This window comes from Cherax quadricarinatus, unplaced genomic scaffold (assembly GCF_038502225.1).
Source record: "Cherax quadricarinatus isolate ZL_2023a unplaced genomic scaffold, ASM3850222v1 Contig1485, whole genome shotgun sequence".
Classification (NCBI taxonomy): domain Eukaryota; kingdom Metazoa; phylum Arthropoda; class Malacostraca; order Decapoda; family Parastacidae; genus Cherax; species Cherax quadricarinatus.
The window spans coordinates 11,435-83,523 of NW_027196511.1; the positions used below are offsets into that span (position 1 = coordinate 11,435).

The 72,089-nt window shown below is 45.1% G+C and overlaps 1 protein-coding gene across 1 annotated transcript; it reads right to left on the minus strand.

The window, feature by feature from the left end:
* Nucleotides 1-37,926: 37,926 nt before the first annotated feature.
* On the minus strand, nucleotides 37,927-51,778 carry LOC128693641 (techylectin-5A-like). Its single transcript, XM_053783418.2, has 2 exons — nucleotides 51,157-51,778; nucleotides 37,927-43,821 (listed from the first exon to the last, which is right to left on the minus strand). The coding sequence occupies exons 1-2, from the start codon at nucleotides 51,534-51,536 to the stop codon at nucleotides 43,656-43,658; spliced, it is 546 nt and encodes a 181-aa protein (XP_053639393.2). The 5' UTR covers nucleotides 51,537-51,778; the 3' UTR covers nucleotides 37,927-43,655.
* Between the last annotated feature and the right edge of the window lie 20,311 nt (nucleotides 51,779-72,089).

Here is a 72,089-nt window from a genome sequence, read left to right on the forward strand (position 1 = left end):
TACTCCCGACCATCATTAGGGAGACGTATGGTATCCAGGACGATGAGGTGTATGGTGCTGCCCTCAATGGGGCATACAGAATCTTAGTCAAACTGAATTCCACGTCCGTGTACGAGTCTTTGGTGACGAGATTCCAAGACGTGAGTCTTGACGCAACTCCAGCTGTGAAGGTGCGTTTGATCGACGTATCTCGCCACTTTACGTGGGTTAAGATTCGTAATGTCCCATTTGAGGCAGATGAGGCTGACATCAGGTGTGTTTTCGAGGCATATGAGACTGTACATCTAGCTCAACAGGGCAAGTGGACGGCTGGTGCTTACATGGGCCGTCTGGAGGGAACCTTTTCCATGAAGATGACTCTGAGACATCCCATACCGTCTTACGTCGTGTTGGAGGACTTCAGGATGCAAGTTATGGTATCGTACGTCTGACAGAGACTTACGTGCTGGTTATGTGGGGTGTGCGACCATTTGGCGGCAGCGTGTGTGAAGCTGAGGAGGGCGCCTGCACAAACTAGTGCAGCACCAGTTACCAGTGTGGTAGCTGTTGTTGAGAGCCCCGCACGAAAGCAAGGGCTTGGGCGCTTGTGGAGTCAAGTGGTAGAGGATCCCATAGAGGAGACTGGTGTGTGTGAGGCAAGCTGTGGCATAACAGGAACTGTTACTAGGCAGGAGAAAAGTGCAGAAGTGCAAGTGCAGGAGGAGGTACAGGCTCTCGAGGAAGAGCTTCAGGAAGTGTTGAGGACATTGACGCCGCCTGCTGAGGATATTGTTCCTGAGCTGGTGAGAGGCACGGCATTGCCTGTGGAGGAATGTGTTGATAAAAACCATGGCAGGGATGACGGGCCAAGCAGTAAGCGTGCGATGTCGCCATGTGCTGTGGAACGGGGCGTGGTGGAGGTTGAGGTTCATCGTGAGGGAACCTCAGAAGACAACATGGAAGTGGAGGGTATCACGAGGAAGAGAGCGGCGGCGTCAGACTCAGATGATGTTCTGACAGTGGGGCAGAGGTCTGGGAGGAAGGAAGAGTACTGTCGAGGTAGTCAGGATAAGAGGCATCGCAAGAAAGGAGGGGGGGTTGATGGTGTGAAACCCTGTGCTGGCTCTGGGGCAAGAGGCCCTGGGATGAATGAAGAGAGGAGGAAGGGTTGGAAACTATAAAGAGGCCTTAGGTGTATGACTGTGAACGTAAATGGACTGTGTATCAGTGTGAAGAGGGAATGGTTTCGAATGTTTCAGTGTAAATATAGAGTGGATGTAGGGTTCCTGCAAGAACAATTTCAAGGAGGGGAGAGAGCTGGAGGTGGCGGGGTTTCAGGTCATGACTGCCATCTGCACGTCTGAAAGATGGTGTGGGTATATTGATCAGGGAGGCGAGCCCGTTTGTGTTGATAAAAGTGAGGGGGGAGGGGGGAGGGTGTTGTGTGTGGATGGGTGTTGGATGGGCAGAGGGTAACTTTTACATGTGTGTATGCACCAGCTGAGAACGTTGTGAAAGTAAAGCAGGAATTTGTATGTGATGACCTAGTTTTCTTCTTACGTGGTTTACCTGCGGTGGCCATCGTTGGTGAGGACTAGAACTGTGTTATCAGGAGGGCTGATGTGGAACTAAAAGGGGCGGGGCACATGTCGGCAGCCTTACGAGACCTCTTGAGGGATATTCAGTTGAGGGATGCAGTTGGAGGGAGAGTGTGGGAGGTTGAGCACACTTTCGTGCGGAGGGGTTATGCGGCTAGGTTAGATAGGTTGTACATTTCTCAAGGGGTCTTGGTAAAGTTTTTCCGCACAATAAAGGTAGCTTATTCGGCTCATAGGGCGGTCGTGGCAGAGGTGGGATGGAAGTCACTGGCGGGTATCTCTAGAGGTTATTGGAAGTTAAATACGAGTGTGTTAGGAAATGAGGAGGGGTTGGAGGGATTTCCAACACTGTGGGAGGAGTTAAGTGCAGAGGTACATGGGGTAGAGGATGTGGTAACATGGTGGGATGGTGTGGCTAAAGAACGAATTAGGCAATATTACGTGAGAGAAGGGAAACGAATTAATTCTTTAAAATATGGGCTGGCCAACTATTTGGAGGACATGTTAAGGGGTTGTTATGTGAGAGGGGCGGAGGCGGGTATTTATCCTATGGATGACATACTGGCACTTAAGGGGAGGCTGCAAGAGCTACAAGATGAGAGGTTCCATGTGGTGAGGGTAATGGCAGGCATGGGAGAGGTGTTATGGGGCGATAGGCCTTCGTGTGTATTGCGTAGACAAAAGCAACGGCAGCAGGCAACAGCTATTCCATGGTTGGAGGTTCATGAGTCGGTAGGTGGGTCAGGTTATACACTCCTCAGATGGGATGGGAGTGTTTGCAGACGAGTGGTATGGAAAGTATTGGCAAAGGGATGGGGTAGGAGCTGGGGTTTTAAAACAGGCGCGTGAGAATGTGATATGTCTGTTGGAAAAAAGTGACAGGGATGCGTTGGGAGGGGAAATAACTGAGGGAGAAACATGGAAGGCTTTAAGTTAGGTTAGGTTAGGTATGGTTCGTCAGGAAACAGGACAAATGTTTCCTGACGCGGGTCTTAGTCAGATGATGACCCGCCTAGGCTTTAAGTGAAATGCATAAGGGTAAAGCTCTGGGAATCAATGGACTCCCAGCAGAGTTTTATCTACAGCACTGGGAGGTAATGAGGGATTTTTTGGTTAGGTTATTAAATTTAGTGAAGGAGAGAGGAGAGTTGGGAGAGAAGCAGGCAACAGCTGTCGTAGTATTGGTACCGAAGGGTAAGGGGCAACATACACTTAGGGACTACCGGGCAATATCGTTGTTATGCACAGATTATAAGCTGTTTGCCAAAATTTTGGGGAATCGGTTTAAATGCGTAGTGGATAGAGTAGTATCGAGAACTCAGTTTGGGTTGCCAGGGAGGTCTATGGTGGAGGGACATGGGTTCCTAAGGAATTTTGTGGAAGCAAAAGGGAGGGAGGGGGGGTTTGGTGGCTTGAGACAGGTAGGCTCCATATGACAGTGGAACGAGAAGCATTGAGAGCCATCCTCAGGGGATAGGGGTATGGGGAAGAAATAGTGGGATGGGTTGATGCTTTGTATCGCGGTGCAATGGTGAGGGTACAGATTAATGAGAGAGTGGGTGGGAAGATTGTAATTGAAAGGGGACTTCGACACGGGTGCCCTATGTCACAATTTTATTTGCATGCATTCAGGACCCCTTTTATAGGATGATGGGGAAGCGTATGTGCAATAGGGGGTGAAGGGAGTCGAGTTGGGAGAGTTTGGCCAGTCTTAATAGGGTATGTAGATGACACTACTGTTCTGGTTAGGGAGGGGATGTCAATGGATACCTTGGATATGGTAGTACAATTGTTCTCGGATTGAACTGGTATGGGCATGGGGTTAGGAGCTTGGGCTGGGAGGGTTGAATAGGGTAGTTCAGTGGTGGGGAGGCGGGTGAATTTGTTAAAAATTTGTGGTCTTAACTATGCAGACGATCTGGATGTAGTGCGCAGGGAAAACTCGATTAGGTTGGTGGATAGGATTCAGTGGTGATTGGGTGCATTGAGGCCTTATCATTTGACCCTTGTACAGCGGGCCATTGTCATTAACGTCTTATTGTATAGTAAGGTATGGCATGTTGTGGCCGTGTTCCCATTAACACTGATGGCGATAGCGGACATACTTAGGAGGGTTTTTAAATTCTTGTGGGGTTCGGGATGTGATTGGCTTAAAAGGGACGTGGTAATGTTACCTGTGCAGCAGGGGGGGGGTTTACTAGACTAAAAAGGAAGGTCAAATGTGTCTTTATTAAAAGGGAGGTGGTGAGGGAAGGTGTGGGTGGGGGGGGTCTGGTCAGGATCCATGAAAGATTGAAATGAATGTATTCAAGAGTGGAGTTGCGGGAGTGTGAAACTGTTTTGAGGGCTTAGGCGTGGGCTCGAGATCCGGGGAAGGTCAAAATAGGTGCGATGTGTCGATCGTTGGTAGGGAGGGTTGTGGGGCTTGTAGATGGAATTTTCCCCATGTATACATGAGGAAGTATATGGAATAGGTTAAGTAGGATGAGGTTACAACCACGAGCACGTGACGTAATGTATCGTTTTCTGCACGGGATTATGCCGTCAGGTACGGTTCTGAGGGATAGAAGTGTGGTAGGGGGGTGGAATATGTGAAGGTGAGGTGTCGGTGTTTCATGTTGTATAGTTTTGTGAGGGGATGGGTGGCGTCAGGGGTTGGTTGAGTAGGGTGCTCCGTAAGATTGGGGGTAAAGGGATTTCTGTTATGAGTGCTTTAAGTCTTGACGGGGGGGGGGGATTGGATGAGAGTATCATTAGGGCTGTGGGGTACATTATGGTAGATTATATTCATAACGTGGGGAATGAGGGGGAAAGGGGTCAGTGAGGTGAAGAGGCGGGTTTTAGCGGTTACGTTTTATAAAACGTTGTGCCGTAACATGGAAATTTATGGGAGAAGGTGGGAGCGGGCTTTCTCAGAGGGATATAGAGAACTTACCTAAGAGGTTTTTTTTATATATATATTATTTAAAACGTAATATTACAACATAAAAAAATAAATATATAGAAAACCACCATCCCTTAACAAACAGGTATCCAAAACAGAATTCATAAGCCCAGTACACCGTATGAACTGCGCAACATTCTGACAGTCGCTATATACACATCGAGCCACCTAGGATGTTCATCATGCATGAGTAAACATCAGATAAGAGGTTTGTGGCCCAAATATGCCATCCTAGTACAAAAATGCACTAAAAGACATGCTATAATAAATCATATACCACTATCTCCTCCACCACAATAGATATTATATAATCACATAGCTAGACCTATAGCATATATGTTTACAAACATATTTTATAATACTTAAAACACTATGACAAAATAATAATACAAAACATCAATACACAAATAATATATATTTTTTTATATATTTTATTTAAAAACGATGTAGCATTACAGTGGTTCGAGCCCATAATAACAATATATAAATGAAAACAAAATATATAACGTAAATCGCAACACAAGGAAGCATATAGTTTAACATGCAGACATAAAACAGATACTCATGGAAAAACAGAAATGAAACATTATAACAACCCGCATGCAACATCCCTGTGCAAATACTTACTATAAGAATACAGCACACTACAACCCCCCCCCCCTTCCACTATTCCCAACAGCTGTATCTGCCGTCACCATCATAACCAAAACTATAAAATAACATTAATTAACATGGTTGAAAATATAAACATTCTGAAACACGCATAACCGAGGAAAGACAAATGCATAAACACGTGTATTACATACGTACAAAAACCACAATGAATAGAGCGGTATACACAAACACGTAATTAAACCCCTACATAACAATACAGCATAATAAAACAGTCTACGTAAACATACCATCACTTCATAGAAATACTAAGTATTAATAATAATATATAAAAATTAAAATCCAATAAAATCCAAAAAAAAAAAAAAAAAAAACATAAATGAACATATCTTAATACAGAAGCTTTCTTAAACATGTTTCATACATAGCCACACCCTGCAAGACACAGCCACACCCTGCAAGACACAGCCACACCCTGCAAGACACATAGCCACACCCTGCAAGACACAGCCAAACCCTGCAAGACACAGCCACACCCTGCAAGACACAGCCACACCCTGCAAGACACAGCCACACCCTGCAAGACACATAGCCACACCCTGCAAGACACAGCCACACCCTGCAAGACACAGCCACACCCTGCAAGACACAGCCACACCCTGCAAGACACATAGCCACACCCTGCAAGACACATAGCCACACCCTGCAAGACACAGCCACACCCTGCAAGACACAGCCACACCCTGCAAGACACAGCCACACCCTGCAAGACACATAGCCACACCCTGCAAGACACATAGCCACACCCTGCAAGACACAGCCACATCCTGCAAGACACAGCCACACCCTGCAAGACACATAGCCACACCCTGAAAGACACATAGCCACACCCTGCAAGACACAGCCACATCCTGCAAGACACAGCCACACCCTGCAAGACACAGCCACATCCTGCAAGACACAGCCACACCCTGCAAGACACAGCCACATCCTGCAAGACACAGCCACACCCTGCAAGATACAGCCACATCCTGCAAGACACAGCCACACCCTGCAAGACACAGCCACACCCTGCAAGACACAGCCACATCCTGCAAGACACAGCCACACCCTGCAAGACACAGCCACATCCTGCAAGACACAGCAACACCCTGCAAGACACATAGCCACACCCTGCAAGACACATAGCCACACCCTGCAAGACACAGCCACATCCTGCAAGACACAGCCACAACCTGCAAGACACAGCCACATCCTGCAAGACACAGCCACACCCTGCAAGACACAGCCACATCCTGCAAGACACAGCCACACCCTGCAAGACACAGCCACACCCTGCAAGACACAGCCACATCCTGCAAGACACAGCCACACCCTGCAAGACACAGCCACATCCTGCAAGACACAGCCACACCCTGCAAGACACAGCCACATCCTGCAAGACACAGCCACACCCTGCAAGACACAGCCACACCCTGCAAGACACAGCCACATCCTGCAAGACACAGCCACACCCTGCAAGACACAGCCACATCCTGCAAGACACAGCCACACCCTGCAAGACACATAGCCACACCCTGGAAGACACATAGCCACACCCTGCAAGACACAGCCACACCCTGCAAGACACAGCCACATCCTGCAAGACACAGCCACACCCTGCAAGACACAGCCACATCCTGCAAGACACAGCCACACCCTGCAAGACACAGCCACACCCTGCAAGACACAGCCACATCCTGCAAGACACAGCCACACCCTGCAAGACACAGCCACATCCTGCAAGACACAGCCACACCCTGCAAGACACAGCCACATCCTGCAAGACACAGCCACACCCTGCAAGACACAGCCACATCCTGCAAGACACAGCCACACCCTGCAAGACACAGCCACATCCTGCAAGACACAGCCACACCCTGCAAGACACAGCCACATCCTGCAAGACACAGCCACACCCTGCAAGACACAGCCACACCCTGCAAGACACATAGCCACACCCTGGAAGACACATAGCCACACCCTGCAAGACACAGCCACACCCTGCAAGACACAGCCACATCCTGCAAGACACAGCCACACCCTGCAAGACACAGCCACATCCTGCAAGACACAGAAACACCCTGCAAGACACAGCCACACCCTGCAAGACACAGCTACATCCTGCAAGACACAGCCACACCCTGTAAGACACAGCCACATCCTGCAAGACACAGCCACACCCTGCAAGACATAGCCACATCCTGCAAGACACAGCCACACCCTGCAAGACACAGCCACACCCTGCAAGACACAGCCACACCCTGCAGGACACAGCCACACCCTGCAAGACACAGCCACATCCTGCAAGACACAGCCACACCCTGCAAGACACAGCCACATCCTGCAAGACACAGCCACACCCTGCAAGACACAGCCACATCCTGCAAGACACAGCCACACCCTGCAAGACACAGCCACATCCTGCAAGACACAGCCACACCCTGCAAGACACAGCCACACCCTGCAAGACACAGCCACACCCTGCAAGACACAGCCACATCCTGCAAGACACAGCCACACCCTGCAAGACACAGCCACATCCTGCAAGACACAGACACACCCTGCAAGACACAGCCACACCCTGCAAGACACAGCCACACCCTGCAAGACACAGCCACACCCTGCAAGACACAGCCACACCCTGCAAGACACAGCCACACCCTGCAAGACACAGCCACACCCTGCAAGACACAGCCACACCCTGCAAGACACAGTCACACCCTGCAAGACACATAGCCACACCCTGCAAGACAGAGCCACACCCTGCAAGACACAGCCTGTGGCATGCAAAGAGTACGTAACCTTTATTCGGCGCATGGACACACCCTCATTTACAGGCTATCTCCCCCAACCAGCGAACCAGGTTGCTAAGAGTTGATGATGGGGCCCCATCGTTCAACTAGTGACCAGGTTCTAGCCAATAAGAAGGTGGGATTGACAATCGCAGAGGTTATGTGGATACCGCTCTCCTGTCTGCCCTTGTCATTCCCACTCTAGAGCTGGTTGAAGCACGGTCTGCTATCTTGTGGCTTCTATTTCTGCCTTGCTTACCGTGGAGTGCACTATATTTATCACTGTACATAGTGTACATATTGCTGTTATAATTGGTGAAGGATAATATAAGTCTAAACTTTTTCTACTGTGTTTATTTGCTCCCATTACACCTGGGATAACAGGCCATTTGAAATCCTAGGTTGTAATATGGGTAGCCTGTCCGAGAGCTGGACTTAGAGAAACGGTTGAGCTTAGGGTGAAGCTTGTAGCAGGAACATTGTGTAGCTTGCTGTTTCGCTTCGCTTTACAAATTTTGCGTGTCAGTTGCTTATGATCAGCCTTGCTATTGTGTGATCGTTCAGCAGCTCGCTACTAGCTTGTTCAGTGTGCTCGCTTCGCTACGGTCAGTCTTGTGTGCAGTCGGCTTTGCTTGTATGCGTATTCTGCAATCGTACTGTGCATAGCTAAGCGTGTTCTGCAAATTAACGTGTTACGTTGGGGTATTCGTACTGTGCATAGCGAATAACTTATGCCACCTAGACGAGTCAGACGCCTGGTGTCGGCATATACTTTGCATAACCTACCTAAATTGTCCCTACAGCGTTGTTGGCAAATTGCTCGTTCCATTGGCATTCCCTATAAACGCACTCTTACAGCTGCGCAACTGCGTTCACTTATTGCTGACATACTTATTGAAGAAGAGATGGCACATCAGACTCCTCCCTCTACGGGAGCTAGGGCAAAAACTACTATGTTCTCGCAGGAGGAAGATGATACACCTACGGAGCAAAATGGTCAGTATAGTGCAGCTGGGTTGTCTCAGGGTGAATCAGCGTCGTTGGCACTTCAGCTGGCAAAAATCAATCTTGAGCAAACTAGGGAACAGAGCATTCGCAAGGGAAGAATTTGATAGGGAAAGAGAAAGGAGGCAGTTTTCGCATTCTGTAAACGATTTCAGTTTACAAAAAGCAGTACAGCTTGTTCCCCGCTTCAATGAGGCCGAACCAGAGCAATTTTTCGAAAGCTTCGAAAATCAGGCTCGAGCCTTGAGGTGGCCGGAACAGCACTGGGCAGCGTTGGTTCATACAGCATTATTGGGTAAGGCACAGGAATTTACGTCGGTATTAACTGACGCTGAATTCTCTGATTATCAAGTAGTGAAGACCACAGTGTTGGGAGCATATACATGTATCCCAGCTAAATATCGTAAGACCTTCAAATTGAACAGGCGGCAGCTTGGTCAATCCCTGGTGGACTTTGTGAGACAGCAAACCAAAGCTTTTACCAGCTGGTATAAAGCGAGTGGTGTCTCTAACTTTGAGGAGCTGGTGCAGCTTATTCTGATTGATAACCTGCTGGAGTCTGTTTGACCAGAGGTTCGTGTCTTTCTGCAGGATCGTGACTTAACCACTGCATTGGAGGCGGCCAGGTTGGCTGATACCTTCGAAACGAACCGCTCCTTGTCCGAGCGGTCCCGTCTCTCTTTTCAACAGTCTGGCGTGAGCAGAGATCGACAACATTGGAGAATGAAGTGCCAGCCGGAGGGAGAGCGTCTACGACATCCAACCAAGTCACCTGGTGAGCCACGCTTCTCAACATATGGTCCCCCTGCGGAGAGGCAAACTACTTATGGAGCATCTCGACAACAATATCCAGAGAGGCACCAGCCAGAACGACACCACTTGCAACGTCATCAGGGAGTAAAGGGCAAGCCTGTCGTCTGCTTCAGGTGTAATAAAGTAGGTCATATCAGTTCCAACTGCCCCCAAAAACCTCAACCCATCGGGAAAATCTCTAATATCCCTAGTAACATGTCCCCTAGAGAAGTAGAAAAAGGTATGGCCCCTTATTATTGCGAAAGTCTTATTTCCCTTCAGGAAAACTCAGAACCAACTAAAGTAAATACCTTTAGAGATACTGGAGCATATTGCTCACTTGTCAGAGAAGGAATATTACCCCTTTCAGAGAATACTTCCTTGAATTCATCAGTTTTATTGGAAGCCTATGGAGGAACTATATATTCTGTTCCTTTGCATAAAATTTATGTACAGTGCAAATATTACACTGGGTACTTGACTGTAGGTATCTCAAAAGGATTTCCCATGAAAAATGCCATGTTATTACTGGGTAATAACATTACTACTGTTACTTCGTGTCCTGAACCTATAATGATTAATGCTTCTCCAGTGTTGGCCATAACTCGGGCAACATCCCAAGGGCTGTCTGGGGAGAATGTTGACCTATCCTTGGACGACTCCGATCTCGGAATAGCCACGTTGTTTTATGAGACACACCGGCCGGAGTCTCGTAAATCAAGTGAACAGACCCCGATCAAGCCTTCCTATTCCCAGGTTGCAGGATTGCCAGATGTCTCTGTTTCCATGCCCGAGGGACTGTCCTTCCGGGAGGAACAACGTAAGGACCCTTCGTTAAAATTCGCTTTTGAGGCAGCCATGGGTAAATCCTCTTTGGGTCATCCAGTCAAGTATGAAGTTAAAAATGATTATTTGGTATGCACTGAGACTGGTAAGGAGACAGAGGGCCGGCAATTATACGACAGGTTAGTGGTTCCAACCAAGTATAGACCTCAGATATTAAATATAGCTCATAATACGTCATCAGGAGATCACTTAGGAATTACAAAAACCTTGTATAGAATCACAAAAGAATTTTATTGGCCAACATTAAAGAAAGATGTAAAGAATCATATTAGGTGTTGCCGAGAATGTCAGCAAGTTGGAAAACCTGGACATTCTATTAAACCTGCACCTCTCCAACCCATACCTGCTGATGGAGAACCTTTTGCAGATTTAATTATAGATTGTGTAGGTCCACTACCTAAGTCAAAGTCTGGAAATCAGTATTTATTTACAATTATGGATAAAGTAACCAGATATCCTGAAGCGATCCCAATGCGTAGTATCAATACTAAAGCTATTCTCAAAGCTTTAACAAAATTCATTTCTTGTTTTGGCATTCCTAAAACTATACAAAGTGATCAAGGTACTAACTTCACTGCCAAAGCATTTAGGGAAGTATTAACTAGGTTAGGGATAATTCACAACTTATCCACTGCCTATCACCCTCAGTCCCAAGGCGCCTTGGAAAGATTCCACCAAACATTAAAAACAATGATGAGAAGTTTTTGCATGCACTTTCCGACAGATTGGGATGAATCTCTACCATTGTTGCTGTTCTCAGTACGAGAGACGGTGCAAGAGTCTACAGGGTATAGTCCGTTTGAGCTGATCTTTGGGCACAATGTACGAGGTCCTCTTCGGGTGCTCAAAGAAGGATGGATGGGAGAAGACGTAAGCTCAGCACTCTACAACCCGTCTTCAAGGTTGCAGGTGGCACGTGAGTTAGCCACGGCTAAGCTAAAGACAGCTCAAAGTAAGATGAAACAGAGGTATGACAGAAGTGCACAATTCCGCTCCTTCCATCCAGGAGACAAGGTGTTGGTGCAGGAACCTATACCTGGCCACACCTTGAAAGCTAGATTTACGGGACCTATGCAGATAGTAAGTAGATTATCTGATTTAAATTATGTGGTAGCTCCCATTGATAAGACCTCAAAAACAAAAACTTACCACATAAATCAAATCAAGGCCTTTCATACACCAGATAAAGTCCCAGTAATGACTCTGTCCTCTACCTCTGAGGACGACTCTGACTCTTTGCACTCTATCTCTGAAATTAATACTAAACTTTCAAATTCTGTCCTCCTCAAGGATCCTAGCCCGTTAATGGATGGATTATCTGAAATACAAGCAACCAATTTAACTGAGCTTCTACAGTCATATCCTAATATTTTTTCGGATGTGCCGAAAAAATGTACGTTAGGTTACCATGATGTAGATGTGGGAAAATCTAAACCAATTAAACTCTCCCCCTACAGAGCTAATCCTGAAAAGCAAAGGTTACTTCAGCAGGAAGTAGACTTCTTGTTAGAACATGGTTTAGTGGAGGAGTCGTCTAGTCCATGGGTTTCACCGTGCATCCTAGTAAAAAAGGCTGATGGAGGGTTTCGTATGTGCACAGACTACCGTAAAGTGAACGAGGTCACAATTACAGATGCTTACCCTCTTCCTCGTCTGGATGACGTAATTGACTTTGTGGGTAAGGCTACTTTTGTGTCCAAATTAGATCTCCTTAAAGGTTACTATCAGGTACCTTTGACAGATAAGGCGAAGGAAATCTCTGCCTTCGTGATTCCAGGAGGTCATTATCAGTATACAGTTACCCCCTTCGGAATGAAAAAATTCCCCCTCTTCATTCCAGAAACTCGTCCATCAGGCTATTAAAGGACTTGAAGGCACGGCAGCATACCTAGATGATATTGTTGTGGTGTCTGATACTTGGGATCAACACCTACTTAGACTTAAAGCTCTGTTTGAGACCTTTAAGAATTCCCAATTAACAGTTAATTTGTCTAAATCTTCCTTTGGCCAGGCCACTGTCACTTTTCTAGGCCATGAAGTAGGTAGTGGTAAAGTTGCACCTAAACTTGCTAAAGTTCTTTCGATTAAAGAATATCCAGTTCCTCATGATAGGAAATCTCTTCAACGTTTCCTAGGCATGATAGGATTTTACAGAAGATTCTGTAAGAATTTCTCAGATATTGTAGCCCCTCTTACCTCTCTTACCAGTCATAAAGTTCCCTTTAATTGGACGTCAGATTGTAACACTGCTTTTAATAAAGCAAAAAGATTATTGTGCTCTGCACCCATTCTCTTGTCTCCAGACTTCTCCAAACCTTTTTCATTACAGGTTGATGCTTGTGAGTCTGGGGTTGGGGCGGTACTATTACAAATCGGGAACAAGGAGCTGCAGCCAATCGCATACTTTTCAGCCAAGTTCCAGCCACATCAGAGAGCTTACTCTACCATTGAAAAAGAAGCCCTCGCGCTGGTAATGGCTTTGGAGCATTTCGATGTTTATGTGGGCCAAACATCGCAGGTGGTCACAGTCTACAGTGATCACAACCCGTTAGTCTATCTCCAAGCCATGAAGAATCACAACACAAGGCTTATGCGTTGGACTCTCAGGCTGCAGCCCTACAATATTTTTATTAAATATATTGCCGGCAAAGAAAATGTGTTGGCAGACTCTTTGTCAAGAGTCTAGTTTAATATTTTATTTAGGTTAGGATGTATTTGTGGTAACCCCCCTTTCAAGCTCTTTTTTTTATCCCCTGATGTGGGGTTTTTTTTTAGTGAGGGGATACGGGCTACCGTCCGCTTGTATCTTGGACCTATGTTGGCTTATCTGACTGCTGTCTCACTCTGAGTTTAGGGTTTGGCTTTCAGGCACTAGGAAAGCTGAGCTCTATCTAAGAGTTGGATGGTGGAGAGGATAGGCGGTCCCATTATTTTGTGCCATGGCGGCACGGTTACCACTGGGAGGTGGCAGCCTAATCCTGAGCCTTCTCGGGGGTGGGGGTGTGGCATGCAAAGAGTACGTAACCTTTATTCGGCGCATGGACACACCCTCATTTACAGGCTATCTCCCCCAACCAGCGAACCAGGTTGCTAAGAGTTGATGATGGGGCCCCATCGTTCAACTAGTGACCAGGTTCTAGCCAATAAGAAGGTGGGATTGACAATCGCAGAGGTTATGTGGATACCGCTCTCCTGTCTGCCCTTGTCATTCCCACTCTAGAGCTGGTTGAAGCACGGTCTGCTATCTTGTGGCTTCTATTTCTGCCTTGCTTACCGTGGAGTGCACTATATTTATCACTGTACATAGTGTACATATTGCTGTTATAATTGGTGAAGGATAATATAAGTCTAAACTTTTTCTACTGTGTTTATTTGCTCCCATTACACCTGGGATAACAGGCCATTTGAAATCCTAGGTTGTAATACAGCCACACCCTGCAAGACACAGCCACACCCTGCAAGACACAGCCACACCCTGCAAGACACATAGCCACACCCTGCAAGACACAGCCACACCCTGCAAGACACAGCCACACCCTGCAAGACACAGCCACACCCTGCAAGACACATAGCCACACCCTGCAAGACACATAGCCACACCCTGCAAGACACAGCCACACCCTGCAAGACACAGCCACACCATGCAAGACATAGCCACACCCTGCAAGACACAGCCACATCCTGCAAGACACAGCCACACCCTGCAAGACACATAGCCACACCCTGAAAGACACATAGCCACACCCTGCAAGACACAGCCACATCCTGCAAGACACAGCCACACCCTGCAAGACACAGCCACATCCTGCAAGACACAGCCACACCCTGCAAGACACAGCCACATCCTGCAAGACACAGCCACACCCTGCAAGACACAGCCACATCCTGCAAGACACAGCCACACCCTGCAAGACACAGCCACATCCTGCAAGACACAGCCACACCCTGCAAGACACAGCCACACCCTGCAAGACACAGCCACATCCTGCAAGACACAGCCACACCCTGCAAGACACAGCCACATCCTGCAAGACACAGCAACACCCTGCAAGACACATAGCCACACCCTGCAAGACACATAGCCACACCCTGCAAGACACAGCCACATCCTGCAAGACACAGCCACAACCTGCAAGACACAGCCACATCCTGCAAGACACAGCCACACCCTGCAAGACACAGCCACATCCTGCAAGACACAGCCACACCCTGCAAGACACAGCCACACCCTGCAAGACACAGCCACATCCTGCAAGACACAGCCACACCCTGCAAGACACAGCCACATCCTGCAAGACACAGCCACACCCTGCAAGACACAGCCACATCCTGCAAGACACAGCCACACCCTGCAAGACACAGCCACACCCTGCAAGACACAGCCACATCCTGCAAGACACAGCCACACCCTGCAAGACACAGCCACATCCTGCAAGACACAGCCACACCCTGCAAGACACATAGCCACACCCTGGAAGACACATAGCCACACCCTGCAAGACACAGCCACACCCTGCAAGACACAGCCACATCCTGCAAGACACAGCCACACCCTGCAAGACACAGCCACATCCTGCAAGACACAGCCACACCCTGCAAGACACAGCCACACCCTGCAAGACACAGCCACATCCTGCAAGACACAGCCACACCCTGCAAGACACAGCCACATCCTGCAAGACACAGCCACACCCTGCAAGACACAGCCACACCCTGCAGGACACAGCCACACCCTGCAAGACACAGCCACATCCTGCAAGACACAGCCACACCCTGCAAGACACAGCCACATCCTGCAAGACACAGCCACACCCTGCAAGACACAGCCACATCCTGCAAGACACAGCCACACCCTGCAAGACACAGCCACATCCTGCAAGACACAGCCACACCATGCAAGACACAGCCACATCCTGCAAGACACAGCCACACCCTGCAAGACACAGCCACACCCTGCAAGACACAGCCACACCCTGCAAGACACAGCCACATCCTGCAAGACACAGCCACACCCTGCAAGACACAGCCACATCCTGCAAGACACAGAAACACCCTGCAAGACACAGCCACACCCTGCAAGACACAGCTACATCCTGCAAGACACAGCCACACCCTGCAAGACACAGCCACATCCTGCAAGACACAGCCACACCCTGCAAGACATAGCCACATCCTGCAAGACACAGCCACACCCTGCAAGACACAGCCACACCCTGCAAGACACAGCCACACCCTGCAGGACACAGCCACACCCTGCAAGACACAGCCACATCCTGCAAGACACAGCCACACCCTGCAAGACACAGCCACATCCTGCAAGACACAGCCACACCCTGCAAGACACAGCCACATCCTGCAAGACACAGCCACACCCTGCAAGACACAGCCACATCCTGCAAGACACAGCCACACCCTGCAAGACACAGCCACACCCTGCAAGACACAGCCACACCCTGCAAGACACAGCCACATCCTGCAAGACACAGCCACACCCTGCAAGACACAGCCACATCCTGCAAGACACAGACACACCCTGCAAGACACAGCCACACCCTGCAAGACACAGCCACATCCTGCAAGACACAGCCACACCCTGCAAGACACAGCCACACCCTGCAAGACACAGCCACACCCTGCAAGACACAGCCACATCCTGCAAGACACAGCCACACCCTGCAAGACACAGCCACATCCTGCAAGACACAGCCACACTCTGCAAGACACAGCCACATCCTGCAAGGCACAGCCACATCCTGCAAGACACAGCCACACCCTGCAAGACACAGCCACACCCTGCAAGACACAGCCACATCCTGCAAGACACAGCCACACCCTGCAAGACACAGCCACATCCTGCAAGACACAGCCACACCCTGCAAGACACAGCCACACCCTGCAAGACACAGCCACATCCTGCAAGACACAGCCACACCCTGCAAGACACAGCCACATCCTGCAAGACACAGCCACACCATGCAAGACACAGCCACATCCTGCAAGACACAGCCACACCCTGCAAGACACAGCCACACCCTGCAAGACACAGCCACACCCTGCAAGACACAGCCACATCCTGCAAGACACAGCCACACCCTGCAAGACACATAGCCACACCCTGCAAGACACATAGTCACACCCTGCAAGACACAGCCACATCCTGCAAGACACAGCCACACCCTGCAAGACACAGCCACATCCTGCAAGACACAGCCACACCCTGCAAGACACAGCCACATCCTGCAAGACACAGCCACACCCTGCAAGACACAGCCACATCCTGCATGACACAGCCACACCCTGCAAGACACAGCCACACCCTGCAAGACACAGCCACACCCTGCAAGACACAGCCACACCCTGCAAGACACAGCCACATCCTGCAAGACACAGCCACACCCTGCAAGACACAGCCACATCCTGCAAGACACAGCCACACCCTGCAAGACACAGCCACATCCTGCAAGACACAGCCACACCCTGCAAGGCAAAGCCACATCGTGCAAGACACAGCCACACCCTGCAAGACACAGCCACACCCTGCAAGACACAGCCACACCCTGCAAGACACAGCCACATCCTGCAAGACACAGCCACACCCTGCAAGACACAGCCACATCCTGCAAGACACAGCCACACCCTGCAAGACACAGCCATACCCTGCAAGACACAGCCACACCCTGCAAGACATAGCCACACCCTGCAAGACACAGCCACATCCTGCAAGACACAGCCACACCCTGCAAGACACAGCCACATCCTGCAAGACACAGCCACACCCTGCAAGACACAGCCACACCCTGCAAGACACAGCCACACCCTGCAAGACACAGCCACACCCTGCAAGACACAGCCACATCCTGCAAGACACAGCCACACCCTGCAAGACACAGCCACATCCTGCAAGACACAGCCACACCCTGCAAGACACAGCCACACCCTGCAAGACACAGCCACACCCTGCAAGACATAGCCACACCCTGCAAGACACAGCCACATCCTGCAAGACACAGCCACACCCTGCAAGACACAGCCACATCCTGCAAGACACAGCCACACCCTGCAAGACACAGCCACACCCTGCAAGACACAGCCACACCCTGCAAGACATAGCCACACCCTGCAAGACACAGCCACACCCTGCAAGACACAGCCACACCCTGCAAGACACATAGCTACACCCTGCAAGACACAGCCACACCCTGCAAGACACAGCCACACCCTGCAAGACACAGCCACATCCTGCAAGACACAGCCACACCCTGCAAGACACAGCCACATCCTGCAAGACACAGCCACACCCTGCAAGACACAGCCACATCCTGCAAGACACAGCCACACCCTGCAAGACACAGCCACACCCTGCAAGACACAGCCACACCCTGCAAGACACAGCCACATCCTGCAAGACACAGCCACACCCTGCAAGACACAGCCACATCCTGCAAGACACAGAAACACCCTGCAAGACACAGCCACACCCTGCAAGACACAGCTACATCCTGCAAGACATAGCCACACCCTGCAAGACACAGCCACATCCTGCAAGACACAGCCACACCCTGCAAGACATAGCCACATCCTGCAAGACACAGCCACACCCTGCAAGACACAGCCACACCCTGCAAGACACAGCCACACCCTGCAGGACACAGCCACACCCTGCAAAACACAGCCACATCCTGCAAGACACAGCCACACCCTGCAAGACACAGCCACATCCTGCAAGACACAGCCACACCCTGCAAGACACAGCCACATCCTGCAAGACACAGCCACACCCTGCAAGACACAGCCACATCCTGCAAGACACAGCCACACCCTGCAAGACACAGCCACACCCTGCAAGACACAGCCACACCCTGCAAGACACAGCCACATCCTGCAAGACACAGCCACACCCTGCAAGACACAGCCACATCCTGCAAGACACAGACACACCCTGCAAGACACAGCCACACCCTGCAAGACACAGCCACATCCTGCAAGACACAGCCACACCCTGCAAGACACAGCCACACCCTGCAAGACACAGCCACACCCTGCAAGACACAGCCACATCCTGCAAGACACAGCCACACCCTGCAAGACACAGCCACATCCTGCAAGACACAGCCACACCCTGCAAGACACAGCCACATCCTGCAAGACACAGCCACATCCTGCAAGACACAGCCACACCCTGCAAGACACAGCCACACCCTGCAAGACACAGCCACACCCTGCAAGACACAGCCACATCCTGCAAGACACAGCCACACCCTGCAAGACACAGCCACATCCTGCAAGACACAGCCACACCCTGCAAGACACAGCCACACCCTGCAAGACACAGCCACATCCTGCAAGACACAGCCACACCCTGCAAGACACAGCCACATCCTGCAAGACACAGTCACACCATGCAAGACACAGACACATCCTGCAAGACACAGCCACACCCTGCAAGACACAGCCACACCCTGCAAGACACAGCCACACCCTGCAAGACACAGCCACATCCTGCAAGACACAGCCACACCCTGCAAGACACATAGCCACACCCTGCAAGACACATAGTCACACCCTGCAAGACACAGCCACATCCTGCAAGACACAGCCACACCCTGCAAGACACAGCCACATCCTGCAAGACACAGCCACACCCTGCAAGACACAGCCACATCCTGCAAGACACAGCCACACCCTGCAAGACACAGCCACATCCTGCATGACACAGCCACACCCTGCAAGACACAGCCACACCCTGCAAGACACAGCCACACCCTGCAAGACACAGCCACACCCTGCAAGACACAGCCACATCCTGCAAGACACAGCCACACCCTGCAAGACACAGCCACATCCTGCAAGACACAGCCACACCCTGCAAGACACAGCCACATCCTGCAAGACACAGCCACACCCTGCAAGGCAAAGCCACATCGTGCAAGACACAGCCACACCCTGCAAGACACAGCCACACCCTGCAAGACACAGCCACACCCTGCAAGACACAGCCACATCCTGCAAGACACAGCCACACCCTGCAAGACACAGCCACATCCTGCAAGACACAGCCACACCCTGCAAGACACAGCCATACCCTGCAAGACACAGCCACACCCTGCAAGACATAGCCACACCCTGCAAGACACAGCCACATCCTGCAAGACACAGCCACACCCTGCAAGACACAGCCACATCCTGCAAGACACAGCCACACCCTGCAAGACACAGCCACACCCTGCAAGACACAGCCACACCCTGCAAGACACAGCCACACCCTGCAAGACACAGCCACATCCTGCAAGACACAGCCACACCCTGCAAGACACAGCCACATCCTGCAAGACACAGCCACACCCTGCAAGACACAGCCACACCCTGCAAGACACAGCCACACCCTGCAAGACATAGCCACACCCTGCAAGACACAGCCACATCCTGCAAGACACAGCCACACCCTGCAAGACACAGCCACATCCTGCAAGACACAGCCACACCCTGCAAGACACAGCCACACCCTGCAAGACACAGCCACACCCTGCAAGACATAGCCACACCCTGCAAGACACAGCCACACCCTGCAAGACACAGCCACACCCTGCAAGACACATAGCTACACCCTGCAAGACACAGCCACACCCTGCAAGACACATAGCCACACCCTGCAAGACTCATAGCCACACCCTGCAAGACACGGCCACACCCTGCAAGACACAGCCACACCCTGCAAGACACATAGCCACACCCTGCAAGACACAGCCACACCCTGCAAGACACAGCCACACCCTGCAAGACACATAGCCACACCCTGCAAGACACAGCCACACCCTGCAAGACACAGCCACACCCTGCAAGACACAGCCACACCCTGCAAGACATAGCCACACCCTGCAAGACACAGCCACACCCTGCAAGACACAGCCACACCCTGCAAGACACATAGCCACACCCTGCAAGACACAGCCACACCCTGCAAGACACATAGCCACACCCTGCAAGACACATAGCCACACCCTGCAAGACACAGCCACACCCTGCAAGACACAGAAACACCCTGCAAGACACATAGCCACACCCTGCAATACACAACCACACCCTGCAAGACACAGCCACACCCTGCAAGACACATAGCCACACCCTGCAAGACACAGCCATACCCTGCAAGACAGAGCCACACACTGCAAGACACAGCCACACCCTGCAAGACACAGCCACACCCTGCAAGACACATAGCCACACCCTGCAAGACACAGCCACACCCTGCAAGACATAGCCACACCCTGCAAGACACAGCCACACCCTGCAAGACACAGCCACACCCTGCAAGACACATAGCCACACCCTGCAAGACACAGCCACACCCTGCAAGACACATAGCCACACCCTGCAAGACACAGCCACACCCTGCAAGACACATAGCCACACCCTGCAAGACACATAGCCACACCCCTGCAAGACACATAGCCACACCCTGCAAGACACATAGCCACACACTGCAAGACACATAGCCACACCCTGCAAGACACATAGCCACACCCTGCAAGACACATAGCCACACCCTGCAAGACACATAGCCACACCCTGCAAGACACATAGCCACACCCTGCAAGACACATAGCCACACCCTGCAAGACACATAGCCACACCCTGCAAGACACATAGCCACACCCCTGCAAGACATATAGCCACACCCTGCAAGACACATAGCCACACCCTGCAAGACACATAGCCACACCCTGCAAGACACATAGCCACACCCTGCAAGACACATAGCCACACCCTGCAAGACACATAGCCACACCCTGCAAGACACATAGCCACACCCTGCAAAACACATAGCCACACCCTGCAAGACACATAGCTACACCCTGCAAGACACATAGCCACACCCTGCAAGAAACATAGCCACACCCCTGCAAGACACATAGCCACACCCTGCAAGACACATAGCCACACCTTGCAAGACACATAGCCACACCCTGCAAGACACATGGCCACACCCTGCAAGACACATAGCCACACCGTGCAAGACACAGCCACACCCTGCAAGACACATAGCCACACCCTGCAAGACACATAGCCACACCCTGCAAGACACATAGCCACACCCTGCAAGACACATAGCCACACCCTGCAAGACACATAGCCACACCCTGCAAGACACATAGCCACACCCTGCAAGACACATAGCCACACCCTGCAAGACACATAGCCACACCCTGCAAGACACATAGCCACACCCTGCAAGACACATAGCCACACCCTGCAAGACACATAGCCACACCCTGCAAGACACATAGCCACACCCTGCAAGACACAGCCACACCCTGCAAGACACATAGCCACACTCTGCAAGACACAGCCACACGCTGCAAGACAAATAGCCACACCCTGCAAGACACATAGCCACACCCCTGCAAGACAAATAGCCACACCCTGCAAGACACATAGGCTCACCCTGCAAGACACATAGCCACACCCTGCAAGACACATAGCCACACCCTGCAAGACACATAGTCACACCCTGCAAGACACATAGCCACACCCTGCAAGACACATAGCCACACCCCTGCAAGACATATAGCCACACCCTGCAAGACACATAGCCACACCCTGCAAGACACATAGCCACACCCTGCAAGACACATAGCCACACCCTGCAAGACACATAGCCACACCTTGCAAGACACATAGCCACACCCTGCAAGACACATAGCCACACCCTGCAAGACACATAGCCACACCCTACAAGACACATAGCCACACCCTGCAAGACACATAGCCACACCCTGCAAGAAACATAGCCACACCCCTGCAAGACACATAGCCACACCCTGCAAGACACATAGCCACACCTTGCAAGACACATAGCCACACCCTGCAAGACACATAGCCACACCCTGCAAGACACATAGCCACACCGTGCAAGACACAGCCACACCCTGCAAGACACATAGCCACACCCTGCAAGACACATAGCCACACCCTGCAAGACACATAGCCACACCCTGCAAGACACATAGCCACACCCTGCAAGACACATAGCCACACCCTGCAAGACACATAGCCACACCCTGCAAGACACAGCCACACCCTGCAAGACACATAGCCACACCCTGCAAGACACATAGCCACACCCTGCAAGACACATAGCCACACCCTGCAAGACACATAGCCACACCCTGCAAGACACAGCCACACCCTGCAAGACACATAGCCACACCCTGCAAGACACAGCCACACCCTGCAAGACACATAGCCACACCCTGCAAGACACATAGCCACACCCTGCAAGACACATAGCCACACCCTGCAAGACACATAGCCACACCCTGCAAGACACAGCCACACCCTGCAAGACACATAGCCACACCCTGCAAGACACAGCCACACCCTGCAAGACACAGCCACACCCTGCAAGACACATAGCCACACCCTGCAAGACACATAGCCACACCCTGCAAGACATATAGCCACACCCTGCAAGACACATAGCCACACCCTGCAAGACACATAGCCACACCCTGCAAGACACATAGCCACACCCTGCAAGACACAGCCACACCCTGCAAGACACATAGCCACACCCTGCAAGACACATAGCCACACCCTGCAAGACACATAGCCACACCCTGCAAGACACATAGCCACACCCTGCAAGACACAGCCACACCCTGCAAGACACATAGCCACACCCTGCAAGACACATAGCCACACCCTGCAAGACACATAGCCACACCCCTGCAAGACACATAGCCACACCCTGCAAGACACATAGCCACACCCCTGCAAGACACATAGCCACACCCTGCAAGACACATAGCCACACCCCTGCAAGACACATAGCCACACCCTGCAAGACACATAGCCACACCCTGCAAGACACATAGCCACACCCTGCAAGACACATAGCCACACCCTGCAAAACACAGGAAGTACATTTGTTAAAAATGATACATTAGCATAATAAGAACCTTCACAGTCATCTTGCACACAAGAGGCTCACAGTCACATAAAGTACCAGACTTCATACCTTGCTAAATTAAAGCTCCATCTTACTCATACCAGTTTCCTGAAGGGAATCTGACTGCCTCACAACCCCCGTGTTTCTCATATCCCAAAATTAAAATAAAAAGAATCATAAACTTCCCCACCACCAGGTCTCAACGCCTCACTTCGCATAACACATGTCATTAAAAATTCCCTGACACCAAGCCACTCACTTGACCCACACAACTCGCATTACACCTCTTGTCCTCCAAATGCACCAATCACGCCCGCGCCTTTCTCAAGAAGCCAGCTTCGTCACGTCTCCTGAATCCGTAATGCCCATAAGTCCTCCACTCGAAAGCTACGATATCCATCTGAAAATCTGAAATACCATCTGTTCCCAGTGATATCCTTATTCCTCCTTTGTGTCCCATAAAATATCGCTGCTAGGGCCCTAATTCACTCCCCCACCGGCGCTCTCCGTAAAACCCAGGAAGTACACACGAAGTCGGCTACTAGATAACCCATCGCATTTTGTACCGGCACCCCCACCCCCCACATCCAAGCTTAATGCCCGTAGAACACAAATACCACCCCCACCCACCATACGTAAAACCCTGCTAAACCACTCTCTCACTGGTTCCAACCTTTCACAAAAATATACTACATGGAAAACAGTGTCAATACCCCCACACTCACAACATTCCCGTTCCTCCTGCACACGCCTATTACCTAATACCTCCCCAAACTGCAATACATTATGGAGAAATTTAAACATTACCTCCCGCACCACAGCCTTCAATTGCAACCCTTTCAGGCGCCCCCATGTGTCACTCCATGCATACATCGGATACAAACCCACAACCCTAGCAACTACCTCCCCACCACCCACCCGAGCCAGTGTACCTATCTTAACCCCGCAGGGTTCCCTTGCATAACACATCAACCTCAACATTCCCTCACACACCTGAACATCCCTACCCCTCACCCAACGTACCAAGTCCCTTCTCACCCATGCCAAACCTGTACCTGTGATTCTGCCCTCCCTCAAATAACTATGTTTAACGTACATACCCAACAACCTTTGATGCAGCGCCATAACCCCAGCCCTCCCTGGCATACCGGTAGACACACAACATCTCTCGACAACCATTCACAACCCGAACCCCAAATATATTGATACATGCACTTCAACAGACGCTTCTCATCACATGTTTCCAAGGGATATATACTTGCCATATGCCACAGCTTACTATACAGTTTCACATTCACCACAATAGTACGCTGGTGCAGCGTCAAACCTCCTGTATGCAAACCCACTAATCTACCCAAAACCCTATCCACAGCTTCTTTCGGATTCACCTTCCGTGCCTCCAGGAGATTTTCCATGTGAACAACCCCACATACCTTAAGTCTACTTACCAGGGACCAACCTTCACCCTGTTCGTATACCCCACCCGCACCATCCCCCACCCTCAATAACCTCAACTTATCTCTATTAAGCGTAATCCCTGTTGCCATGCCAAAACTCTCCACCAACTCACTAACCGTAGGTAAATCTTCAGACCTTCTAAATAGCACTGTGGTGTCATCAACATATCCAACGATCCCCGGTTCCACAGACACCCCATCCCTCACCATCCCTTCCAGTACGCCCCAACACACAGCCCTATAGAACGGGTCTTGGAGCAATGCAAAGAGAAGCTGCGACACAGGGTATCCCTGCCTTAAACCCCTTTCCATCCTAACAGGTTGACTTAATCTACCATTCACTTGTACCCTAACCGTTGCCTGCTCATACAACACCTTAGTCCAACTGACGATTTCCCACCAAAACCCCTGCCATTGCATAAACTTCCACAATGCCTCACGCTCCACACAGTCATACGCTGCATGCCAATCTAATGCTAAAACCCCACACTTGATGTTTCCCCCACTTTCATCTATAAACCTACGTATAATCCCCTGCCCCACACACATCAAACGCCCAGGCACTCCATATTGACCCTCGTCCAAAACTCTGGCAAGAACACCTTTCAACCTATTTCCCAGCACTTTAGCAAAGATCTTGTAATCGCCACACATTAAAGTGATCGAACGGTAGTCATGCATACATTCACAAGACTTTTTTTTAGGGACCATGACCACTACACCCGTTCTCTGCTGTTCCCCCAACCTACCCCTGCCTCACAATTAACCCCCACACTTTTACCATTCTTCTCGTACCACACATCCACATAACAACCCATACCCTCTGTTGGCAAAAGCACCTGCCCCTGACGATATCCCGCCAATTGCTCCTGTACCCGCAAACTCATCACTTCCGTTGCCCTATGACGTGTCCCCTGCTCCCGCAAGACATACGCCGACGCAAGACATACGACCTCATCAAGGCCCCCTGCAACCCTTGCAGCATCAAAATTGCGATTTTGAATATCCCTAATCCGTTGTTTCAAACCCTCAATCTCAACCATCGGATATGCAGCCCCCCCCCCTCCCATATAGCATTCCTGTAGTTGACCCTCAAGTTAATTTAAAATCCCATATTGAAACCGCCTCTCTTCCTGTCCCCTCGTCTGATAAAAATCCCTCACCTTCCCCTTACCGACCGAGTCCCACCACCCAATGACATCAACCCCCCCCCTCCATCAGCCCACCACCTTTTCCAAGCACATGCAAAAGATTCCCTCCTCTCCCCTGTTTTCAATAACCCAACATTCATCTTCCAGAAACCTCTGAAATGCTTCGGCAAACCCTCCCAATTTAAATCCACCAGAACCCCTCGATGATCAGAGAAGCTTACATTCAACGCACACACACTGCTCACCCTCACCCCCCGAGATACATAAATGCGATCAAGTCTCGCCGCATAATCACGCTTAATAAACGTATGCGTCACTCTGCTCACCTCCCCTCCAAAATCCACTACATTCACACCTCTCAACAGATCCCCTAAAAAACCCCGAAAAAAAAACCTCCTCCTAGGCTCTACATCCTTATGTCGGACAACACAGTTCCAATTCAAATTCAAATTCAAATTCAAAGTTTATTCTCTATAAAGATTACAATGTTGAATTTACAGAATTTGGTTGTTGTGTGGTTTACATGTAGTTAAATAATGATTACAGAGTGTACCACTAGAATGCCTAGCATGGCTAGGCATTTCGGGCAGACTTAGTTTAATTCTTTATTTTAAAATATTACAAATTATGAGGTAAGTTGGTATTATGGCTAAGTGACTAAATACTAGTTTGTGAGTTTAGCAATGTGAATGCTTTTGTTTTGGCACAGTACATAGTTTCAGTATTGGAGTATCATAGGATTCATTATTTTAAGATTGAGATTAATATTTCTGTTTATGGTCAAATGGGTGAGTGAGTGTAAGTGTGAACCACCAGGTGGTATTCGTGTAGTTAGTTGATGGGGTGTATCAGGGAGATAAGATGTTTTCTAATGGTAGTTTTGAAGGTGATGAATGTGTCTGCAGTTCTAGAGTTCTCAGGTAGGGTGTTCCAGATTTTAGAGCCTTTGACATACATTGAATTTTTGTAAAGATTTAGTTGGACACGGGGAATGTCGTAGAGATGTTTGTGTCTGGTGTTATGTCTGTGGGTTCTGTCACAACTATCAAGAAAGCGTTTTAGGTCAAGGTTGATATTGGAGCTTAAGGTCCTGTAGATGTAGATTGCACAGTAGTAAGTGTGGATGTACTGAACAGGGAGTAAGTTTAGATCTATGAAGAGTGGGGGGGGAGGGTGTTGCCAGGGATGGAATTTAGTGATTATTCTTACTGCAGCTTTTTGTTGGGTTATTATTGGCTTTAGGTGTGTTGCTGCAGTTGATCCCCAAGCACAAATAGCATAGGTGAGGTATGGATAAATAAGTGAGTGGTATAGTGTGAGAAGGGCATTTTGCGGCACGTAGTATCGTATCTTGGAGAGGATCCCAACCGTTTTGGATACTTTTTTGGTTATGTGTTGGATATGGGTGCTGAAATTCAGGTTGTTCCAAGGTATAGGCCTAGGAATTTGCCCTCATTATGTCTGGTAATTAGAGTGTTGTCGATCTTAATGTTAATTTGTGCATCTCCTGCTCTGCTACCAAACATAATATAGTAGGTTTTGTCAGTGTTAAGTGTAAGTTTATTGGCTGTCATCCAAGTCGATATTTTGATCAGCTCCTCGTTAACAATGGTGTTGAGGGTGGCAAGATTAGGGTGAGAGATGACATAAGTCGTGTCGTCAGCAAAGAGAATGGGCTTCAGGTGTTGGGATACGTTTGGAAGATCACTGATGTATATGAGGAAGAGCAGGGGACCAAGGACACTTCCCTGCGGAACTCCAGTATCAAGTGGCCGTGTTGTTGATGCTGTGTATTTAATGGTGACATACTGATACCTATTAATAAGGTAAGATTTGAAATAAGCAAGCGCATAGCCTCTTATACCGTAATTGTCAAGTTTGTGGAGTAGGATGTCGTGGTCTACTGTGTCAAAAGCTTTTCTTAGGTCAATAAAAATTCCTAGAGGATATTCCTTATTTTCCAATGCTGTGTAAAGCAGATCTAGCATTTTTATGATTGCATCATTAGTGCTTTTATTTTTCCTGAATCCAAATTGGCAGGGGTTGAGTATGTTTTGTGTTGTTATAAATGAATATAGTCTCCTGTGCACGAGTTTCTCAAAGATTTTGGATAGCAATGGTAAGTTTGATATTGGCCTATAGTTGTTTAAGTCTGTAGGGTCACCACCTTTATGTATTGGTGTAACCCTTGCCATCTTGAGTAGTTTCGGGAAGGTGCTAGTTTCTAGTGACTTGTTAAAAAGTAATGAAATAGCATGCGAAAGGATATGGGCCGCTCGCTTGTACAGTAATGGTGGGACATTAGACAAATTCCCTGAGTTGTTTTTAAGTGACTTTATAATCTCGGTGACTTCCGAGGGCTCAGTTGGTGCAAGATAGAAGGAATTTGGGAAATTCCCATCTAGGTAGTCCCCAGCATGGGCATTGGTATGTGGGATTTTATTGGCGAGATTAGATCCTATGGTTGAGAAGAAGTCGTTTATCTTGTTAGCTGTGTCAGTGGGATGTAGTGGTGTTTCATTAGGTTTAGTTAGGACAATATTCTTGTTTTTTTTTCAGTTTGTGGGTCCCTAGAATCTGAGAGAGTGTTTTCCAGGTCTTTTTTATATCTCCTCTAGTGTCTGTGAATCTACTGTAGTATAGTTGTTTGGCTTTCTTTATTACTTTGGTGAGAACTGATGAATAGTGTTTAAGAATATCTTTGTGTATTAAGCCCTGTCTATATTGCTTTTCATATTGGTGTTTCTTGTCAATGGATTTCAGAATGGTACTGGTTAGCCATGGGCAACCAAGCCTTTTGTTTGTGATCTGTTTTGTTTTTATAGGACAATGTTTGTTGTATAGTCTAAGTAATTTGTTAAGAAAAATGTCTGTCCAGTCATCAATACCATTGGCCTTGGAGAATTCTGTAGGCCAATCACCCCCTATAATTGTAATACCCAGCAGCGATCTGAAATAGTAGACAAGGACATCCCCAAAGAAGCTATTTTTAACACCCATGTCCCCTTCTGCCGGCCCATACACCCCAGTGAAACCCACCCAAACCCCAACCCACATACCCTCGACCCTAACCACCCGCCCCTCCTCCCCTACCTCACACCTATGCAAAAGAAACGGGCTGGCTTCCTTAATTAATAGCGCCACACCACCTTTCAGTCGTGTAGAACAACCCATGTACACATCATATCCGGTAACTGACAATTCGCCTAAATATTTAGAATTATGCTCCTGCAAGAACACAAGGTCTGGCACATATCTCCTCAAATAACCCTCCAGAACTTTACATTTGCCCACTGCCTTCAACCCATTAACATTTAAAGTAAGACACCTGAAGGCCATAATGAGGGCTTTCCCTTAGACACCCTAACACACTTAGAACCCTGGCGAGAATCCCCACCCCACCCCCTCACTTCCCATCACCTTCCCCTTGCTCACGCTCAACATTCTTTAAACCACCTTTATCTCTAAGCGTTAGATGATGCCAGGCTTTCTTCCCAGTCCTTTGCCCAGGAGTCAAAACATCCTCACTATCAGAAATGACAGCAATCCTCTTGTGAGAGCCACGCTTCTCACGCTTCGCCGCTTCCTGGGCATTTTCCCTGTGGACCTCGACTGCCACACTCTGAACCCGCCCCTCATCACTCACAACCTTCTCATTGAGGCCACCCACCTCAGCCTCTACACTCACAGCATCCAAGCCAGCATTGGCCGAAACATCCAGTAAGTCGTCCAGGGCCTCCTGAATTGTAGCTTCCAAAACATGGTGAGCAATTGCAGACTCCTCACCACTTTTTGCCGACACCAAGCCTACATCCTCGTCAAGTCCAGTGAGTGTCACACACTCAGGCGACGATGCTTCCTCCCTCTCCACCTCCACACTCCACGCGTCCCGTGACAAAGGCTTACGTTGCGTTGTCGTTGCATAAGTCAGTCGGTCCGTAGCACCATCAGACCCCGCCTCAGCGTCAGGTTTCCCATGTCTCGTTGGACAAGTCGGCGCTATGTGGCCGTACGCCCCACACACATGGCATGTACGCCTCTGACCTGTGTATGTTACGTACACCTGAGTCCGGAAGTCCTCCATTCCCACATAAGATGGAATAGGATGCCTTAGGGACATCTTCAGGAAAAATGTCCCTTCAGGGAAGCCAACTAGTGGCCCATCTCGCCAACGTCCCAATGTCGCCATATGGATTGTCCCATATCTTCCAAACACCTGCCGTAAATCACTTTCATCAGCCTCGAAAGGTACATTACGCACCTTGACCCAGGTGTAGAATCTTGATATGTCATGAAGACAGACACTAACGCCAGGGGTAACCGTCTTAACCACGTCCTGATACTTGGCCACCATGTTTTCATATGTACTGCTCAGCCGGAACTTAACGAAAATGCGTGCCACACCATTCAGTGAGACTCCATAAAGGTCTTCATTAGCGATGCCGTACGTATCCCACAATATCGCCGTCAGCAACATGTTGGTATTCTGGGCAGTAAGCACGCCCCTCACCAATTCCAAACAGTGTTTACACGTCTGCGGCCACTCTCCGCCATGATGAAAATACTGTCACCTGCCACCAGGGGTTAGAGCGCAGTTCCAAGTACGTCCTCTCTGCTCAAGAGTTGAGAGACGAATATGAAAACTGCGCAGAAAGCCAGATGATTCGGGAGCTACTGCTCAGCCTGTCCACACGGCCCGAGAGCGATGAGGACAATTACATTATGGTAGATTATATATACATAACGTGGGGAATGAGGGGGAAAGGGGTCAGTGAGGTAAAGAGGCGGGTTTTAGCGGTTACGTTTTATAAAACGTTGTGCCGTAACAGGGAAATTTATGGGAGAAGGTGGGAGCGGGCTTTCTCAGAGGGACATAGAGAACTTACGTTAGAGGTTTTATTAGATTTGTAAATCAGGTGGGAGGGGCAGGGTAGGGATGGTAAATGCTACTGAAGGATGGGATGTCAGGGGTAGAAACGGGGTCGCCTCCTTGGGGTTGACAGTTGCAAAGAATGTGCGCGACTTTAGTGTGGAGAGTGAGTTGGAATAATGTAACGTGCGAATGTGTATGAACCAGTGCGTATGGGATGTGTAACGGCACATACAGTTGTGGCTGTCTGCGCCTGCGTGCGCCTTAGATACGCTGTTGTGATTAAGGATTGATTGAACTTCATTGTGGCAATGTTCCTGGACTTGTTAAGCACTAGAAGTGTATCTTAACCGGGTTGAAGTGTCAATGTGTAAGACTTGGTCATGTTTCCCTTATGTTAATATTTGTTATTAAATGTACTGTGTCTTTGGTGCTACTGTTTCACCAATACTTATATAATTACCACTTAGGTTTATTCATATATAGTCAAGTTAGGACGTTAAGTCAACAAGTTGGTGATAACGGTCATATTATTTCGAGATGAGGGGGGTAATTAATGTGCAATGAGTTTAAGTCATTAACGGTAATACCAACTTTATTGGTAGTTGTATACGTGTGTTTTGAAATGTAATATTCACATTGTGTTAGTCTTTTTTTTTATTTAAAATACACGTTACAATAAATAAATAAATGCATACAGAGTCAGATAATACAAAAACAATTATGTCTTCATAAGCGAAACATACTGCTCGTGTTACATTGCCTTTAGAAAATTTTCTCTTCACATGACTCAGTACAACCCCCAACACGTGTGTGAAAAAACAAGATTACACAATATTGTACCCAACATCAATCACATCATTTCAAGTTACAATAATGTCACTTAGTACACTGTACACACCTGATACATGTAAAATGTCTTTATACAAAAACTAAGGAAAACTGTGCAAGTAATACTAATTAAAAACAATTCTCAATTACCCCTTGCTATCAGCAATATACACATTAATTAAGTACATGTAATAAAATATGTTTAAGCAGTACCCCCATAACCCCCACAACCCCCCACAACCCCCCACAACCCCCCACAACCCCCCACAACCCCGCCACCCCAGATCATACCATTGTTCACTGAACACAGTACCCCCACAACCCCCATGTCACCACAGATCATACCATTGTTCACTGAACACAGTACCCCCACAACCCCCCGCCACCCCAGATCATACCATTGTTCACTGAACACAGTACCCCCACTACCCCCCTGTCACCACAGATCATACCATTGTTCACTGAACACAGTACCCCCACAACCCCCTTGTCACTACAGATCATACCATTGTTCACTGAACACAGTACCCCCACAACCCCCCTGTCACCACAGATCATACCATTGTTCACTGAACACAGTACCCCCACAACCCCCTTGTCACTACAGATCATACCATTGTTCACTGAACACAGAAACGAATAACCAACATGATTTAATCTTGAACATAGTAGTATCTTGTTGACAATAAAAAACAAATTCCTCTTTAGTATAAGAATCATAGATTATGCCAACATGACAAATAATATTTTGAAAAAAGAACATAAGATTGAACTTAGTATTATGACCAACTAAAAATCATTTATATAATTATGATTGCCGTCATCCATGAGACCTTTACACGTGATAAGTTAGTATTGTTTAAGGTATTGTGACATTTTATTATAATTTATCATCGCTTGTATTGTGGCAATGTTTTTATATTATGTGGTAATGTTAGGGTTTAATTGGTAAATAAACATGTAAATAGGTTGCCTTTGAGGTCTGTTGAACTACATTGTTCCAATGTTCTATGTGATATTAATCTTTCGCAATGTATTTATTTGACCTGGTTGAGGTGTTACTGTGTTTAGGTATATCATGTCTTCTAATATGTCAATAATACATTATTCGTTATGGTTTGATGATTTGGTGTTCCTGTATCACCAGTGATTGTAAGACTTATTAAATATATTTCTTGCTTAATGATAATTCAGGATGTTTCTTTTGGTGTGCGTGAGGGAGGGGGGAAGTGTGTATGGGGGGAAGTGTGGGGGGGGAAGTGTTGGAGGGGGAAGTGACAAAATTTTAAGTTACTATCGGTAATAATACTTTTGTATGATAATGGAAGTCGAATGTTGCATGTGAGAGTGTAATACCACTGTAATGTATGTGTGTGTGAGAGTGTAATACCACTGTAATGTATGGTGTGTGAGAGAGTGTAATACCACTGTAATGTATGGTGTGTGTGAGAGTGTAATACCACTGTAATGTATGGTGTGTGTGAGAGTGTAATACCACTGTAATGAATGGTGTGTGTGAGAGTGTAAAACCACTGCAATGTATGGTGTGTGTGAGAGTGTAAAACCACTGCAATGTATGGTGTGTGTGAGAGTGTAATACCACTGCAATGTATGGTGTGTGTGAGAGTGTAATACCACTGTAATGTATGGTGTGTGTGAGTGTAATACCACTGTATTGTATGGTGTGTGTGAGTGTAATACCACTGTATTGTATGGTGTGTGTGAGTGTAATACCACTGTATTGTATGGTGTGTGTGAGTGTAATACCACTGTATTGTATGGTGTGTGTGAGTGTAATACCACTGTATTGTATGGTGTGTGTGAGTGTAATACCACTGTATTGTATGGTGTGAGTGTAATACCACTGTATTGTATGGTGTGTGTGAGTGTAATACCACTGTATTGTATGGTGTGTGTGAGTGTAATACCACTGTATTGTATGGTGTGTGTGAGTGTAATACCACTGTATTGTATGGTGTGTGTGAGTGTAATACCACTGTAATGTATGGTGTGTGTGTGAGTGTAATACCACTGTATTGTATGGTGTGTGTGAGAGTAATACCACTGTATTGTATGGTGTGTGTGAGTGTAATACCACTGTATTGTATGGTGTGTGTGAGTGTAATACCACTGTATTGTATGGTGTGTGTGAGTGTAATACCACTGTATTGTATGGTGTGTGTGAGTGTAATACCACTGTATTGTATGGTGTGTGTGAGTGTAATACCACTGTATTGTATGGTGTGAGTGTAATACCACTGTATTGTATGGTGTGTGTGAGTGTAATACCACTGTATTGTATGGTGTGTGTGAGTGTAATACCACTGTATTGTATGGTGTGTGTGAGTGTAATACCACTGTATTGTATGGTGTGTGTGAGTGTAATACCACTGTAATGTATGGTGTGTGTGAGTGTAATACCACTGTATTGTATGGTGTGTGTGAGAGTAATACCACTGTATTGTATGGTGTGTGTGAGTGTAATACCACTGTATTGTATGGTGTGTGTGAGTGTAATACCACTGTATTGTATGGTGTGTGTGAGTGTAATACCACTGTATTGTATGGTGTGTATGAGTGTAATACCACTGTATTGTATGGTGTGTGTGAGTGTAATACCACTGTATTGTATTGTGTGAGTGTAATACCACTGTATTGTATGGTGTGTGTGAGTGTAATACCACTGTATTGTATGGTGTGTGTGAGTGTAATACCACTGTATTGTATGGTGTGTGTGAGTGTAATACCACTGTATTGTATGGTGTGTGTGAGTGTAATACCACTGTATTGTATGGTGTGTGTGAGTGTAATACCACTGTAATGTATGGTGTCTGTGAGTGTAATACCACTGTATTGTATGGTGTGTGTGAGTGTAATACCACTGTATTGTATGGTGTGTGTGAGTGTAATACCACTGTATTGTATGGTGTGTGTGAGTGTAATACCACTGTATTGTATGGTGTGTGTGAGTGTAATACCACTGTATTGTATGGTGTGTGTGAGTGTAATACCACTGTATTGTATGGTGTGTGTCAGTGTAATACCACTGTATTGTATGGTGTGTGTGAGTGTAATACCACTGTATTGTATGGTGTGTGTGAGTATAATACCACTGTATTGTATGGTGTGTGTGAGTGTAATACCACTGTAATGTATGGTGTGTGTGAGTGTAATACCACTGTATTATATGGTGTGTGTGAGTGTAATACCACTGTATTGGATGGTGTGTGTGAGTGTAATACCACTGTATTGTATGGTGTGTGTGAGTGTAATACCACTGTAATGTATGGTGTGTGAGAGTGTAATACCACTGTAATGTATGGTGTGTGTGAGTGTAATACCACTGTAATGTATGGTGTGTGTGAGTGTAATACCACTGTATTGTATGGTGTGTGTGAGTGTAATACCACTGTATTGTATGGTGTGTGTGAGTGTAATACCACTGTATTGTATGGTGTGTGTGAGTGTAATACCACTGTATTGTATGGTGTGTGTGAGTGTAATACCACTGTAATGTATGGTGTGTGTGAGTGTAATACCACTGTATTGTATGGTGTGTGTGAGTGTAATACCACTGTATTGTATGGTGTGTATGAGTGTAATACCATTGTATTGTATGGTGTGTGTGAGTGTAATACAACTGTATTGTATGGTGTGTGTGAGTGTAATGCCACTGTAATGTATGGTGTGTGTGAGTGTAATACCACTGTATTGTATTGTGTGTGTGAGTGTAATACCACTGTAATGTATGGTGTGTGTGAGTGTAATACCACTGTATTGTATGGTGTGGATATTACGTGTTTAGGATCATTTTGGATTCTTGTGTATTAATCTGTTTCTGTGCACCTTTTTAATATATTTATACCACCTTGTATTGCATTGTTTTAAATAAAATATAAAAAAAAGTACCATTGTTACATATTAATGTATGTACCTGCCTATATATAATATAGCTAATAATATAAGTAAAAAAAAGATAAAACATAAAATTTTCATTTAAAATTATATGAAAGTGCAGTATATTCAATAATCATGGCATTATATTCTCTGAAGTTGCTATAGTTGTTCACCTCATTCCTGGGCCTCAGTAATGGATTTAATACCTTGAAAAACCCTCATCAGCATGGGTTTCATTAAAAAAAACAGCCTCATATTTCATCGATGAATTTTAATTGGATATCAGTCAAGGGATAGCTTCATGATGTTACTTGATTTTTTTTTCCCATCTCTTTCATTATATTTAACTCATACCTAGAGAAAATTTATTCGAATTGGCTACACATTATCAATACTTGTGTAAGATAAGGAGGACCAAATTTTTGAAACAGCTAATATAGTCACGTGACCTATGATTGAATATGTTGAATCTATTTCAACATTTCAGCTAGTTCAAAGAAAGTCCTTGAAAACTCGAGGATGGTGGACAGTGAGATTCAAATATATTGATGCACATCTTACCATTTTCTGTTTAAAATAATGGGAAAACTTTTATTATCGTTAAATCACGTTATATAATGAACAGTTTCAATATTAAAAGGTTGTTGTACTAAATTGCTAGGACAGTATTTCTTAAGTTTCGTTTCTTGCAAGCAAATTACTTGATGTAGTAAAATATTAATAATAAAAAAATCTTGCAATCATTAACATTTGTGCCATAACTGGAGAATGACTGATAAAATCTACTTCAAATTTCCACTACTGGTGTTATTTCTTGAACACAAGACTCATGCTGCCACTGGCTGCCATAACTTCCAATCTCCCGCAAGAACAAAAAGGCACAATACGAGCTTACGACGACGTTTCGGTCCGACTTGGGCCATTTACAAATCACACTATCAGAAAGGATAGAAGACGACAGGGACAGGACAAGAGGGGCAGTAAGAGAGGTAGTAGTAGTAGTAGTAGTGGACTCAGTCAAAGGACAAGAAAGAGTAGCACTGCAGGGGAACTAAGGGCCCACAAGGGGAGGAAAAAAATTACGGGGGAGAGGAGGGGTTAAGTAAAGGACCAAACACCCAATGCAAAAGAAAACCCAAAGTGACTAAGATACATACAAGGGAAGCTGTGTATAAGGAACGATTCAACTAGACAGCGACTGTGAAAGTTAGAAATATGGTAGACAGTCAATAGGATGACTGTGATCTTTGACATGAAAGAAAAGAAAATTGTTGGAGTGGAAAATACAGTATACTTTCAGCAAATACAGTGTATTTTGTATGTAAATTGATGGAATATATTGTAGTTAATAATTAATTTGTAAATAAAAAAAGAAACCAGTGACGGTGCGAGCATCGCTTGGGAGAGAGGCGATTGTTGTGTTTTGAAGTGGGCAATAGAAACGTAAGGAAAAATTGGAAGAATTTTCGTTGCCCTAGTGGTTAAATCGTGTTTAAAACCTCTCAAATAGGAGCAGAAATTGTTGGATTTGCAGTCCTGCAGAATGTGAGAATTAAGCGACTGGACAGGACTCCGTAATTAGATTGGAGCAGGATTAAATTAACCCAGGTGATGTCTATTTATGTTGAAATTCTGGCCAGTATTTTCTATATATTTTTGGCAGGGGTTTGTGTATGACACTAAGTATTCTCCAGACAAATTGGTAAGTGTTATTATTATAAATTCTCCTTCAGTGTATATGTAGTCATTTATTGAATTTAAAATACAGTCCACATATTCATATTAATGTTTTACCATAATTCCTGGGGATGTATACTTCATTTGAAATTAATGTAGGTCCAGAGTAACTTGTGGAGTTATGAGGAGTAGGTATCGAAGGGGGACTTTTTTTGCGACCTAGGATGTCCTAAAATTCCTACATGTCTCTGTAATCTTGATAAAGAATAATTATCTTTGTTGCTTTTATTAAATTACTGGAATGTATCTAATGAGATTCATCAAGGTAGTTTTAATTTTCCACAATAGGTGTCAACAAGCCTAACCTTACTTTTGTTCCCCCTGAGTCTGTCAGAAAGAGTAAGGCCGTTTTCTTAGACCATTCATACATTTTCAAAACTCGTATTTGATACGTAGTAGGTTGTTGTAATGGAGTAATGAAATCTTACATTTTTCTGCCGAAGCAGCTAGTTTATTGTTCAGTTTATCCATCCTGAGGACGGTAGAGCAAGATACACAAAAGGATTTAGAACTAGACCCCAAAAGAGTTTACAGGAGCACATCTGGAATTATAACTACAGTTCACATATCTGTTGCAACAAATTCAGGAAATTTGTTTAATATATTTAATACCTTATTTTCATTAAAGAAATATATATTGACATATTACGTAAGTTATTATACTATCTCTCCCTTTATTCCTAAATAAGTGGACAAAGCACAAGATAGCGATCATAAGGTTGGCCACATACTGTGCATTTGGTTTGATCATGTGTGTGTCTGCCAAAGTTCCACAGGTACAGGTAAACAAGTTTAAGCTCAGCTTCAATATCAGTCAATCTATTCACATCGCAATTTTCCCTATGAACACATTTATCTACGTACATGTTATTATAGTGGGTTATAGAACTACTCAGACATGTAACTACATTCCTATTACATTCACTTCCATTATTTACTTCTTTTCTAATATTATTCTTAATTCTAGATACATCGAGGTTATATTCTACATTTTCCATCAGATTACTTTTCTTGGCTAACGAATCACTTTTATAATTAAAGAGTAATCCAGTGTGTGATGGGATCCATAACACTTGTACATTAATTCCATTTTCGAAGCTTTGTGAGTATCTAAATCTGGCTTCTCCAAAAATTATGTTGCTAGTCATTATGTGAATCAAGAGCTTTTAATAAGGACATAGAATCAATATTTTATTTTATTAATAATAAGAAGCATTTTAAATATAAGACAATTAATTATTTTTATTTAATATAAAACCTTATTTACATTATTAACTGAAAGGCACTAATTCGTTGTACAAAAAATGTTGATAATACACAGGTGAGGCAAACCTTGTCTCAATTCATCTATTTAGCTCTATTATCAATTTATTTCATATTGTTCTCCCACGAATAAAAAATTAATATCAGAAATATTTTCTTTGACTTAAATCTTATTTTCTTAAGTGAAAATATATAGGTTATTTGGGAGCTAAAAGTGTTGGAATTATTCATAGCTTGAGAGAGGATTTGGACACTGCGGCGTAATGAGTTGGGTCTCGGTAATAACCTGGGGTTTGCTGTAGTGAGTTAGGTCTCAGTAATAACCCAGGATTTGCTGTAGTGAGTTAGGTCTCGGTGATAACCGAGGGTTTACTGTAGTGAATTAGGTCTCATTAATAACCCGGGGTGTTCTGTAGTGAGTTAGGTCTCAGTAATAATCCAGGGGTTTGCTGTAGTGAGTTAGGTCTCAGTGATAACCCAAGGTTAGGTGTAGTGAGTTAGGTCTCGGTAATAACCCGGGGTTTGCAGTAGTGAGTTAGGTATCAGTAATTACCATGGGTTTGCTGTAGTGAGTTAGGTCTCAGTATAATAACACAGTGTTTGCTATAGTGAGTTAGGCCTCAGCAATAATCCTGGGTTTGCTCTAGTGAGGTAGGTCTCAGTAATAACCCTGGGTTTGCTGTAGTGAGTTAGGTCTTAGTAATAACCCGGGATTTGCTGCAGTGAGTTACGTCTCAGTAATAACCCAGGGTTTGCTGTAGGGAGTTAGGTGACAGTAATAACCCAGGGTTTACTGTAGTGGGTTAGGTGTCAGTAATAACCCTGGGTTTGCTGTAGTGAGTTAGGTCTCAGTAATAACCCGGTTTTTGCTTTAGTGAGGTTAGGTGTCAGTAATAACCCTGGGGTTGCTGTAGTTAGTTAGGTCTAAGTAACAACCCCGGGTTTACTGTAGTTAGTTAGGTCTCAGTAATAGCCCTGGGTTTGCTGTAGTGAGTTAGGTGTCAGTAATAACCCGGGGTTTGCTCTAGTGAGTTAGGTGTGAGTAATAACCCAGGGTTTACTGTAGTGAGTTAGGTGTCAGTAATAACCCAGGGTTTACTGTAGTGAGTTTAGTCTCAGTAATAACCCTGGGTTTGCTGTAGTGAGTTAGGTGTCGGTAATAACCCTGGGGATGGTGGGGTGAGTTAGGTGTCAGTAATAACCGAGGTTTACTGTAGTTAGTTAGATCTCAGCAATAACCCGGGGTTTGCTTTAGTGAGGTGAGTCATGTGTCAGTAATAACCCTGGGTTTGCTGTAGTGAGTTAGGTGTCAGTAATAACCCGGGGTTTGCTGTAGTGGGTTAGGTGCCAGTAATAACCCAGGGTTTACTGTAGTGAGTTAGGTGTTAGTAATAACCCTGGGTTTGCTGTAGTGAGTTTAGTCTCAGTAATAACCCTGGGTTTGCTGTAGTGAGTTAGGTGTCGGTAATAACCCTGGGGATGGTTGGGTGAGTTAGGTGTCAGTAATAACCGGGGTTTGATGTAGTGAGTTAGATCTCAGTAATAACCCGTGGTTTGCCTTAGTGAGGTGAGTCAGGTGTCAGTAATAACCCTGGGTTTGCTGTAGTGAGTTAGGTGTCAGTAATAACCCGGGGTTTGCTGTAGTGGGTTAGGTGCCAGTAATAACCCAGGGTTTACTGTAGTGAGTTAGGTGTTAGTAATAACCCTGGGTTTACTGTAGTGAGTTAGGTCTCAGTAATAACCCTGGGTTTGCTGTAGTGAGCTAGGTCTCAACAATAACTGGGGATTTGCTGTAGTGAGTTATGTGTCAGTAATAACCCGGGGTTTGCTGTAGTGAGTTAGGTGTCAGTAATAACCCAGGGTTAACTGTAGTGAGTTAGGTGTCAGTAATAACCCTGGGTTTGCTGAAGTAGGTTAGGTCTCAGTAATAACCCTGGATTTGCTGTAGTGAGTTATGTGTCGGTAATAACCCTGGGTTTGCTGTAGTGAGTTGGGTGTCAGTAATAACATTGGGTTTGCTGTAGGGAGTTAGGTCTCAGTAATAACCTGGGGTTTGCTCCAGTGAGTTAGGTGACAGTAATAACCCAGGGTTTACTGTAGTGGGTTAGGTGTCAATAATAACCCTGGGTATGCTTTAGTGAGTTAGGTCTCAGTAATAACCCGGGGTTTGCTTTAGTGAGGTTAGGTGTCAGTAATAACCCTGGATTTGCTGTAGTTAGTTAGGTCTAAGTAATAACCCCGGGTTTACTGTAGTTAGTTAGGTCTCAGTAATAACCCTGGGTTTGCTGTAGTGAGTTATGTGTCAGTAATAACCCGGGGTTTGCTCTAGTGAGTTAGGTGTGAGTAATAACCCAGGGTTTACTGTAGTGAGTTAGGTGTCAGTAATAACCCTGGGTTTGCTGTAGTGAGTTTAGTCTCAGTAATAACCCTGGGTTTGCTGTAGTGAGTTAGGTGTCGGTAATAACCCTGGGGATGGCTGGGTGAGTTAGGTGTCAGTAATAACCGGGATTTGCTGTAGTGAGTTAGGTCTCAGTAATAACTGGGGGTTTGCTGTAGTGAGTTAGGTCTCAGTAATAACCCGGGGTTTGCTGTAGTGAGTTATGTGTCGGTAATAACCCGGGGTTTACTGTAGTGAGTTAGGTGTCAGTAATAACCCAGGGTTAACTGTAGTGAGTTAGGTGTCAGTAATAACCCTGGGTTTGCTGAAGTGGGTTAGGTCTCAGTAATAACCCTGGATTTGCTGTAGTGAGTTATGTGTCGGTAATAACCTTGGGTTTGCTGTAGTGAGTAAGGTGTCAGTAATAACATTGGGTTTGCTGTAGTGAGTTAGGTCTCAGTAATAACCCGGGGTTTGCTGTAGTGAGTTAGGTCTCAGTATTGACCTGGGGTTTGCTGTAGCGAGTTATGTCTCAACAATAACCTTGGGTTTGCTGTAGTGAGTTAGGTCTCAGTAATAATCCGGGGTTTGTTGTAGTGAGTTAGGTTTCAGTAATAAGCCGGGGTTTGCTTAAGTGATGTTAGGTGTCAGTAATAACCCTGGGTTTGCTGTAGTTAGTTAGGTCTGAGTAATAACCCTGGGTTTGCTGTAGTTAGTTATGACTCAGTAATAACCCTGGGTTTGCTGTAGTGAGCTAGGAGTCAGTAATAACCCGGGGTTTGCTCTAGTGAGTTAGGTGTCAGTAATAACCCAGGGTTTACTGTAGTGAGTTATTTGTCAGTAATAGCCCTGGGTTTGCTGTAGTGAGTTTAGTCTCAGTAATAACCCTGGGTTTTCTGTAGTGAGTTAGGTGTCGGTAATAACCCAGGGGATGGTGGGGTGAGTTAGGTGTCAGTAATAACCCGGGGTTTGCTGTAGTGAGTCAGGTGTCAGTAATAACCCTGGGTTTGCTGTAGTGAGTTAGGTGTCAGTAATAACCCTGAGTTTGCTGTAGTGAGTTAGGTCTCAGTAATAACCCTGGATTTGCTGTAGTGAGTTAGGTGTCGGTAATAACCCTGGGTTTGCTGTAGTGAGTTAGGTCTCAGTAATAACCCGGGGTTTGCTGTAGTGAGTTATGTGTCAGTAATAACCTGGGGTTTGCTGTAGTGAGTTAAGTGTCAGTAATAACCCAGGGTTAACTGTAGTGAGTTAGGTGTCAGTAATAATCCTATGTTTGCTGTAGTGGGTTAGGTCTCAGTAATAACCCTGCATTTGCTGTAGTGAGTTACGTATCAGTAATAACCCTGGGTTTGCTGTAGTGAGTTAGGTGTCAGTAATAACATTGGGTTTGCTGTAGTGAGTTAGGTCTCAATAATAACCCGGGGTTTGCTGTAGTGAGTTAGGTCTCAGTAATAACCTGGGGTTTGATGTAGCGAGTTAGATCTCAACAATAACCTTGGGTTTGCTCTAGTGAGTTAGGTTTCAGTAATAACCCTGGGTTTACTGTAGTGAGTTAGGTCTCAGTAATAACCCGGGGTTTGCTGTAGTGAGTTAGGTGTCAGTAATAACCCAGGGGGTTTGCTGTATCAAGTTAGGTGTCAGTTATAACCCGGGGTTTGCTGTAGTGAGTTAGGTCTCATTAATAACCCTGAGTTTGTTGTAGTAAGTTAGGTCTCAGTAGTAACTCGGGGTTTGCTGTAGTGAGTTAGGTCTCAGTAATAACCTGGGGATTGCTCTAGTGAGTTAGGTGTCAGTAATAACCCAGGGTGTTTGCTGCAGCGAGTTAGGTGTCAGCTATAACCCGGGGTTTGCTGTAGTGAGTTAGGTCTCAGTAATAACCCTGGGTTTGTTGTAGTAAGTTAGGTCTCAGTAGTATCCCGGGGTTTGCTGTAGTGAGTTAGGTCTCAGTAAAAACACTGTGTTTGCTGTAGCGAGTTAGGCGTCAGTTATAACCCGGGGTTTGCTGTAGTGAGTTAGGTCTCAGTAATAACCCTGGTTTTGCAGTAGTGAGTTAGGTCTCAGTAGTAACCCGGGGTTTGCTGTAGTGAGTTAGGTCTCATTAGCAACCCGGGGTTTGCTGTAGTGAGTTAGGTCTCAGTAATAACCCGGGGTTTGCTGTAGTGAGTTAGGTGTCAGTAATAACCCGGGGTTTGCTGTAGAGAGTTAGGTGTCATTTATAACCCGGGGTTTGCTGTAGTGAGTTAGGTCTCAGTAATAACCCTGGGTTCGTTGTAGTAAGTTAGGTCTCAGTAGTAACCCGGGGTTTGCTGTAGTGAGTTAGGTCTTAGTAATAACCCTGGTTTTGCTGTAGCGAGTTAGGTGTCAGTTATAACCCGGGGTTTGCTGTAGTGAGTTAAGTCTCAGTAATAACCCTGGGTTTGCAGTAGTGAGTTATGTCTCAGTAGTAACCCGGGGTTTGCTGTAGTGAGTTAGGTCTCAGTAGCAACCCGGGGTTTGCTGTAGTGAGTTAGGTGTCAGTACGCTGGTCTGATCTTCATCTCTGTCCTCTTGAGAGAGTAGTGATAACCACGGAAAGGTTGCCAGTTGACACCATCAGCAAAAGAGTCATGGGCACCATTATAGTACTTACCATTCAGGTTGGATGTATGACATTTTCCATACCACCAACCACCAAGATACCTGAAATAAAAATATTGAAATTTGAATATTTATAATATTTTAATAATAAAAACATGTATGAAAAAAAGTACAGTGAAATTCATTGATTAATTAAGATAATAGGTTGCAATGGAAGGCATGAAAATTTAAGTTTCTTAAGAAATTCATAAACTTTCTTACAGAATTATGAAGAGTTTGAAATATAATATAAATTATTAAAGAACATTGAGAAATATTAAAAGCTCATATTTTAGAGATAAAGATAAAGATAAAAACATGATTTCTTTGTAATGTTTACAATGTGTAATTACAACTTTGATTTGTTAAGTACTAAGAAACTTACTACTATCCCTGACGGTGAGCCTTAAGTGCTTCTCTGATATTTTTCTTTTATGCTTTCTTCCTTCATATATTCATTTGTAACTTAACTACGTCACATCAGACCATATTCAACTTTTCAATGCTAATTTACTGTACCTGTGGAAGGGTTCATCCAGCTACTGACACTGTGATCAAAATTATGTAGCACATTCATGAAATTTCATTTGCATGCGATAACTGAATAATGACTCTTCTGATTGGCTTCAAACATTCAGAGAAGAGTTAATTGGGATTGCTGCTGGAATGAGTTGGTACCAATTTGACGACACCTTTATACAGTGTGGATTTTATCCCGTTGAATAACGTAAAATGTAATTAAGTATATCTCGTACGAATGGCAAAAGTATTTAATTGCTTCTGGATTTTAAGACACTACTTAGTAAGATTTTTATCATGTAGATTAAAAAAAAAATTCAACATAATAAAATAATTGAAAGTATTAGTAACTGACACAATCTGTGATAATCGGAGAACGTCTTTCTGAGCGGCTTCAACATTGAAGCATTGATGTGTTTAGTTGAATGTAAGATTTGTGTTATGTTATTGAGCTGCAGTGATATCAAATAACCTATTTTATGAATCGTAGAATTAATACAGATTCTTTAACTAAACAAGGCATCTTTTGACTGATATCCAAAAAAAATATGCTGATGGATTTGATAAGAAAGATGATGCCTCTTAAGTCTGAATATGTGCAAATCTAAAATTTTACTGACATTGTTAAAAACTTCAGAACTGTTGGATTCAGAACAATTACTACGAAATGTCTTTTCTGATATTCTTCAAACATTGACTGAAAATGGGCTTTATTGAAAGAAATCATGGAATTCACTTTGAGCTCTCTAAATTTTCTATGTCAAATTGTTAAATAATTATTTTTCCATGAAATAAATAACAGATGTTCCTTCCTATCGGTTTCAAACCTAAGGCTCAGTGTATATTAATTAGAAATATTTTAATTAATTAATGCTGTGTAAGTGCTCATTGAACATTTTTTTTGTAAATTATATCATATTCGACTTGTATGTTTTATACAAAAGTTTAATAAGCACAGTGTTCTAGTCTTCCACTAACTTCCTCCAAGACTTTCATTTATACTTTCAGAACACTTTATCAGATCGGTTTCAAATTTTCAACTCTAGTAAATTATAAACAGAGGCAAGTGAACCTGACTTCCCAGTTATATTTAGATAATATACGACAGTGATTTTCAAGCGATGGCTTCGGAAAGCCTCTTCTGGCGACCATCAAAATTACGACACTCTTGTATCCTACTTAGAAGAGAGTTAATATTGTTAATAAAGTGTATATATGTAATTTTGACACTTTACATTTCGAAATGGTGCATCACCTGCGGTCATACCTGCCTAAGCTCTTGTTGTAGTGTTTTAGAATCTCAGGTTCAGGTGTTGAAGAAGGAGATTCTACTTCTTCAGGAGGAAAATAGGGGGCTGAAGCTTCGCATAGATGAGTTTGGGAATGTGAGAAGGATTTAGCTGGTAAGGAAGGAATGGTCACCAGCAGTGATAGTGGCAGCCGCTTTAAGTGGCAAGTGGTTCACAGTTCAGGAAGAAGAAAGATGAGGAGAGTTAATAGAGAAGATGTGAAGGTAGGAAATCGATTCTCTGTTAGTGAGGTTGAAGGTACCACTGATTACCCTGCTAATCAAGGTAAGCGTATTTTAATAGTAGGCGAATCTCAGGTAAGATATATGGACTGTGCATTTTGTAACAGAGACAGAAAGGTCAGACAGAGAGTGTGTTTTCCTGGAGCTTGTGTTCCTGAAATAGACAGAAGGTTGAATAATGTTATGGCAGGTAAAGGGAACAAGCCCATGTTCTGTCTTGGTGCTGGGGGTAATGACATTGGGAAGGGCAGGAGAGAGGAGCTGCTGGATAAGTACAAGTCAGCCATAGAAGTAGTTAGGTCCAAGGGAGGGATCCCAGTCATATGTAGCATCTTGCCTAGAAAAGGAGTGGGCAATGAATGCATGTCTAGGGCAATTGGAATAAATTGCTGGCTAGACAGGTACTGCAAGGGACTTGCAATCCTATTCATTGATAACTGGGACCTATTCTTTGGCAGACGTGATATGTATGCAAGGGATGGGGTTCATCTCTCTGGGGATGGAGTGGTTGCATTAGCCAATTCAATTGAAAGGGTAATTGATGACTTCTCTAGGAATTTAAACTGCTAGATTATAGAGGTATGGGTGTTTGTGGGAGACAGTCAGGCTGCAGCACTAGGGTTAAAAACAGCAGTTATTACCAGGATACCTCAGGGATATGTTCAAGAGACAATATTCAAAATAAAGTTGATGGTAATGGCAAATCAAGTGATCAACAAACAAAGAGAGATAGTAGAGGGCAACGAGTGACTAGCTCCCTTAAGGTTTACTATACAAATAGTAGAAGTCTAAGAAATAAGATAGATGAGCTAAGATTACTTGCAAGTGTAGGTAATATACATATTACTGGTATAACAGAGACCTGCTTCAACCTGAAAGATAGAGAAATGCCTTCTGAATGCAACATACAGGGTTATAAACTATTCCACACTGATAGGGTCAGCAGGAAGGGTTGTGGTGTGGCGATGAATGCCAGAGAATATTTAAATAGTTGTCATAGACATGATATAAGATTAGAAACATCGAACACAGAATTTGTTTGGCTACAGTTTCTCTAGGGACGTGACAATTTAATTTTGGGTGTGATTTATAGGCCCCCAAACCTTGACAGGGAGCGCAGTAAGCTGTTATGGGACGAAATTCATAAGATATGAAAATGTTGTGATAATGGGAGATTTTAACTTTAGACAAATTGATTGGAACAATATGACAGGAAATCTTGTGTCTAGTGACTTTCTTGATACGGTTCAGAATTGCTTTTTAGAACAGGTTGTGACAGAACCAACTAGAGGAAACAATCTGCTTGACTTGGTTTTTGCCAACAAAGATTCACTAATTAATAATCTTGAGGTTAATGATAAGCTTGGGAGAAGTGATCTCAAATCACTTAGATTCAATATATCATGGAATTACCCAGATAACTGCAATCAAATCTCTGTCCCAGATTTTCGCTTGGCCGACTTAATGGGACTGAAAAATTACCTGGGTGGGCTAAATTGGGATATCCTGACTATGGGTCAGGTAGGTGATCTTGTTTGCCAATATGACTTTTTTCAGAGCATAGTTCTAGCTGCCCAGACAACTTTTGTTCTGAGTAGGGAAATTAGATCAACAAAAATGATCCCAAATTATTGAACAATAGATTAAAACATCTCATTGGTCAAAAGAGAGGCATATATAGGCGTATCAAAAGAGGGGATGGGCAGTTAAGAAATCAATATATTCAATTAAAGAGAGAAATAAAGAAAAGAATAAGAAAAACAAAAAGGATTATGAGGCTAAGGTCACAAGGGATTCAAAGACTATCCCAAAAAGGTTCTTTCAGGTAAGATTAGGGACAAGACTGGCCCACTTAAGAGTAACTGTTCAGATCACTGACAATGATATGGATATGTGTGAAATTCTCAATACCTACTTCTTCTCAACTTTCTCCCAGGAAAATACTAGCGATATTCCTGAAATAACAGATTATGTAGAACAGGATAATAAACTATGTACGATTAGGGTAACTAATGAGATGGTCATCAGACAAATAGAGAAACTAAAACCTAACAAATCCCCAGGCCCTGATGAACTGTTTGCAAGGGTTTAAAGGAATGTGAAGAGGAACTTAGCATACCTTTGGCTAATCTTTTTAACATATCACTGAAAACTGTCATAGTGCATGATAAGTGGAAAATGGCAAATGTAATACTTGTTTACAAGGCAGGTGACAGGTCCATGGCTTCGAACTATAGACCAATAAGCCTTACCTCCATAGTGGGAAAATTTATGGAATCAATAATTGCCGAAGCAATTCGTAGCGATCTTGACAGGCAAAGACTGATTAATGAATCTCAACATGGTTTTACAAAGGGGCATTCCTGTCTTACGAATTTACTAACTTTTTTCACTAAGGTGTTTGAGGATGTAGATCATGGTAATGAATATGATATTGTGTATATGGACTTCAGTAAGGCTTTCGATAGAGTTCCACACAAGAGGCTATTGAGGAAACTTTTAAGGCACACGGAATAGGAGGAGAATTTTTTTCCTGGGTAGAGGCATGGCTGACAAATAGACAGCAGAGAGTTTGCATAAATGGGGAGAAATCAGAATGGGGGCACGTCACAAGTGGTGTTCCTCAGGGGTCAGTGTTGGGCCCGTTGTTGTTCACAATTTACATAAACGACATAGATGAGGAAATAAATAGCGACATAAACAAATTTGCTGATGACACCAAAATAGGCCGTCCAATTCATTCTAATGAGGTCACTAGAGCACTCCAGGTTGATTTGAATAGACTGATGCAATGGTCGGAGAAGTGGCAGATGCAGTTTAATATTGACAAATGCAAAGCTCTAAATGTTGGACAGTTAAATAACCATGCCACATATAAACTAAATAATGTAGATCTTAATACTACTGCTTGCGAAAAGGAATTAGGAGTTCTGGTTAGTAGTAATCTAAAACCAAGACAACAGTGCATTAGTGTTCGCAATAAAGCTAACAGAATCCTTGGCTTCATATCTAGAAGTATAAATAATAGATGTCCTCAGGTTGTCCTTCAACTCTATATATCCTTGGTTAGGCCTCATTTAGACTATGCTGTTCAGTTCTGGTCACCGTATTACACAATGGATATGAATGCTCTGGAAAACGTACAGAGTAGGATGACAAAGATGATCCCATGTATCAGAAATCTTCCCTATGAGGATAGACTGAGGGCTCTGAATCTGCACTCTGTCGAAAGGCGAAGAATTAGGAAGGATATGACTCACGAAATCGTAATGACACGATTCCAAACAAACCATTCCATGGGCGGGGATAGAACCCGCGATCAGAGAGTCTCAAAACTCCAGACCGTCGCGTTAGTCACTGGACCAGCTAGCCACAATAAGATTCGTCCAACTAGGTATATTTCTACACAGTAGGAAGGTTAGCATAGGCACCACTGTGACCACAAATGCAAGTTTTTACAGTCGAATCTCCAGCTAGCGTGGCCGTGACGAACTCTAGCTCAAGTCTCCTCAAAGCCGTTAACATGACTAACGAAATCGTAATGACACGATTGCAAAGAAACCATACCACGGGCGGGGCTAGCTGGTTCAGTGGCTAACTCGACGGTCTGGAGTTTTGAGACTCTGATCGCGGGTTCTATCCCCACCCGTGGTATGGTTTATTTGCAACCGTGTCATTACGATTTCATGAGTCATGTTAACGGCTTTGAGAAGACTTGAGCTAGAGTTCGTCACGGCCACGCTAGCTGGAGATTCTTCTGTAAAAACTTGTATTTGTGGTCACAGTGGTGCCTATGCTAACCTTCCTATGGTGTAGAAATATACCTAGTTGGACGAATCTTGTTGTGGCTAGCTGGTCCAGTGGCTAACGCGACGGTCTGGAGATTTGAGTCTCTGATCGCGGGTTCTATACCCACCCATGGTATGGTTTTGTTTATGGGGGATATGATCGAGGTGTATAAATGGAAAACAGGAATAAATAAAGGGGATGTAATTAGCGTGCTGAAAATTTCCAGCCAAGACAGGACTCGCAGCAATGGTTTCAAGTTGGAAAAATTCAGATTCATGAAGGATATAGGAAAGCACTGGTTTGGTAATAGAGATGTGGATGAGTGGAACAAACTCCCGAGTACAGTTATTGAAGCTAAAACGATGTGTAGTTTTAAAAATAGGTTAGATAAATACATGAGTTTGTGTGGGTGGGTGTGAGTTGGACCTGACTTGCTTGTGCTGCTGTGTCTGGTGCAGTGCTCCATTCTTGAGTGGAGGTGACCAGACTGGGTGGGTCATTGGGCTTATCTGCGGGGGGTGGGTCATTGGTCTAATCCGGGGGGGCATGGACCTGCTCCGCATGGGTCAGTAGGCCTGTTGCAGTGTTCCTTCTTTCTTATGTTCTCATGTTCCTATCATAATTTTGCTTTAAATAATAAAAATATTTGTCCAAACTATTCTCAAGGATGTCCAAGACAGCTTTCATAATTCTAGTATAACACACTCATGCCGACATCATTTTACTGTTGTCAAGACAGTCAAATGTGTGACTGATAAAACTTCCTTAAACAGTGAAAATCTCACTTTATTACTTCTATTGCTCTTGATGAGTGATGTTTCCTCTTAATACTGCATAATTTTTTATCACCTTTATCTTGTATTTATATTTTTTCAGGTGTCGTAGGTTATAATTCGTTATTTATATACACAGAGGACATGCTAACCTCACCTAACCTGAACAAGAAATTTGCTTCACCTCGTATGTGAGAAAAGCACAAAAATTTTATGGTCTTTTCTTCTACTAATTTGTGTTATTTGTAATATAGAACTCCTCATTCAATAATGAAGATCTATAAGTAGTGGAAAGTTCTTGGAACTATTGGAGTGATAGGCATCCACTTGCAAATATTATGAAGAATTCCAGATTTTTATTTCCATACAGAGGCTTGAGAAAGCTTCTCCTGACTGGATTCAAACCTTCAATAATAAGTCCCGGATTACTACTGGAGTAAGAATGTTGGAATATGTTAAATACATTTTTAGAATTTTGCTTCATTGTTTCTGAGGACTAATTTGATTATGATTCTTCTAAGCTGCATTCTCCAAGACGAAATATTTATATGATCTGTATTTCTTTCTCTAGACTAAAAAAAAAAAAACTTTCAAGCGAAAGCTGATTTTGAAATTAGAGTCTCTACAATTTAGTGTTTAGGTGTTACCGAACATAAATATTCTTAAATAACACTAAACCTATTTATATTTTTTCCATTGGCAGTATCTGTTCAAGCAATTACTAATTACTGATATTATGTTCATATTTTAAACACTAATAAATAAGTGTAAATGGGTTTAACATACTTTACAGCACAGTTTTCTGGAGAAGTGTCTAGATCGTAATTCTTCGCAGAGAACTTCTGACCGTTGACGTTACTGAAGCCATCACCAGCATCTCCAGTGTAACCATTAACTTCTACCTTGAATAAGGAGCTCCTGTCATGGACATAAAAGAATTGGTACTGTGCCCACCGGGTGCTGTTGTCGAAATCCGTTAATTCAAATCGTATCTGGTTGAGAGTTTGATCAGTGAGGGCATGGATATGTTCAAGGCCAAGCCAGAACTCGCCGGAGAGATTACCAAAGCCTAAAGCATACTCCATCCAGGTGCGGTAAAAGTCTTCCTTTGGCAGAATATCTTCGCGACGCTGGATAACAGTCCATCCTCCTTTATTAGTGTCCATATCGCAGTAGACACGGACAGGACGTTTGGAGCAGCAGTCATGTGGATAGATGGTGTATATTCCACTGGTATTGTGACCATGCTCTTGCAGTTCACGACAGTTTCGGTTTTGGAAGCCAAGTCCTGCCTAGAAGAGCTCAGGAAAATTAGCATTGGCAGTGGTGTCATCTGCTGCCACCATCAGCCCCTCGCTGCTAACACCCACTACCACCAGCGTCCACAGCAGCATACACATCTTTCACTTTAACCTAAAAGTAACAGAATATTATTATTTCATTATTGAATTATGCATACAAAGTCATTTTATTATATCTAGAGACAAATGACTGCCATACTAATCCTACCTAAGTTAATTGAAAATTCTTTCGATATTGGTTCTCAGACTAGTATATAAATTAAAACCTAGCAAATCCCCTTTGCTTAGTCTTTTCTTTTACAAACTAGCATAATGCATTATAAATGGAAAACGGTAAATATGATACCTCACTACAAAGCAGGTGACAGGTCTTTAGTTTCGAATTATATACCAATAAGCCAAATCTCCACTGTGTGAAAACTGATGGAATCAATAATTTCCGAGGCAATTTGAGCCCACCTTGAAGGCTATAAACTGATTAATGAATTTCAACACGGGTTTACAAAGAAGCGTTAGTGTCTAACGAATGTACCGACTTTTTTCACTAAGGTATTTGATGAGGTAGATCATGGTAATGAATATGACATTGTGTATATAGACTTCGGTAAGACTTCTTATAGAGTTCCATATCAAAGGTTGCTGAGTAAAATAGAGGCACACAGAATAGGGTAAGGATTTTTTTTTCTTGGAGGGAGGCGTGGTTGACAGCTGGCAGCAGAGAGTTTGAATAAGGAAACCAATAATATGTAGAATGAAGTAGAGTTATTGGTGAAAATTGGAAAGCCGGTTATACTAGGTGATAAGGACAATAATAGAGATAGTGGAAGAACAGAAATAGGCAGGAAGGAAAAGAGGAAAAAGGATTTCTTAATGCACATTATGTAAATAGTCATAGGGCTAGAAACAAGATGGACGAGTTGAGATTAGTAGTGTGGGCAACATTGAAGTATTTGTCATAAGTGAGACATGGTTCAATATGAATAATTGAATGTCGCATTCAGGGTTTTAAGTTATTCCACGCTGATAGAAATAACGGGAAAAGAGATGGGGTGACACTATTTGCCAGAGAACACTTAAATTGTTGCATAAAACGAGGGTATTAACACTGAAAGAACACAGAGTCTAACTGGGTAGTATTTTTCAGTAGGGCATTAAAAATTAATTTTCGGTAAGATTTACGGTCCGCCTAACTTGGATAGGGACAAAAGGAGACTACTCTGGGAAGAAACTGTTAAGGCCACAAGGCACGATAACGTAATTCTTGGAGACTAACTTTAGCCGAATTGATTGGAATTCCTTGAATGGGAATCTTGAGTTAGACGACTTCCTGGAGGTAGTTCAAGTTTGTGACAAGGATACCCTTGTTAATAATCTAGAGATTATAGAGGAACTTGGCACAAACGACCAAAATTAATTACGTTTAGTAGTGAATGAAAGTATGATAAAAGGGATAATTCAGTAATAATCCCAGATAATCGCTCAGCGGGTTACAAATGGGCATAGAGAACACCTATAACCTGTGGACTACAATAATTAGAGAACTGTCAAAATGATAGTTTCCTAAACAAGCTGCTCGAAGAATATTTATTATGTTCAGAGAAATTCATCGAATTGAAACGCTCCAAAGCAAATAAAGAGATTCAAATATCTTTTAGGGCAGAAGAAAGGAATTTATAGAAATATCAAAAGAGGTGAGGGCCATCTCATTGATCAACATACTCACATGAAGAGGGTTAAAGAAGGGGATAAGAAAAGCTCAGCGGAACTATGAAATTAAAGTTGCCAATGATTTGGAAACAAATCCGAAAAGCTTTTCTGAGTATATAGAACAAAGGTTAGAGAAACTTAGGCCCTCTTAAAACTAACTCTGGGTAGCTTACTAAATTCCATCAATATAACAACATGTGTCTTTGCAAACATACAAGGTCTAAAGCCGGCAACAAACAACAAAATTCCTTACATAAATCGACTGCTCACGGAATCAAATGTAATGTTTCCAGCATTCACAGAGACCCATATAAAGGATCATTTTGACAACGAAATATGGATCCCAGGTTATAACCTATTTAGATACGAAAGAATAAACAGGCAACAAGGAAGGGATGGGGGTTGGCTTGTACGTCACGGCGTCGCTCATTTGCTCAGAACTGCTAAACGCCTCAAATGATGTAGCTGAACTTTTCACGGTAAAGATTGAAAACCAAAACCCTGTCATTGTGGTAGTATACAAGCCTCCGGATGCTACTTCCCAGCAATTCCGGGAACATCTTTTGAAAATAGACCACTGTCTGGGAAAATCTCCCAACTCCTCCCCCAAACATCTTCTAACAGGGAGATTTCAACTTTAGACACCTAAAATGGAGAAGTGTGGCAAATAATATTTTAGCAGAGATCACACCAGGAGGCAGCTCAGACGAAAATTCATACACACACGAGCTATTAAATCTCTGCACCAAATTCACCTTAAACCAGCAAATATTAGAGCCAGCAAGACTATGAATTACGCTGGACCTAATCTTCACTAACAACGACTATCTGTTATGTAATATAACCGTATAAAACAAATACACTCAGATCAAAACATAATAGAGGCACAGACATATATGCACAGGAAGAGAGCAGCGAGTCATGGTAAGTGGCGAGGCGCCAGAGTGAGCGCCTGTGACGAGTGGGGTTCTACAGGGGTCAGTCCTAGGACCGGTACTGTTTCTGGTATTTGTGAATGACAAGAGGAAGGAAAAGCCTCCGTATAGTCCCTGTTTGAAGAATTGAGACACATGGGAATCTTTATTGAAGAAACGTTTCGCCACACAGTTGCTTCATCAGTCTAATACAAAGTAGAAATGGGTAAGGAGAGGAGGAGTTCGAGGTAATCAGTCCCTCAACCTGGAATCGATGTGTTCAGTCCATCACTCTTGTAGGAAGTGCAGCATAGGTGTGTATGAATAATGTTCGCCAAGACCATAGTCCTGGCACGGGTCTCAATCTTGCGATGACCCGTCTCTGGCTCCCGTTGGAGAAAGGTTTCCACAATGATGCGACGCATGCCGGTCAAGCGCCCCTCTGGTCAGTTCAACTGGTGCATCTCATAAGCGACACCATATGTAACTATGGACACTAGCGAGGAGGAGGATATGTCATTATCACAGGTAACAGCTTGTCTGGTTCGTTGACCCCATGGTACACTAGTGTGGCCGCAGTCATCTCTGGGTCCTCTTCGGGAGGGAATATCACCCCTAGTTGCCTGCAGAGAGTCTCAGTAGCTTCGCACTCTAGAAGATAGTGTGTTAGGGGCCGCTGGACAACGTGCTGACAGTACTGGCACATCTCCTCCTCAGCCTTGTCTACCATCATCTTGGCTGTGGGAAAGCCCAAACGAAGCCGATGGATGGCGGCACACTGCGCTCTGGACCAGCTTCTATCATATGTAGGGGGTTCTTCCTGAGTCGCTGCTCGGTACCACTGTTGAGATGGGGTATCACCTAAGACCTCCCGCATAAGTTTCGTGGCTCTGGCAGCCACCAGTTTGGTCTGTCGTTGGCTGATTGGGACAGTAATCGCAACATGTGGATAGTCTGTTGCTGCCTTGGCTGCATCATCTGCCGCCTCATTTCCCCGGATGCCAGCATGGCTGGGGATCCAGTTCAATGTCGATCTATTACCCTGAACTTCTAAGGCTGTCATTATGCTCAGGAGCGATGTGATGAGGTGAACATTATCCTGTGGTTGAGGATGGGAGAGGGCATTGATTGCAGAGGTGGAATCAACATATATGACAGGTCGGAGTCGATGTCGTAGGGCATGTGACAATGCCTGCTGAATCGCCACCAGCTCAGCTTGAAGGATCGTGCAGTGGTCAGGGAGTCGCCAGCCTTGTGTGTGACCATTGTGGTACAGTCCAGCTGCTGCTCTCTTCCTGTCAGGGTCGACAGAACCATCTGTGAAATACACTGCACATGTGCCTCCCTCTGCCAGTGCCATGCTTGTCTCAGCATGATTGCTGAGGGTGTCTTGAATGCAGAGACACTTAGAGAAGGGTAGCTGCATGATGAAAACATCGGCTGGATCTGGGCGCCAGGGAGGTGGTGGATGGTACCCAGCAACAGGAAGGTCACAACTCTTCTCACAGAGCAGCTGTACAGGCAGCAGCTTCCGCCCAGCAGCACAAAACGAACGAATCCAGGAGTAGTCCGTGAAGAGTGTGGGATCTTGTGACATGGTTGTTAATATCCGTCTCCTTAGTGGGGTACCTTGCTGCCGGTGCAGAATCGTGGCCACTTTGCAGGCGTTTATGTATCTTACTCTGTCAGCCAAGGAAGGAAGCCGGGCCTCAGATCTGAGACATGCTGTGTTGGTCCAGATGGGGGCACCAAGCATAGTTCTTATCGCCTCGTTTTGTACGACCTCCACCCTTTGCCTGCTCTGCGGGAAGAGATGAGCTAAAGCCGGTGCTCCGTAGTCAATGAGCGAGCGTATAGCTTGTATATAGTACAAGCGAAGTACATCTTTGCTTGCCCCTGCACGGTGCCTCGTCATGGCTCTCATGGCATTGAGTCTGAGTAGAGCACGTGACCTGACATACTCGGCCTGTTTCTGAAAGGTCAGCTTTTTATCAATGTAGATTCCCAAGTACAGGTAGGAGCCTGTCCACTCAAGTTCTATATCCTGAATACGTAATCTACTCACAGGATCTTGTCCCTTGAACATCATTGCAAGAGATTTCTCGGCCGAGATCTTGAGGCCTAGTTCCTTGCAAGACTGCGTAATTAGGTCCAAAGCTTTATGAGCCTGTCGTTCTAAATTGCCTTTCCCATTAAAACTCCCAAGTACCGTTATAGAGGCCAGAACGTTGTGTAGCTTTAAAAATAGGTTGGATAAATACATGAGTGGATGTGGGTGGGTGTGAGTTAGACCTGATAGCTTGTGCTACCAGGTCGGTTGCCGTGTTCCTCCCTTAAGTCAATGTGACCTGACCTGACTAGGTTGGGTGCATTGGCTTAAGCCGGTAGGAGACTTGGACCTGCCTCGCATGGGCCAGTAGGCCTTCTGCAGTGTTCCTTCGTTCTTATGTTCTTATGTTCTTATGTTCTTATTCACTACTAGTGCAAGATCATCAGCATAGCTGAGGAGCTGTGTACCACTATGAAAGGGAAGGCTCACAAGTTCCTGCATAAGGATGTTAAACAGGGTAGGACTGAGCACACCTTGTGGCGTACCGTTTTCCAGGGTTTTAAAGGAAGAGTAGTGTCCCTGAAAGCTGACACAGGCCTGCCTGCCCCTAAGGTAGGACTCTATCCAGGCCAGGAGGCGTCCTTTGATTCCCTTCCGAGCTAGTATTGCCAGAATTGCTGTGGGGCTGGCTAGCTCAAATGCCTTCTCAAGGTCGAGGTAATCGACGATACTAGGTTTTTTGTTGCTATCAGCAATCTGGCTTAGTAGAGTGGTTATGCACTCTGCTATTCCCACTCCTTTGGTGAAGCCAAATATGTGATGATGAGAGGGTCCAAGTTTCCATAGGAAGCGGTTTAACACCATCCTCTCAGCAGTCTTGGCTAAGCAGCTGGTCAGCTGGTCTCATACTGTCTGGGTCCTTGGGCTTTGGAATTGGTACGATTGTAGCTTTCTTCCAAGCTGCTGAGAGTGTCCTGGCCCTCCACGACTTGTTAATGACGTCTAGTATGGCCTCCCATCCACTCTGCCCAGCCCGTGCAATCATGGAGTACGTAACACCGTCGATGCCCAGGGCAGTGTCACCTGTGTTCTTAATGGCACGTCGGAGTTCCAAGTCCGTAAGGTCTACATCAGTCACATCTTCCGATTCACATGCAGCTTGTATCGTTAGCTGGCGCTGTGGCAGAAGATCCGTCTGTATATTCCGGATGTCCTGTGGGAGCTGAGTGGAGGCTCCCCTGGAAGTGAAAAGCTCCACTAGTTTCTCTGCTTCCTGGGATGGGTTCGGGTGTGCTGGTGGCCTCGGCTTGCTCTTGCCTGTTGCTATGTTGAGCTTGCCCCATATCTCAGATAAGGTGGTGTGATGCCCGAATGTTGAGCACCACTCCAGCCATTTCTCAGTTTCTACTCTGAGAGAGATTCTGCGGGCATGCTGCACAATGGCTCTCAGAGTATTCCTGTTCTCTGCCGTAGGGTTACGCCTGTATAGCTTCCTAAAAGAGTTGATGCGGTGGTTCTGCTCCCTCACCTCGTCGTTTTAGAACCACCAGTCTCTTTTGTGAGTGCGTCCTGCGGACTTCTTTGGAATTGCGCACTCTGCTGCCTGGATGAGAACAGTGATTAGCTCCTGTTCAGCCGTATCACAGTCTTCAGATAGAGAGTATGTGGACCACCAGTCATGAAGATAATCCTGGAACACCTTCCAGTTGGCCCTCTTTACGTCCCATCTAGGAGGCAGCACAACTGTGGGAGGCCTGTTGATGTTGAAGGTGGTGATCACTGCAAAGTGGTCACTGACAAGGTGAGGATGAGTTTCCCATGTGGCTCTTGCTGCGAGTTGTCTTGACCCAAAGGTAAGGTCGAGGCAGCCACCCAACAGGTGTGTGGGGTCTCCATTGTTTAGCAACTTTACCTCTGGAATATCGTGTAGGAGCATTGCTATGTGTCTGCCAGCAGCATTGGTTGCTGAGTGAGAGTGCAGTATTGGGTGATGTGCGTTGAAATCTCCACCAACAATAATACACTCAGTGCGTGCTAGTGCGAGGAGCTCTGCAATGTCGAGGGTGTGTCTTGGGTTCTTGTAGATGTTATAGATGGTAATGGGCGCCCCAGGTATGTGCACAAGGATGGCCTGTACCTCGACATCCTCCCCACAGTCCAAAGGGTTGGCTATAACCTCGTGAGGTATTGTATTGGATACAAATACAGCTGTGCCTCTGCAGTGAACGCTCGGGTCCATGTGCCGAAAATACCCAGCAAAACCGGGTAGTCTTGGGCACATAGTCGGGACAGTCAGAGTTTCTTGTAGCAAGACGATGTCAACCCGATCCCGAATTACTGCCTCCAGCAAGAGGTGCTGTTTGCTCCTTAGGCCCATTGCAGAACCTTGAGGGTGTGATTTGGTACCGAGGTTATTCCGTTGCTGTTGTTTCCTGAGCTGGAGACTGAGTCCTGCCCGCTCCGAGAACCTGCAAATTCATGGCATCCACTGTCTCCTCCTCGGTCAGCAAACACACTCTCAGGAGCGTATTGACCATCTGCCGGAATGTGCTCTGTTGTTCCGTGGAATTGATTGTGTTGCAAATAAGTTCCGTGAACACCTTGATGAGTGTTACGAGATCCTCCCTGGTGAGAGCCTGATTTGGGGTTGGATTCGAAACATTGGGCTGTTGTGGTCTGTAGGGACTGCTGAGGGTTGGATTTCTTTATTGCAAGTACCGTGGTCTGTTGCTGTTGGGTAGCCGGGATCTGCTGGTGAGGTGCCAGTTGAGTCTGCAAAGCGCCTGTGCCGGGTAAGGAGTGCCTGCGTTGTTGTGCTATGACCGGAGGGGGCTCGTTTGGTGCCACCTGCTGATCGCATTGACCAGATGCACCCTGTTGACGCCTCCTGTTCCTCTTGTTTCTGTTTCTTCGTTGAGGTAGTGGTGCAGGAGGTTCTTGACCTTGACGCCTGGTTGAGACTTCGAGGGTTGGGAATTCCTGGGCATTGACTTGGGTTAGCTGCTGAGAGATCTGCGGTATGGCAGCGTTCTCTGCACCCATCGTCTGCTGAGAGTGATGATCCGTCGTAGCCTGTTGCCGAGTTCTTGGCGTCTTCCAGACTCCTTGAATTCTGGCGAGCCTCTCGGGACATCGAGGATTCCAAGCATGATGTTTCTGCCTGCAGTTCGGGCATTGTGGAGTGGGTGGCGATGCATTTTTCAGCTTGGTGATGCATTCCTCGGTAGGGTGGTGCTGGCTGCAGACACCGCAGATTACTCTGTTCGGACAGAGTGCACCCAGGAGTCCGTAACGCTGACACTTGAAACAGCGAACTGGTTCTGCTGTGAAGGTCCTGACATCGTACTTGCTCCAAGAACCGAGGTCCAGCTGGGATGGCAGTGGTCCTACATGCTGAATGAGGACCTGTCGGGTTGGTGCGTTGCCTGCCGTCTTTGCCTTGAGACGTTGAGCTGACACCACACTGGGGTGAGCTGCTACTGCCTCGATGGGCATCATCAGCGGGTATTGCATCACTACACCCTTGGTGATTTTCTGCCGAGAGTCCAGTTCCTCCAGGGTGAATGAGCGATCTGTCTCCAAGACTCTTTTCAAGGTGGTATACATTTCCTTGTTGAGAGGAGTCAATATTGGTTCTCCCCTCAAGTTGAACCATATCTTGAACTTCAGGTTGTGTCGTGATTCCAGGTATGAAACAACGCCATAGTGGGTTCTGTGGTCCCCGTAAGACTTCACCTTGAATTTGCCAGGTCGGTTGAGCTGGTTTGCCTGCTCCTTGGACGGACTGCGCTTCATCTTGTTGTCCACAGTGTTCCATCCCTCTTGGTTTTCGGGGGTTGGGGTGTTTATTTCCTCCCCTGTTTCCATTGTCGCTGGCTCCATGGTTGGAACTGTCAGATCTGCTACAATGTGAGCAGGATCTTCCTCTTCCTCTCGCAACTTCTTCGCTAGAATTGCGCCCCACATTTCCAAATCCGAGTCCTCCGTCGTGTTCATGGAGCATTGTGGCCTCTTCTTTTCGGCAGAAGCCATGCGCCTATCTTGTGATAAGGTAGTGAACTCCGTGAACTGAGTGTTTTGAAGTGTCTCCTTCAATGCTCTTCTCCAGACTGAGGGACTGACCACCTCAAACTTTAAGGGTGATGGACTGATTACATCGTCTTCAAGTCTCTTCTGCTTCTATCAACTTTTCTGTACTCGACTGAAGAAGCCTACTGTGTAGGCGAAACGTTTCGAAATGAAGATACCTAACTGTTGCATATGTGTCTTACCTAACAACCCACTCATGTATTTATCCAACCTATTTTTAAAACTACACTTCATCTTAGCGTCTATGACGGTACTCGGGAGTTTGTTCCACCCATCAACAACTCTATTACCAAACCAGTGCTTTCCTCAATCCTTCCTGAATCAGAATTTGTCCAGTTTAAAGCCATTGCCAGTCCTGTCTATGTTAGATATTTTAAGCACGCTATTTACAGCCTTTCTATTAGTTCCTGTTTTCCATTTATACTCCTTAATCATATCTTCCCCTAATTCTACGCTTTTCTAGAGAGTGTAGATTCAGGGACCTAAGTTGGACGAATCTTATTGTAGCTAGCTGGTCCAGTGGCTAACGCGACGGTCTGGAGTTTTGAGATTCTCTGATCACGGGTTCTATCCCCGCCCGTGGTATGGATTGTTTGGAATCGTGTCATTACGATTTCGTGAGACATATCCCCCCTAATTCTACGCCATTCGAGAGAGTGCAGATTCAGGGCCCTCAGTCTATACTCAAAGGGAAGATTTCTGATACATGGGATTAACTTTGTCATCCTCGTTAGGTAAGACACATATGCAACAGTTAGGTATCTTCATTTTGAAACGTTTCGCCTACACAGTAGGCTTCTTCAGTCGAGTACAGAAAAGTTGATAGAAGCAGAAGAGACTTGAAGACGATGTAATCAGTCCATCACCCTTAAAGTTTTGAGGTGGTCAGTCCCTCAGTCTGGAGAAGAGCATTGTTCCATAGTATGAAACAATATGGAGATGAAGTATGTGTATGTATAATGTTCGCCAAGACCGTAGTCCTGGCACGGGTCTCAATCTTGCGATGACCCGTCTCTGGCTCCCGAGGGAGAAAGGTTTCTACAATGATGCGACATATGCTGTTCAAGCACTCTTCTGGTCAGTTCAACTGGTGCATCTCATAAGCGACAACACCGTATGTACTCCTAACTATGGACAATAGCGAGGAGGAGGATATGTCCTTATCACAGGTAACAGCTTGTTTGGTTCGTTGACTCCATGGTACACTAGTGTGGCCGCAGTCATCTCTGGTTCCTCTTCGGGAGGGAATATCACTCCTAGTTGCCTGCGGAGTGTCTCAGTAACTTCGCACTCCAGAAGATAGTGTGTTAGGGGCCGCTGGACAACGTGCTGACAGTACTGGCACATCTCCTCCTCAGCCTTGTCTACCATCATCTTGGCTGTGGGAAAGCCCAAACGAAGCCGATGGATGGCGGTACACTGCGCTCTGGACCAGCTTCTATCATATGGAGGGGGTTCTCCCTGAGTCGCTGCTCGGTACCACTGTTGAGATGGGGTATCACCTAAGACCTCCCCCAAAAGTTTCATGGCTCTGGCAGCCAACAGTTTGGTCTGTCGTAGGCTGATTGGGACAGTAATCGCAACATGTGGATAGTCTGTTGCTGCCTTGGCTGCATCATCTGCCGCCTCATTTCCCCGGATGCCAGCATGGCTGGGGATCCAGTTCAATGTCGATCTGTTACCCTGAAATTCTAAGGCTGTCATTATGCTCAGGATCGATGTGATGAGGTGAACATTGTCCTGTGGTTGAGGATGGGAGAGGGCATTGATTGCAGACGTGGAATCAACATGTATGACAGGTCGGAGTCGATGTCGTAGGGCATGTGACAATGCCTGCTGAATCGCCACCAGCTCAGCTTGAAGGATCGTGCAGTGGTCAGGGAGTCGCCAGCCTTGTGTGTGACCATTGTGGTACAGTCCAGCTGCTGCTCTCTTCCTGTCAGGGTCGACAGAACCATCTGTGAAATACACTGCACATGTGCCTCCCTCTGCCAGTGCCATGCTTGTCTCAGCATGATTGCTGAGGGTGTCTTGACTGCAGAGACGCTTAGAGATGGGTAGCTGCATGATACAAACATCGGCTGGATCTGGGCGCCAGGGAGGTGTTGGATGGTACCCAGCAAGAGGAAGGTCACAACTCTTCTCAAGGAGTAGTTGTACAGGCAGCAGCTTCCGCCCAGCAGCACAAAACGAACGAATCCAGGAGTAGTCCGTGAAGAGTGTGGGATCTTGTGACATGGTTGTCAATATCCGTCTCCTTAGTGGGGTACCTTGCTGCCTGTGCAGAATCGTGGCCACTTTGCAGGCGTTTATGTATCTTACTCTGTCAGCCAGGGAAGGAAGCCGGGCCTCAGATCTGAGACATACTGTGTTGGTCCAGATGGGGGCCCCAAGCATAGTTCTTATCGCCTGATTTTGTACGACCTCCACTCTTTGCCTGCTCTGCGGGAAGAGATGAGCTAACGCCGGTGCGCCGTAGTCAATGAGCGAGCGTATAGCTTGTATATAGTACAAGCGAAGTACATCTTTGCTTGCCCCTGCACGGTGCCTCGTCATGGCTCTCATGGCGTTGAGTCTGAGTAGAGCACGTGACCTGATATACTCGGCCTGTTTCTGAAAGGTCAGCTTTTTATCAATGTAGATTCCCAAGTACAGGTAGGAGCCTGTCCACTCAAGTTCTATATCCTGAATACGTAATCTATTCACGTAATCTATTCATGGAGATGAAGTGACAGGATGGAGCCTTATATAGCGCCAAGAGGTGAGACGTAGGTCACTAGAAGAGGTAAGAACTCAGATGTTGGGAGGTCAGGTCCCTCTCAAATCCAGCCGTTCTCACTAGTAGATGTTGTCGAAGTTGATTGCAGGTCTGTACCAAGATACCCTTGTGTTGCAGTGTCTGACAGATTGAACATTAAAATGGTATAAAATACCGACAGGTTGTTAGGTAAGACACATATGCAACAGTTAGGTATCTTTATTTTGAAACGTTTCGCCTACACAGTAGGCTTCTTCAGTCGAGTACAGAAAAGTTGATAGAAGCAGAAGAGACTTGAAGACGATGTAATCAGTCCATCACCCTTAAAGTTTTGAGGTGGTCAGTCCCTCAGTCTGGAGAAGAGCATTGTTCCATAGTATGAAACAATATGGAGATGAAGTGACAGGATGGAGCCTTATATAGCGCCAAGAGGTGAGACGTAGGTCACTAGAAGAGGTAAGAACTCAGATGTTGGGAGGTCACGTCCCTCTCAAATCCAGCCGTTCTCACTAGTAGAGGTTGTCGAAGTTGATTGCAGGTCTGTACCAAGATACCCTTGTGTTGCAGTGTCTGACAGATTGAACATTAAAATGGTATAAAATACCGACAGGTTGTTAGGTAAGACACATATGCAACAGTTAGGTATCTTTATTTTGAAACGTTTCGCCTACACAGTAGGCTTCTTCAGTCGAGTACAGAAAAGTTGATAGAAGCAGAAGAGACTTGAAGACGATGTAATCAGTCCATCACCCTTAATTCTGCATACCTGAAAGAACCCTTTTGGGTTAGTCTTCGAATCCCTTGCGACCATAGCCTCTTAATCCCTTTTTGCTTTTCTTATTCCTTTTTTTATTTCTCTCTTTAATTGGATATATTGATTTCTTTACTGCCCCTCCCCTCTTTTGATATGCCTATATATGACTCTTTTGACCAATGAGATGTTTTAATCTATTGTTCATTCATTTGGGGTAATTTTTGTTAGATCTAATTTCCGTACTCGGAACAATAGTTGTCTGGGCAGCTAGAACTATTCTCTCAAAAATGTCATATTGGCAACCAAGGCCACATACCTGACCCATAGCCAGGACATCCCAATTTAGCCCACCCAGGTAATCTTTCAGTTTCATGAAATCGGCGAAGCGAAAGTCTGGAACACAGATTTGATTGCAGTTATCCGGGTAACTCCGTGATATATTGAAACTAAGTGATTTGTGATTGCTTACCCCAAGTTAGTCATTAACCTCAAGATTATTAACTACTGATTCTATGTTGGCAAGAACCAAGTCAAGTAGATTGTTTCCTCTAGTTGGTTCTGTAACAAATTGTATTAAAAAGCAATCCTGAACAGTATCAAGAAAGTCACCAGACTCAAGATTTATTGTCACATTGTTCCAATCAATTTGTCTAAAGTTAAAATTTCCCATTTACGCAACATTTTCATATCTAGATACCTTATGAATTTCGTCCCATAGCAACTTACTGCACTCTCTATCAAGGTATGTGGGCCTATAAATCACACCCAAAATTTAATTTTCTCGGCCCTCGAGAAACTGTAGCCAAACAGATTCTATGTCCGATGTTTCTGATCTTATATCATGTCTAAGACAACAATTTAAATTATCCCTCACATACATCACCACTCCACCAACATTCCTATTGACCCTTTCAGTATGGAATAGTTTATAATCCTGTATGTTGCATTCAGTAGGAATTTCTCTATGTTTCAAGTTGAACAAAGTCTCTGTTATAGCAATAATATCTATATTACCTTCACGTGCAAGTAATCTTAGCTCATCTATTTTATTTCTTAGATTCCAACTATTTGTATAGGAAACCTTAAGGGAGCTAGTCACTAGTTGCTTTCTACTATCTCTCTTTGTTGATCATTTGTTTTGCCTTTACTAGGAACTTTATTTTGAATATTGCCTTTTAAACATATATCTGAGGTATCCTGGTTATATCTGCTGTTTTCAACCCTAGTATTGCAGCCTGATTGTTTCCCACAAACACCCACACCTCTATAACCTATCACTTTAAAGTTATAGACATGTCACAAGTTATCAATGGACGGGATTGCAGGTTCTTTGCTGTACCTGTCTAGCTAGCAATTTATACCAATTGCCCTAAACATCCATTAATTGCCCACTCCCTTTATAGGCAAGATGCTACATATGATTGGGATCCCTCCTTCAGACCTAACTGCTTCTATGGCTGACCTGTACTTATCCAGCAGCTCCTGTCTCCTGCCCATCCCGATGTCATTACCACCAACACTAAGACAGATAATTGGCTTGTTCCTATTACCTGACATAATATTATCCAATCTGCTGACTATATCACCAACACCAGCTCTTGGGAGGCGCACCCTCTGTCTGACCTTTCTATCTCTGTTACAAAAAGCACGGTCCATATATCTTACCTGAGAATCTCCCACAATCAGAATATTCTTACCGTGACAAGCAGGGGAGTCAGTGGCAACTTTAATCTCACTAAGTGGCTTTGGCATGCTGCTCTTATCTGTATTTTTTTTGTACCTCTGTATGTGTGCACAAATTGTAATAAATAAATAAATAACCACTGAAGTTCACTCATCCTGGAGAACAGAGAATCGATTTCCTATCTTCACATCATCTCTATTAACCTTCCTTATCATCCTTCTTCCTGAATTGTGAACCACTTGCCACTTAAAGTGGGTGGCAGTCTCCAAATCACTGCTGGTAACTTTTTACTCCTCACCAGCTACCACCATCTCACACTCACTCCCAAACCCATCTAAAGCTTCAGCTTCCTATTTTCCCCCTGAAGAAGTATAATCTCCTTCTTCAACACTTTAACATGAGATTCTAAAACAGTACAACAAGCCTTTGTGCTAGGTAACACCCCACGCTAATCCCAAACAGCTTAGGACAGGTATGACCACAGGTGAAGGTGATGTTGAGTATTGACGAGATTTTACCTGACGAGATTGAACTTCGACACCATCCAGTGAACTGGATGGTGTCGAAGAGCCTCGAACTGTCATACAAGAAGAAATTGATCACTGACCTCAGTATACCACAAGAGGCGTCAGGAAGTGGAATAGTTTGGGAAGCCATGTAGTAGAGGCATGATTCATACATAGCTTTAAGAAGAGGTATGATAAAGCTCATGTTGATGGGAGAGTGATGCAGTAGCGGCCAGTGAAGAGGCAGGGCCAGGAGCTATGACTCGACCTCTGCAACCACAACCAGGTGAGTACAGCTACGTGAGTACAATGCTCCTGACCAGCTAAATGTGATCAGTCATGAGGGTGTCTTCACAAAATTCAACTTCATTAACAAAAGTATACAATGGGAATAAGTCAACCATGTCCTAAATGAAACAAGAAGATATTCTAAATAACATGCTTGCAAACCTTAGCCTAGAGAAAACAAACTATATGGTTCTTGAGATCTGCTCAAGACACATTCCATTAAGAAAAAGAAAGTGAAGATGTAAGCTAGCAAGAGAGAGACACTCCCTTTACAGACGAAGGTAAAGAGTCACAGATCTGCTGAGAGGAGCCAGTATGTGTGGAATATGAAGGGAGATGCTGGTCAATGAAATTGCAAATATCAAACTTATGCTGAAGGAGAGTTACAGGAGACACGATTTTCGCGAAGAACTAAAAGCCATAAAGGAAATTGAAAAAAATCAAAATACTTCTTATATTATGCCAAAACTAGGGGGGGAAAAATCCAGTATTGTTCCCTTGCTTAGGCGAGATGGGACAAACAGAGATGACAGCCAAGAAATGAGTGAGATACTAAAGTCCCAATACGACTAGTGTTTAACAAGCTGGCTCCCAGACTAAGGGTCGGCAATCCAAAATGAATTCTTTATAAACGAGGCCCAAAACTTGGTCATCTCAAAAATCTCTGATATATATCCTAACAAGACAAGACTTTGAAAAGGCAATGAATGACATGCCCATGCACTCTGCCCCAGGCCCAGACTCATGGAACTCCGTGTTAATCAAGAATTGCAAGAAGCTCCTGTCGCGTGCCTTCTTCATTCTATGGAGAGGAAGCATGGACACAGGGGTCATTCAACACACACTAAAAAAAGTAGACATAGTCCCACTCCACAAACGTGGCAGTAAAGCAATTGCGAGGAACTACAGACTGATCGCACTAGCATCCCATATCATAAAAATCTTTGAAAGGGTTCTAAGAAACGCGATCGCCAACCACCTAGATACCCATCAATTACACAATTCAGGGAAACACGGGTTTAGAGCAGGTCACTCCTGCCTGTCCCAGCTACTGAATCATTATGACAAGGTCCTGGATGCTGTTGAGGATAAATAAAATACAGATGTAGTATACACAGACTTCGCAAAAGCCTTCGGCAAGTGTGACCATGGTCTAACAGGGCACAAAATGCGTGATAAAGGAATAACAGGTAAAGTTGGAAGATGGATCTTTAACTTCCTGACATATAGAGCACAAAGTAATAGTAAACAGAGTAAAGTCCGAAGCAGGTACTGTGAAAAACAGTGTTCTATAAGGGAGAGTACTAGCTCCCATCTGATTCCTCATCCTTATATCTGACATAGAGAGAGAAATAAGCCATAGCTCCGTGTCTTCCTTTGCGGAGGACACCCGAATTACCATGACAGCGACCTCCATGGACGACACCGCAAGACTCCAAGCGGACATCAACCGAATCTTCAAATGGGCCACTCTAAACAATATGAAGTTCAATGAAGCGAAATTTCAACTACTCTGGTATGGAAAACTTGAAGATATTAAAACTGTATCAAAGACCACAGCACCGTATTTACTGTATCTGCTATTAAAATGACAGGATGGATAAAAAAAAAAGAACCTTCAAAACTAGGAACGCCAAGCTCATGATGATTCTCTTCAAATCGCTTGTTTTCTCTAGGCTGGAATACTGCTGTACACTAACTGCTCCTTTCAAGGCTGGTGAAATTGTTGACCTGGAGAGTTCACAGAGAACTTTCATGGCACAAATAAATATGATAAGGCACCTAAATTTCTGAAGACGGTTGAAGTTCCTTGATTTGTATTCCCTGGAACACAGGCAAGAGAGGTACATGATATTATTCATGTGGAAAATCCTAGAGCGATTAGTACCAAACTTGCACACGAAAATCACTCCTTGTGAAAGCAAATGACTCGGCAGGAGATGCAACATTTCCCCAGTGAACAGCAGGGGCGCCACAAGTACAATGAAAGACAACATAGTAAGTGTCCAGGGCCCAAGACAGATCAACTGCCTACCAGCATTCTTAAGGGGGATTGCCAATAGACTCCTGGCTGTCTTTAAGAAGGAACTGGACAGGCACCTAAAGTCAGTACCTAACCAGCCGGGCTGTGGTTCGTACGTCAGTTTGAGTGCTGCCAGCAGTAACAGCCTGGTTAATCAGACACTGATCCACTACGAGGCCTGGTCTCGGACCGGGCCGAGGGGGCGTTGAACCCCGAGACCCTTTTCAGGTACACTCCAGGAAAGGAGAATGAAATATCCTTGATTTTTTTTATGGCGAGTCTCAAATAAATAATGTAACATTACAGTGTCATAAGTGGCAGCTAATGATATTGAAGGAAAAGTTCTGTCATGGATCAAGTCGCAAACAAGAAGCAGAGAATGTGCATGACTGAGGTAAAATGTGAGTGGGGATGAGTCACAAGTGGCGTTCCACAACAGTCAGTTTGATGCCCATAGTTGTTTACCATATACGTTAATGACTTTGACTTTGACGAGGAAATTACAAGTGTAATGAGCAGATTTGCTGACGATACAAAAATAGGCAGGATAAATGATTCAGAGGAAGATTCTACAGTACTTCAGGAAGATTTTGACAAACTCATGCCATGGTCTGAAAAGTGGCAGATGCAGTTCAATGTAGAAAAACGCAGTCATGAAGCTCGGGAATGAATATAATCCCTAGCACTTATAAACTAAATAATATAGAACTTGGTCATACAGAATGCGATAAAGATTTATGGTTACGGAGAACCTGAGGCCAAGAGAGCAATGCCTAAGCGTATGTTGTAAGGCAAACAGATTACTAGGATTTACATCAAGAAGCATAATCAACAGGAGTCCAGAGGTTATACTACAGCTCAACACATCATTAGTAAGGCCTCACATAGATTATGTAGCTCAGTTTTGGTCTCCATATAACACGTTTGACATAAATTCGTTAGAAAACATTCATAGAATAATAATAAAATTAATCCATTGTATAAGAAATCTTCCATACAAAGAAAGTTTGCAATCCCTTAAACTACATTCTGTTGTAAGACTTAGGAAGAAGCGAGGCATGACTAAAGTATTTAAGTGGAAGCTGAGCGTCAACAAAGGAGATATAAATAAGGGCCTGAGGATATTCCTCCAAGAAAAATCTCAAAATAAAGATTACAAATTGGATAAGTTTAGAATTAGAAAGGATATAGGAATGTATTGGTTTTGAAATAGAGTCGTCGATGAGGGAACAGTCTTCCTGAGTAGCGTCCTTGAAGCTAAAATCTTGTGTAACTTCAATTTTAAGTTTGGTTGAGAAGGGTTGGATTTAAGAAGGCCTTGCACATGAGTTAATAGGCTTAACAAAGCATATTCATTGGGAACCACTGAAAATGCTCTGCCGCAGGCCAATAAGCCCACTGCTGTGCTGCGCCTTTTTTATATTCTTAAAATTGAGACAGGTGTAGTTCAGGCTACTGTCAGAGAGACAGATATACGTCAAATTACTGTGAGGGAGACAGAGGAAGATCAGCTTACTGAGGGTGAGCCAAGGAGCAGTTCATCTGTGTGAGAGACACTTGAAGTTCATCTGTGTGTGAGGCAGTTGTAGTTCATCAGTGTGTGAGACAGTTGTAGTTCATCTGTGTGTGAGGCAGTTGTAGTTCTTCTGCGTGTGAGACAGTTGTAGTTCATCTGTGTGTGAGACAGTTGTAGTTCATCTGTGTGTGAGACAGTTGTAGTTCATCTGTGTGTGAGACAGTTGTAGTTCATCTCTGAGTGAGACAGTTGTAGTTCATCTCTGTGTGAGACAGTTGTAGTTCATTTCTGTGTGAGACAGTTGTAGTTCATCTCTGTGTGAGACAGTTGTAGTTCAACTGTGTGTGAGACGGTTGAAGTTGATCTCTGTGAGAGACAGTTGTAGTTCATCTCTGTGTGAGACAGTTGTAGTTCATTTGTGTGTGAGACAGTTGTAGTTCATCTCTGTGTGAGACAGTTGTAGTTCATCTCTGTGTGAGACAGTTGTAGTTCATTTGTGTGTGAGACAGTTGTAGTTCATCTCTGTGTGAGACAGTTGTAGTTCATGTGTATGAGGCAGTTGTAGTTCATCTGTGTGTGAGACAGTTGTAGTTCATCTGTGTGTGAGACAGTTGTAGTTCATCTCTGTGTGAGACAGTTGTAGTTCATCTCTGTGTGAGACAGTTGTAGTTCATCTCTGTGTGAGACAGTTGCAGTTCATCTCTGTGTGAGACAGTTGTAGTTCAACTCTGTGTGAGACAGTTGTAGTTGATCTCTGTGATAGACAGTTGTAGTTCAACTGTGTGTGAGACAGTTGTAGTTCATCTGTGTGAGACAGTTGTAGTTCATCTCTGTGGGTGAGACAGTTGTAGTTCATCTCTGTGTGAGACAGTTGAAGTTCAACTCTGTGTGAGACAGTTTTAGCTCAACTCTGTGTGAGACAGTTGTAGTTCATCTCTGTGTGAGACAGTTGTAGTTCATCTCTGTTTGAGACAGTTGTAGTTCATCTCTGTGTGAGACAGTTGTAGTTCATCTCTGTTTGAGACAGTTGTAGTTCATCTCTGTGTGAGACAGTTGAAGTTCAACTCTGTGTGAGACAGTTTTAGCTCAACTCTGTGTGAGACAGTTGTAGTTCATCTCTGTGTGAGACAGTTGTAGTTCATCTCTGTGTGAGACAGTTGTAGTTCATCTCTGTGTGAGACAGTTGAAGTTCAACTCTGTGTGAGACAGTTTTAGCTCAACTCTGTGTGAGACAGTTGTAGTTCATCTCTGTGTGAGGCAGTTGTAGTTCATCTCTGTGTGAGACAGATGTAGTTCAACTCTGTGTGAGACAGTTGCTGTTCAACTCTGTGTGAGACAGTTGCTGTTCAACTCTGTGTGAGACAGTTGCTGTTCAACTCTGTGTGAGACAGTTGCTGTTCAACTCTGTGTGAGACAGGGGAAGTTCAGCATCATTTGTGAGACATGTTTAGATCAACTTGCTTTATGTTAGACATAGTTCCACTTATTGTATGCTAAATGAGACAGTGGTAGTTGAAATCACTGTACGTATTGCTGTAGCTTAATTTACTGTGTGAGTGAATGAGATAGTTCAACTTACTGTGTGTGAGACAAGTGTAGTGCAACTGACTGTGAGTAAAATAGTAGAACTTACGGTGTGCAAGACACCGTTCGTTCAGCATGCTGTGAGTGATGGTGATTCAGCATGCTGTGAGTGGTGGTAGTTCATGCTGTGAGTGGTGGTGGTTCAGCATGCTGTGAGTTGTGGTGGTTCAGCATCCTGTGAGTAGTGGTAGTTCAGCATGCTGTGAGTGGTGGTGGCTCAGCATCCTGTGAGTAGTGGTAGTTCAGCATGCTGTGAGTGGTGGTGGTTCAGCATGCAGTGAGTGGTGATAGTTCAGCATGCTGTGAGTGGTGGTAGTTCAGCATGCTGTGAGTGGTGGTGGTTCAGCATCCTGTGAGTAGTGGTAGTTCAGCATGCTGTGAGTGGTGGTGTTTCAGCATGTTGTGAGTGGTGGTAGTTCAGCATGCTGTGAGTGGTGGTGGTTCAGCATCCTGTGAGTAGTGGTAGTTCAGCATGCTGTGAGTGGTGATGGTTCAGCATGCTGTGAGTGGTGGTAGTTCAGCATGCTGTGAGTGGTGGTGGTTCA

Bases quoted from the DNA above. Each gene is read 5' to 3' on its own strand.
- LOC128693641 (XM_053783418.2), bottom strand. From the start codon at position 51,536: ATGGACACTAATAAAGGAGGATGGACTGTTATCCAGCGTCGCGAAGAT. The intron at 43,822-51,156 runs GTATGTTAAACC...TTTTTATTTCAG, and splicing joins CCAGAAAACTGTGCTGTAAA to GTATCTTGGTGGTTGGTGGT.